Source organism: Camelus bactrianus, chromosome 12, assembly GCF_048773025.1.
Source record: "Camelus bactrianus isolate YW-2024 breed Bactrian camel chromosome 12, ASM4877302v1, whole genome shotgun sequence".
In the NCBI taxonomy this organism is placed as follows: Eukaryota; Metazoa; Chordata; class Mammalia; order Artiodactyla; family Camelidae; genus Camelus; species Camelus bactrianus.
The window spans coordinates 54,451,609-54,523,697 of record NC_133550.1 but is presented as its reverse complement, the minus strand read 5'-3'; positions in this window follow the sequence as shown (position 1 = coordinate 54,523,697).

Sequence of the window (72,089 nt, the reverse complement as noted above, 5' to 3'; positions counted from 1 at the left end):
TTATTGTTTTTATATAGCCAATTTTATTTAAATTTAGCACATTTTCATCCTTTCCAATGTTCTTTATCCCTTCATTCATTGCTGAAAATCCAATTGAAATACCGTTTCTTCTATCTCAAGAACATCCTTTAGTGTTTCTGTTAGTGCATACTGGCTACCTATAAATTCTTTCTTTGAGGGGAGGAAGGGTCTTATGTATAATTTACCTTTCGTTTTAAATATATGTTAGGTGGATATTAAATTATAGATTAGCATTTATTTTAAATTATTTTAAATATATCATCTATTGTTCTCTGGTTTGCATCATTTATAGTTAAAAATTGGGTGCCATTATTAGGGCTTCTTACTTGAAGATAACACTATTTTCTTCTGATTGCTTTTAACATTTTGCTATTTCTGATGGAATTTCAGTGACTTTGTTATAGTTTGCCTAAGTTTGACTCTCATATTTATCATTCCTATCTCTGCAGCTTTATGTTTTTTTAAATCAATTTTAGAAGATTCACAGCAGTGTCTCACCAAAGAAAACTTCCTGACTTCTTTTCTCTCTCTGCTCTTTCTAGGCCTCCCGTTGCAGGCCTACAATTCATCTGCATTTTGTGCCATAAATATTTTACATTCTTTCTTATATTTTTATTCATGCTCACTTCATTATCAGTTAATTTTTTCTACCAACTCATCTTCCATTCCACTAATACTTTATTCAGCTGTATCTAGCAGTAACTGTGAGTCTCAATTGAAAACTTGGACTATTTTCCAGGGCTTTTCCTCCTACTCAGGAGCTGAATAGCCTTTTTTTTCCCCCTCTTTGGAAGAGACTGCTGTTGTTTGCTCAGACCCTCACTCTCTGCAGAATAAGTTTAAAAGCACTAAATAGGCAAAAAGTCACATACCATCAGGTTCACCTCTCCATTGCGGTCTTTGCTCTGAGATTTTGGCTTTTTAATTGCAAGCTGTTCTGGTAGCTTTGAATTCTAATTTTGGTGTGTATCATTCTGTGCTACTTCAGAAGACTCTGAGATCCATTTTTCACTTGGCCTGTGAGCCCCGTGTTGTTGACAAGTCTGCAAATGCCTTAGGAAGGGAAGTGGCAAACAAACAGTGCTGAAGTCTTTTCATTGTGTTTCTCTTCTCTTGGGAATTTTGGACCCTGAAGTCCTGACTGCCTGAGTTGATTTCCAGTATCTTCAAAGAGCAGTTTTCCTTTTTATTTCAGGTTTTATATTTACTCTTGTTGAGAGATTTTGTCTGATATAAGCTATTCTTCTGTAAGCAGAAAATGAAATCCCCTACAGTTAGTTTTCAATCCCGTTTAAAAAAGTGGGTGGGGATAATCAACAGTTACACTCAATTTAAGATGAAACATTTTTAACATTATCGCATATGTAAATTTAAGGGACTTCTAAAAAATGAAAACATAATCTTTTGTGACACATGCAGTTTTTCTAATTAACAATAAGGCTCATGTTCTGCTGTGTGGGTAAAATCATTATAGTGTGTAATGAGGAAAAGATACACATCACCTGGTAAATCAATAGCTTTTAAAATTTCTAAAGCTATTTAATAGTTCAGTAGTTTCTGTGACCTAAGTTTATTATTAGGCTAATTACCGTCTTGATGTGATCAAGTAAAATATTTTTAAATGCCATCAAACACTGATATTTGCATTTTATCGTCTCACAATTATGTTACGGTACCTTTGCTTTTTCATAATATTTGACCAGGTCATTCCATCTCAGGATGATCCTGCATTATGCAACACTTAGGCTTACTTCAACTAAAATCAGAAATATGGTGGCCTGACGTGCTCATTCTGGATAAATATAAGCAAGCTTCTGATTTTATACTTCAGCCTTGGTTTGCACTTTGCTCATGGCCCTCATATTGCTGGACAATTCATGTTTTGTATTTCCTTATTCTACAGAGAGAAATACTATACAAAAGTAGGTAAGGTTCCAGTGTCAAGCCTTATTCTATTATTCTTACCCTAGCAAAATTCCCTTTCAACTTCTGGAATAAATGCCAGTTTGGAGCTACATTATGAGGCTATTTCCTCTTGGAATGGCATAATCCAAAGTGATAATGATTGCTAGATTCTTCTGTCAAATGCAAATTGAGTGCTGAATATATATATATATATAACATATATATTTAATTAATGAAAATAAATATTACATTCTTTAACTTTCATTACTTGAGATATGTGACCCATATAAAACAGTTTTCTGCAAAAATAATAGTTATTTGTTGAGCTTTTATTTATTATGTAAGTTTAGCAGCAGGAAAATTTTAAACCTATTTAAACTTAAGCTAAAAATAAATATGTTAACATAGATATTAAATTCATATGGTTTAAATTATAAAATATGTCAAAGGAAGGTTTAGAATTATGTCTTGGAAAATTAAGAACAAGTTTGTAATGTCCCTTGAATAAGAAGATCTATAGAAAAAGGAAAAGGTGATGCAGATAATAATTTAACAATATTGAGGCATATTAATTTGATAAATATAAACATTAGAGTAATTGTTAAGATCAGATATGAAACATGCATGAGGATTCCATGAGATGTGGAATGCCTATCAAAAAACCTTAACTTTGACATTATGTTCTTTGCTGTTCAGATCAGGGGAGAAAAATGAATTTTCTCCAGGATATACATAGGGAAGATAACCTTGATAAAGGATAGCCTGAATAAATTTTGAAAAATTGATTCTTCAAGAGATGTCTTTGTTATTTAGTAGACTAGCATTCCTCAACACAGTTGAATTAAATCAAAATAAATGCCTTGTATTGATATAATGCTTTCCAATTAATAAAAATGTTTCACCTACATTATTTTATTTTATTTCTGTAGCAATCATGAGCTACATTAGCATCTCTGTGTTAAAGGTCACTTTTATTGCCTGACAGTACGTGGAAAGCAGAGCACATAGTCTAGACTGGAACCCATATCTTTTGATTGTATTTTCAGTTTACTATGCTCTGTATTGAAGTTAAAACGTCACCACAGTTAACTTAAAGATAATAAATGAAGAATATTGAACACCCATGATTTCTGAAATTGAATAATTAACATATATTTATTATTTTTTTAAAGTATAAGGTTACAGAGTAGTAAAGAATAGTTTTCGTCTTTACTGTAGCTTGATATGACCTCTTTTTTATGATCATGCCTGCATATTGTATGAACTGTGGCTGATTCTGCTCTCAAGTATAGGGCAAAATAAGGGCCACTAATTTACAAGCTCATTTAGGAAATCAACATATTTCCAAGCATCAGTTTACATATTTATTCTCTCCTCAATTTGCTTTTCTGTGCATACATTTGCTTGAATGGAAATAGACCTATTTATTTCATGGTAAGAGATAAGGCCCGGGGACCTTGCAGTGGCTTTATCTGTCTCATTCACTATATAGGTGTAATATTTCTAGAGAACATTTTGAATTCCTTAGCCAGTTACTTAAAATCCTTTATTGTCCCAATTGTCTATTAAGTAAGATCTATCACTTAATTTAGAAACCATCAAAAATTGAATAGCTACATAACAACTAATTGGGACTTTGTATTTATTTTATTCTATTTCCTCCCTGTTCCTTTGATCATTGCTCTTCCCTCTGTATTTCACATCTAACTGCTGTCTATGTCACGTGTCTTCCATGACAAGTATACCACATTTTCAACCACAACTGTCTCGGGAGCACAGATAAGTGCCCCTCTGCATTTATGTCACTCTGCCAGTGATTGATTTATTAACTCTCACCTCCTAATTCACAAATTTTGCTTGCTCTGTAAAGATGGATCTGTGCCCTTTAAATATTTTTGCTTTGTCAGCTGGTACAATGTTCAGCATTATCAGTAGAGGGGACTGGAGAGACATTGTAGGAGGTAAGGATTTTGCTTTCTGATTCCCTTGAGCCTTCCTATCAGGCTCCTGCAGGGCAGAAACTTTCTCCAGCACCTGGTTCCTGATAAACTTGCAGGTTTTCAGATCTTGACTTCTGCAGTGCACTGAAGCCAGCAGCATTCAACCACCAGCAGCTTCCTCCACATATCCTCCTTGAGTGGTTTTGTAGTAGAGTGTCTCCTGTGAGATACTTCTCAGTGAAGAACTTGCCCCAGAACCCTAGTGGGTGGAGAGCTGGCAAGCATTAGGGTATAGATTTCCAGCAAGTTTTGCATGTATTGCATCAAAGTGATTTCTCTGCCATCCAGTTAGCCATGGCTTTGTCCTCTCATATCATCTGTATCTCAGCCCTGTGGGAGCCTTTCCTTTGAATGTTCCATCTCAGCCATAGAGGGAATGGCTGTTCTTTATATCAGCTCTACCTGTATTCTTTAGTTTTTCTTTATCTCTTACCAGCCTATGCGACATTACACCAATTTCTTGTCATAGCTAATATTTCTTCACATTGAACATTCCCTGCTCAAATGACTGTGTACTCTCTCTCCTAATTGGACTCAGACTGCCAACAGTCTCAATTATCACCATTCCAAGAATATTTGCTAGTGGAATAGATTTCACTTAATTCATACTGCAATATAAATGACGCATCTCAAGGCTCTTCTGGCAGGGTTCATTTAGGTCAAAGTGAGGAAGAAAACTAAAATTACTGGGCATGTTCCACTGTTGACAGGGACGGAGAAGCCAGCATCTCAGTAACAGAATATATATAACATGAGGGTCTTTCAAAGTTAAAATTCCAGATTTAACAATATTTTTTGGTAGTTCTTTCAAAGATCTAAACTTATTCTTATTGTGACCACAAGTGAGTGAGTCTCTCCCCTCCTTAGGTGAATAGTTACTTCTCATAAGTTAATTATTAGATCATTCTTGGCCATTGAAGATATTTACAAGGTGGGATTTTTATCAGCTGATAAATTATCACACTTTTTTAAAATTTAATATTTCAAATCAAATTTAACTCTTCTGTAAAGATTTTACTTAATTTTTCACACATGCTTTTGGTGCATTATTAATTCTGGTTGAATGTGCCATAATTCATCATGAAAGCATTACTTGGAGACATAAAAAATGCATTAAAGAACAGCTGTTGGGTTGCTGAAAGCAATGCATCAGGGCATGCACATGGTGCTATGAAACATAGAGCTGATTAATTCTATACCCTTGTTACAGTAATTTCTTAACTTTGTAATTGCCATCTATTCAAGAGCAGACTGTATGATTCCTTTATTCAATAAACTTATCAAAACAAGAAATAATTATTAACAGAGAAGTTGATAACTTTGGTTTGAGGAATCTCAAATAATGGTGTATTGAAGAAACCACTGCCAATAAAAAGCCTAAGTCCTAACTTTAATGAGTTACTAAGCAAACTATATGAAAATAATTGGAGCACCAAGGATTTTGGTATTTTGAATATCTTGACTTTGAATTATTTTATTTTTGAAATTTTGTTACGTCTCCATAATGATTTTATTATGTATAACATAATGAGCTCTTATTGTGTAGATTGCATTCCTTCATATGTTATTGACCAAACACTGTCACTAACATTAAAATAATGATGAGCCATGTGAGTAACTGATGAAGCTGGAGTCAACTCTATACAATGTTCTTGATTATCATGTATTTGTTGAATGATAAATAAGAAAGTGTGAAAAATTAAAGAACACAGTGTTAATCAATGAAAGGTACATAAACTGTCTTAGTATTATTCAATATTCAACAAATATGTTTGCTTTGTACTTTCCAGGCACCGTGCTAGGATTATGTAGTAATAAATATCTATTGTTCTCAAATTCAAATAACTTTAAATCAAACAGACGAAGAAAACAAAAGCATGTCACCCATGAGTTTATTGGAGATTCTTCTCATTTAAATCTTCCATTTGATTATCAAATTATCTCTTGATTAATATTCAGTTAACACTTAGTTTAATTAACTCTGTTAGATAATTTCAAAATATGATTCCACTTAATAAGCCAAACTATAGTTAAAGAGAGATTTATTATTTTTATCTGATAAAAGGCAATGTTTATGTTTATCAGGGTAAATAATAGCTGAAAGATAACTCACAATTTAAATTTAAGAGGTAGGAAATATATTTAGTTCTTCTTCCTCCAAACTAATGGTCTTTTTACCATATTACAACTGCTCATATTAGAATTTCAACAAATGTTTATTTTTTTGTGTATGTATTTTATTAAAGTATAGTCAGTTTACAATGTTGTGTCAAATTCTGGTGTATTTTTTTGTATATATATTTTTATTGAAGAATGGTCAGTTTACAATGTTGAAATGTTTAAAGTTGAATTAACAATCCCAATTAACAAGTACCAAATGAATGTAGTTTTAGTATTTTTTCCACTTTGCTTTCTACTTCTGCAGATGATCTCTAACTTTTGACATGTAGCATTTGCCTTTAATAACCTTTACACTTTCTAAGAGATTATATTTTTTAAAGAAATTTTAAGTACATAGCAAAATTGGGGAAAAGGTGAAGATATTTCCTATATACCCCTTCTCCCACATGTACATATTCTCCCTATTGTCAACATCTCCCACCTGAGTTGTACACTTGTTTTAAGTGACAAATTATTATCACCCAGCAACTATAATCTATACTTGGGTTCACTTAATGGTGTTACGTATTATGAGTTTGGCCAAATGTACAATGACATGTTTCTATCATTATAGTATCATACAGACTAGTTTCACTGCCCTAAAAGTCCACTGTACTCTGCCTATTCATCCTTTTCTCCCCTCTAAGAACCTCTAATCTTTTTACTGTCTTCACAGTTTTGCCTTATCTAGAATATCATATAGCTGGAATCATAGAGTACATAGCCATTTCAGATTGGCTTCTTTCACTTAGTAAGTACATTTATGGTTCCTTCGTATCTTTTCATGGCCTATTTTCTCCTCTCTTTTTTAGTACTGAATAATATTCCATTGTATGGATGTACCACAGTTTTTTTTCTCCATTCACCTACTGAAGGACAACTAATTGCTTCTGAATTTTGACAGTTACGAATAAAGCTGTTAGAATCATCCATGTGAAGGTTTTCATGTGGATATAAATTTTCTTCTTATTTGGTAAAATACCAAGTAGTGTATGGTAAAATAATGTTTAGTTTTATAGGAAACCATCTGTCTACCTTCTGAAGCAGCTGTACTATTTTGCCTTTAAACCAACAATGAAAGAGTTCCTTTTGTCCCACATGTTTGCCAGCATTTGATATGGTCAGTGTTCTGGATTTGGGCCATAATAATTGTATCAGAATATCTCACTGTTGGTTTAAGCGCATTTCCCTGGTGACTTACGATGTAAGGCATTTTTCATATGCATATTTGTCATCTGTATATCTTCTTTGGTGAAGTGTCTGTTAACACCTTTGACCTATTTTTAATTGAGCTGTTTATTTCTTTATTGTAGAGTTTTAAAATTTCTTTGTATATTTTGTTTTACACTCCTTTGTAGGTGTGTCTTTTGCAAATATTTTCTCCCAGTCTATGGCTTGTCCTTTCATTTTCTTAACAGTGTGTTTTAACAACGTTAACACTCTTAACAGTGTCTTAACAGTGTGTAAGATCTGTGTCTAGGTTCTTCTCTTTTTTTGCAGATGGATGTCTAGTTGTTTTAGCACCATTTGTTGAAAAGAGTGTATTTTCTCCATAGTATTATTTTTGCTCCTTTGCCAAAGATCAGTTGGTTATATTTACTAGGGTCTATTTCTGGGCTTTATATTCTGTTCCATTGACCTTTGTATAGCCTCTTACTAATATCACACTCACTTGATTACTAAAACTTTTATGGTAAGTCTTGAGGTCAGTCCTCCAACTCTGTTGTTCTTTAAATTTGTGTTGGCTTTTCCGAGTCTTTTGCCTTTCCATATAAACTTTAGAATCTGTTGGTATCCACAAAGCAACACTGGAACTTTGATAAGGATGTTTTGAAACTATGAAGAACTGATATCTTAACAATGCTGAGTCTTCCTATCCATGAACATTTATTCCTTTATGTATTTAGTTCTTTGATTTTGTTCATCAGAGATTTGAGAGATTTGCAGTATTTCTTCTATAGATTTTGTACATATTTTATTAGATTTATACAAAAATATTTTATTTGGAGGTGCTAATATAAATGATACTGTGTTTCTAAATTTAAATCCATTTGTCTGTTGTGGTAATAGGGAAGTAATTGATTTTTATATATTAACCTTGTATCCTTCAACCTTGCTATAATTGCTTATAACTTGGAGTTTTCTTGTCATTCTTTTTGGATTTTCCACAAGGACAATTATTTCAACTGTGAACAAAGATAATTTTAGTTTTTCTTTTCCAATCTATATACCTTATATTTCCTTTTTTCACAGAAATTATAAAAATGTAAAACTAGTAGATAGTAAGATTCTGCTTTCTTCAGATTGACAGAATTTTAGAAGATTTCAAACCATTAATCAAATAATAGTTGCACACAAAATAAAAATAATATATCTCAAAAAAGTGGTTTTTTTAAGTCCTGAAATCATGTGTGAAAATTCTACATAAACAGAACAATAATGCATATAAGTAAGCACTATTGCATGTTTAAAGATCCTTTTATAACTGTGTTTTATGAAAACATAAGGTTTTGGTCTATGTGGCCAGAGAGCAAAAGAACTTTATCTATTCTAGTCCATAGTATTGAAAAAATATTAACTATAACACTTAAAAATAAAAGAAAGAAAAGATTATAATGGCCTGAATAGAGAAATATCAGAGAAGCAAGAGTGGCAAAACTTAACCCACTAGGAGCTTAGAATTCTTAGAAGACTCCCTACATATATGGGAGTGAGGTAGGGTTAGGAGAGTAAGCTGCCTGTGTGACCCCTGGAATCCAGGAAAACACCAGGGTCCACCTTTACTCTCTACTTGGGATGAAGTCATTGTGTGTCACTCTGAATATTCAGTGGGCCAGAGTAAATGCACTTACAAATTATAATAATTTAGTTTGTGTTACATGTGAGCTCGAGTTCAAGACTGCTTATCTACAGGTAAGATCCTGGAAACAACCCGATAGCCTGACATCTGCTTCTTATACCATAAAGAGCTCTTACTGAGGCTGACAAGAAACTACTTCTCTAGTAAAGGCTGCAGAGAATTTTCAATATTTGAAAGATTCAACAGGCAGGAAACTTTGCATCTAAGAAAATAGAGATCAAGTAATGATACGTATAATATTTTGTAAAAGTAAGCTTAAATCCTCAAATGTAGAGGTTTAATTAGAACTCAAAATTAAGTAGTGGGTGTTTGTACAGAGAGAGATTAAAAATGGATCACTTGAAAAATCTTGGAATTAAAAACTGTAATCACTGAAATTAAAATTTTAAAACTTTCAATAGAAGTGCTAAGGAGTGAACTAATCTTGTTGAGGAGAAATGAATGAATGAACATGTGTCAAGCCAGTGAAATTAAGTCAAGGGATTGTCAGACTTAAGTATTATGTTTGTGGAAGTAGGTTGATTCTTTCATTATCCATAATTGATCCTTTTAGCTTTGGAACAATTTGGAGTGAACTTTGAATTTCTGTTTTGAACCTTTCATGCTTTTTCCAGGAACAGGAAGTTTGGCACAAAAGCCCCAGTGTGTAACTTCAAGTGTTCAAATCCTAACTCAAGTACTTAATAATTCTGAGGTGTGCACAGTATTTAAACACAGCATTCCTCAGTTTTCTCATCTTACCAGGGTTATTAAGATAGCTTTGATAATTTGAATAATGCTACACATGTAAAATATTTAGAGCAGTGTCCTACTCAGTAAGTGCTCAATAAATTAAGTATAATTACCCCACACAACATCAGTTTAATGGCTCATCTAAAGAACATTTCAACAAATTTTAAAATTTTCTTGTGACAGTTCTAGTAGGATACTCCTTAACTTAAATACATATAGATATAGACATAGATACAAACAGTGTAATGTGAAATTAGTTTGTGCAATGAATTGAACATCATTAAAGTATAAGTAGAAGATATTTCTATTTTGTCTAATACTTGTTATACAGAGTTTGAAATCTCCCTTCACACTGTGTAGTTGATTACTATAATTGCTTCTCATTTGAATCCATGAATTTGAGTCATTTTAAATGTTTTCAGTCACATATGTGATTCCATCCTGCTCCTTCCCAAATTTAGTCTAGCCTCATAGTTCCTTCCATCAGTTTGGGTTGAGTGGAGACAAGATCTTTTCTTCTCCCTGGACCTCTTCTTGCACTTACTCCTCTACCTGGGAAGATGCAGAGGAAGGAGAGGTTAGAACGGCAACTCCACATTAGAGATACAGAAATTGTCTCCATTGTGTGGGATGCTATAATCCTTCAGCTGATACTAACTGGTTTTCATTTATTTCTCTATGGCAGGTACTCAAATGCTGGCTCCTTTTGGAGAAAGATGTTTGATTATACAGAGGGTTATAGGACGTCCTTCCTGTACAGAAAATCTACCTTGGATTACTTCCCCTGTTTCTATTCCTCACCCCCACCTACTAAAATTATTACAGGAAGAATTCTTTTTTTAAGTTTAAATGCTTCTCAGATGAACCATTAATGGTGACTGTGTCGAGTTATTATGCTTAATATTTACTGAGTGCATGCTGTGGTGGTCTACTCCACAGAGTTTCGTCACATGGGCCCTTTGCTATGGAGATGCTTCATTTGGAAATAATGACAAGGCACCTTAAGTCTATCAATGGAAAACTCCCGTACTTTTATCATGATAAATAGTGAGATGCAGGCTGCCCTAAGATACTCCTACACTTGGCCAAGCTGTCTTCCAACTTTTTCACCAAGCCCTGGTGATCTCAGGCTACTTTTGCAAATTCACTAATTTTAGACATTTTATTTCCCTAGAGTTGGCTCTACTTTGCACAGACAGAATTTTATTTCTTTGACATTAGGTAACCACTAAAAATTTCTGAGGCTCAATTTCTTATGTATAGCACACATAGAAAGATACTCAATTCATGGAGTTTTACTGAGGTTCAACTCAGAGGATATTGAGTTAAACATATGAAGTTCAATTACTAGTTCTTCATATATTCATGTTCTTATATGAAGAACTATTAATCCATATCTTTCTCTCTTACACACACACACACACACACACACACACACACGTATTTTACAACTTACTTTGTATGTAAGGTCTCGTAAAGCCTTTGTAATCTAATTACAGAACATCATATCAGTATAAGGTGAAAAAGTGTAAAAGGAATATTTTGACTCCCGCCAGTTTGTTTTCCCCTTTTGCTGATCCAGCTCCCTGCACTCCTTCTGAGGTGTTCCCTCAGGGACAGGAAGGCAGCCGCACCTTAGAGTACTAGTAGGAAATGACTGTGTTGGTTTTCTACTGTTTCCACAACAAATTACCCAAAATTTAGCAGTTCAAAACAGCACAAATGTATTACCTCACAGTTTCTGTAGGTCAAGTCTGACATGGACCTCACAGGACTAAAATCAGAATGTTGGCAAGGCTTCATTCTTTACTGGAGGCTCTGGATATAATCCAATTCCAGGCGTTTTCAGGCAGAACTCGGGTCCATGGTGCTGCACAGCTGAGATTCCCATTTCCTTGCTGGCTGTCAGCCAGGGGTCTTTACTTCTTGACAGCCCACATTCCTCCCTGTGCTTCCACCTAGCACAGCAGCCTTTATTTCTTCAGTCACCTCTAGGAGGTTAGACACATTGTTGGTTTTGCTCAGTATTTCATTTCAGCGCCTTCACAGTACTAAATAGGGAGTGAATAGTCAATAAATTACTTTCCTACCACTACCCTGAGTGGTGGGCATTTTACTTAGATTTTTTTTTTTTTTTTTTTTTTTTTTTTTTGCTCTACCTATTATTAGCATAAGAGCTTCTTTGGGGAACTGGTAAACTTCAGATGAGCCTGTTTATTTTTACTGTGGCTGAAACCTAGATTTTCCACGAACCTGGTATGTTAATTAATACAGGCCCCACGTTAGGCGGGTAGATATTATTATTATTCCACTTTACCGAGGAGGCAACTGAGGCCCAGAGTGAGAGGACGACCAGCCAAGGAGAAACAGATGAAAAAACATAATGCAAATGTTCTGCCTCTCAGTATAGTGCTTCCTTCATTTCACAACATTGCTCAAGCATAAAGAAGCTGAAATTATTCCCTCTGCTGCTTCTGCACACCAGAGAACTTAATCAAAAAGCAGGTGAAAAATTAAATCACGTTGTTATCACCTGAATACAGACTGGCCTGTCCTTTACTGAGAAAGAGGAATACTGGGCGCTGGACACCATCCTACTCTGTTACTCTGTTAAGAGGGTCCCACCAGGCCGCCCCCGGGAAGGATCAAGTGAGTATTCCCCTGATGCCACGTGGGAGGTAAATGGATACCCAGCTCGGATTACATGCATAGCCACGTGGCAGTTGTGCTAATAAGGATGTATACTTTAAACTAGAATAAAACTGAGACCCACAAAACCCAGGATAGGGCACTTTTGGTTGAAAGAACAAAACATTAAAGAGTAAAGAGGGTAAAACAAAAACAAAAACCTTCTTGAAGTCTATTTTTCAATATGGAAACTGAAATTTGGCCAGTTCTAAAGGACAATCTGTTCACTTACCTCCTCTCTATTAAAGCTTACCAGCAGCTTGCAGGAGCCTTTCCAATTTCTCAGAGAAAGAATTAGCACTCAGGCTGTGAGGCATACACCAGTTAGCAGCTGGACGCGAGTCAGGGCTTCCCCTTGGGTGGTTTGGCTTTCTGCTGAAGTTGGGAAGAGCACAGCCAAGGTGGAGAAACAAAGAAAAGTGGTGTCAGTGGTGTGCTGTTATTGTTGTGAATAAGAAGTGTTTAGGCATATTGAAGTCGATGTAAAACTATAGAATACTTAGATATGTGGGTTAAAATTAGATTATCTTTAAATGTGATTGTGTATCTTTGAATGTAGAAGATTGATGTCATTATTTGGATAAATCAAAATGAAGAAAAACCATCTAGCTTCCGTCTAAATAGTCTGGGAAAAGAACAACTTAGTATTCCCACCTATGCCAAGACAGTCATGAAATATCTCTGCTTGATTTTGTAACCTAGGCTCTGAAATTTAATAATGTATGCTTTTAAAAGAAAAATAATTCCTATTCACATCTGCAAGTCTGAAGTATATTAAGGTATAGGTTTTGATTTGGTTTAAGGTGACAAATAAGCTGTATTCATATATTTTCTTTTTAACTCTCAACATGAGGTTTATTTATTTACAAGTAATCATATTAGTTTATTTTATATCCCTACAGAATATATTTAGGTACAATATATGTTTTTATTTTATTGAAGTATAGTTGATTCGTAATATTATATTAGTTTCATGTATACAACATAGTGATATAATTTTTATATATTATGTTCCATTCAAAGTTATTATGGAATAATGGCTACATTTCTCAGTGCTGTACAATATATCCCTGTTTATTGTATTTCTAGTAGTTTGTATCTTTCACACCCATACTACTGTCTTGCCCTTCCCTCCCTTTCCCCACTGGTAACTATTATTTGCGCTTTATATCTGTGAGTCCATTTCTGTGTTGTTATATACATTTTGTTTTTAATTAGATTCCACTTATAAGTGACAACGTAGAGTATTCGACTTTCTCTGTCTGACTTACTACACTAAATATAATACCCTCCAGTTCCATCCACGTTGTTGCGAATGGCACCATTTCATTCTTTTTATGGGTGAGTAATAGTCCATTGCATATATACACCATATCTTCTTTATCCATTCATCAGTTGATGGGCACGTAGTAAGGCCCATGTCTTGGCTATTGTAAATAATGTTGCTGTGAACACTGGGGTGCAGGTCTCTTTTTGAATTAGTGTTGTCATTTTCTTTAGATGTGTACCCGGTAGTAGAATTGCTGGATCATATGGTAGTTCTGTTTGCTTTTTCAGGAGCCTTTATGCTGTTTTCCAGAGTGATTGTACCAAGTTCCATTTCCACCAACAGGGTAACAGGGTTTCCTTTACTCCACATCCTCACCAACATTTGTCATTTGAGGTCTTTTTTTTTGATTATAGCCATTTTGACAGGTGTGAGGTGATATCCCCTTGTGGTTTTAGTTTGCATTTATCTGATGATTATCGATACTGAGCTTCTGTTCATGTGCCTTTTGGCCATCTGTATATCTTCTTTGGAAATATGTTCAGTCTTCTGCCCATTTTTTAATCAGGTTGTTTGATTTTTTTTGTTTGATATTGAGTTATATGATCTATTTATGTATTTTGGATCATTATTGGTTATATCATTTGCAAATATTTTTGCCCATTCCATAGGTTGTTTTTTTTATCTTCCTTACAGCTACATTTTATTTCAATGTGACTATAAAATCATAGTTAATTTAACTCTTCCCTCCCCCATTAATGGGCATTTGAGTTAATTCTAACACATTACTATTACAAAAATGCTGCAGTATTATCAGTGTATACATGTTATTTCATTTATATCTTGTGACAAACATTCAGATAAATCTATAGGGTAGATCTACATGAGACTCCTAGGAATAATAATAAAGACCTTGGTCATTCTGATATACGTTGCCAGTTGTTTTCTAAAGTTCATTGCTATTGTACCCTTTGACACCAGACGGTGCTTTTGCATGACTGAGGGAAAAATACTGTCAATATTATGTACAGGGTATTGCTTTTTGGTATTTGCTTTCTAAGTGAGAATGTTAATCTGTATTTTGCTCCTCTCGTCCCGGAACAAAGAATTTGGAAAAAGAATCCCAGGGAAAAACTACCATCGTTCTCTAACTTTCTATGCTGAGAACAGGGAAATGAGCTCACTAACAAAAGCTTAAAATAACAAGGATCATTTCATTTTATAACTAACTAAAAAAAAAAAATGGAATTTTGACAGTTCAAATTTGAGACAATGTGGAGATCTCGAAAGAGTCTTGTGAGACTACAAAATCAAATGATTGGAGAAGTTGCACTTAGAGTACAATGGTAAGAGACCAAATATAAAACATTAGAGTTCTTTTTTCAGGGAGTTAGCATATTTAATAACTGTTCATTCTGCTCTTCTTGCTTTCCCCTCCCTTGTCCTTCCCTTCATCCCTCTTTACTTTTTCCCTTTTTTCTCTCTTTTTTATGTCTTTTTTCTTTCTTTTCTCTTCTTTTCTTTCTTTCTTTCTTTCTTCCTTCCTTCCTTTCTGCCTTTCTTTCTTCCTTTTTTACACATAGGGAAGATAAGGATCAGGATAACATTATATGAAAATGCCTGTATATGCCTAATTTCCAACTTTTTATATTAGTATTTTAACATTTCACCTGTATAAAATGCTGTGTCTAACTTAATCTTAGCTGTAATTGTTTTTATGAATTGAAAACACCTAGTGTAAAAATATTTTTTTCAGTAGTTACTCAATGATAGAAAATAATGCAAAAGTGAAAACAACTCACATTATTCTTTCAAAGATTTCTCTATATGTGTAGCATGACAGAAACAAATAAATACTTGTAATATAGTAAGAGAGGTGTTAGAATTGAGATATTAATGAACTATGATGGGAAGACAGGTAAGGAAATAGTCCAGGGTTATGGTTAGGTGGGTCAGGGGAAAATATAGAGAGGTGGTAATACAAGAACCGGCTCTTTAAAGATAAGCAAATTCAATGTTTTACATATAAAAGAGAGAAAGACCTTACCTAGAGCCCATTAGCTTTATTAGATGAATGTTTTACAAAGATTACACTGAAGTAATGTGTAGTATGGGCTGGATGGTAAAGAGCATCGTGACAAAAAATGTATTAGTCATTGTGAAACTTCATAGAGGGGAAGTATGGATAAGGAGGAAAATCAGATGGCAGTAGGGAAAGAAAAAAACGGCTTGTGAAGAGTGGAGGTTTTCTAGGCAGGGGGTCAGCTTGTCAGATTGACAAGAAAGCATCAGTAAATGGAGAGGGTTCAGTAATTAGGTAAGCTAGAAAGGAAAGAAAATGAGAAAAAATGATTCTGCTATGTTGGAGTCAACAATAAAAAGAAATAAGTGAATGTCTCTCTTGTAGCTTCTCCTTTTTTCCTTTTAACCACACTAATCCATCCTCCTGCTGTGATCTATTTCAGTAAACTATTCTTGTTCAGAAAACAGCAACAAAAAAGGTACATCTCATCATTTTGAAACCTGAAGCTACTTAAATTTAAGCAGAAAGTTGTTTTTTTTATAACAAAAGTTTCTTTCCAAACAAATATTCAATTTACATAATTAACCTGAAAGTATTTTATCACAGTGACTAAGTTTGTACCATAATTTAATGGGTCACATTAACTGAGACAAGATATGTCAGGACATCAAATTTACTCTGTTTTAAATTAACTCAACAAACTTTCCTCAATGATTCATTTATTCTTTCATTTAACAAATAATTTTTGAATGTTGATTATGTACCAGAGAATCTTTTAGGATGAATGAATACACTGCAACCCTACAGAGCTTTCCTTCTAGTGATAAAAAGAAGATGAATAGATAAATATAAAATATTTTGGAAAATGACAAAGCTAAGAGGAAGAAAATTGTGAGAGATAAGAGAATTGCAATTTTATGTAGGATTTGCCAGAAAATATTGTCTGAGAGGGTGACTTTTGAGTGAAGAAATGAAGCTGGTAAAATGGCTAACCATGATATATCTGGAGAGGAGCATTCTAGCCAGAAGGAAGAGCAAAGGCTAAAATGTGTTCTGGGGGACTGTCTAGTATAATCTAGAAACAGGCAAGAGACCAAGAGGCTAAAGCAAAGTGAGCAGAAAAAAGAGCTAGATATGAGCACAGAGAGATAACATGGTCCAGTTCATGTAAGACTTTGCAAGGCATGCAGACTTTGACTTTTATTCTGATTCAGATGAGAAGCCCCTGAAATATAAACAGAAAAGTAACAGGACTCACTGTATATTTAACTGTGTCATTCTAAGTGCTATTGAGAATATACTGAATATATGCAAACGAGAAGCAGGAGAACCACTTAGGGGACTATTACAAAAAGCAAGAAGCAAGGAGTGAGTGATGTAGCTTGAACTGGAGACATAGCAATGAAGGTGGTAGTAGAGGCAGGGAGGAGTCAACAGATTTTGGATAAATGTTGATAGTAAAGTTGATGGAATTTGTCAATGGATGTTAGAGAAGGTCATCAAAAGGATGTAGCTGCTGGTTGACCTGTGAGATGGACCAAGGCAATTGGAGATGTCTCCGTCCCTCCCCTATCCTTGGAAGTATTTTCTGCCCATTGTCCCCATAGCCTGAGCTTCAGTTTCAAGGACACAAACTTGAGATACTAGTGTGTCGTTGTGACCATCTGGACAGTGTACATTACTGAACCTCGTTAAGGAGTCTATATAAATTTTAAGATTCTGGCTGGGAGGTACAGGGCTCTACTTATTTACAACAAGCTTCATATATAAATTCCCTTGCTTGTTAAAATTGCCATTTACCAATCGAGAGTGGTCTGCCACTTTTCTTCCATTTCTCCTTGCCCTCGGTATATGGTTTTAGGTTCAACCTGAGGAACTCCCAAGGTTGTGAACCAACAGTGGATTGCATGTAGGATATTAGAAAAGGCAAGAGTCAAAGAAAGCTGCAAATTTTGAAGCCTGAGGAATTGGAAGAACAGAGTTGCCATTTGGTGAAATGGCAGATACTATTGAGAGATCAAGTTGGAAGGGAATGTCAAACACTCAATCTCTACATGTTAAGTTTTAGAAGCCTACTAAACATCCACTGGAGGTGTCCAGTAAGTGGTTAAATATATGAGTCTGTAGTTTAGGGAAGAAGTCCAGACTGGAGATTTAAGTTTAGAATCCGCTAGCAGCTACATATTTGTCCCAATTATGTCCTTTAAATGTAACAGACAATATTGGAAAGACAGAAATGATCTTGTCTTCAGTGAGTGACAGCCAAATTGAAAAGGCATAATGTATAGTAGTAAAATAGCAAGCAACCAGTTCCAAACTGTACAGATCAGTGCTAAAGTATCTTTCTGTAAAGGAGGGAGTGGTTTATAGCTGGAAGAGGCTACACAGAATAGATTAATCTTCAGAAGCCAAAAATATTTTAATCAGAAGAATGAAAGAAATAGGGACTTTCAGAAAGGGAAAGAAACGTGAGAGGATTTTAAAAATAAAATACATATTTTGCTTCCTTTGACCCACTTGATTTCCCTTTATTGCCTTTCTACCGTCTTCCATTCTTATACTTGTAAATGTTTTCTTTCAAAAGCATAAATCTCTTCTTTATATTTTCCAAGGGATAAAACTGAACTACTAGCAGAACAATGACACCCTTCACTTTTTGGGTACTGTCTCTACACTGCCTATTTTTTTTTCATTCTTCTTCACGAGAAGCTAGTGGTCTTTTCTTGAACTCCGTGGCTCACTAATGCTATGTACTTATGACTCTTTGTCTTCACTGTCATTGCCATTTTCAATTTGCAGCTACAGTTTATTCAAATTTCCTTACTTTTTTTTTTTTTTTACTGAAGTATAGTTGATTTACAATGTGTTTGTTCCTGGTGTACAGCATAGTGATTCAGTTTTATGTATATACATATATGCTTTCTCATATTACTTTTTCATGATAGGCTCTTACAAGAGATTTCCTTACTTTTTACTTAGTCTCTTTTTCTGTTCCAGGATCCCGTCCAGGATTCCAAAGAATATTGAGTTGTTATGTCTTAGGCTATTCTGGCTTCTATAGTTACTTATACTTCTCTTATTTTTGATGACCTTGACAGTTTTAAGGAGACATATGTTGTAGAATGTCCCTCTATTGAAATGTGCCAGATTTTTTTTTAAATGATTACTTTGGGGTTATGGATGTAAGGGAAGTTCACAGAGGTAATTGTCATTTCATCACATCATAATATCAACATGATTTATGACTGTTGACCTTGATCAGTCTGTTGAGCAGGATTGTTGACTTAAGATGTTGACCTTGATTACTTGGTTGATGTTATGTTTGTCGAGTTTCTCTGATACAAATTTGTATTTCCCTCCCTCTCTCTTCCATGCTTTACTCTTTGGACGTTACTATGTCCAACCCAGCCTTAAGCAGTGGGGAGTTATGCTCCCCTTCTTTTAGGGTGGAATGTCTACAGAAATTGTTTTGAATTCGTCTCCTCAGGGGATTTGTCTTTTCTCACCTATTTTCTAGTTTTTTTCAACGATTTATTTGTATCAGTATGAACTCAGAAATATTTAATATCTTTACAGTTTCAGTTTTACCTTTTCTGGAGTATCATATCACTGGAATCATATACTATGTAGCCTTTTCAGATTAGGTTTTTTTGGTTAGCAATATGCATTTCCCATTTCCCATGTCTTTTTATGGCTTTTTAGTTCATTTCTTTTATTGCTGAGTAATATCACACTGTATGTATGTAACAGTGTATTTAAATATTGAAGAACATCTTGGATGCTAACAGTCTTTGGCAATTATGAATAACACTGCTATAAACATTCACATGCAGGTGTTTTTTGTGGACATAAGCCTTCAACTCAATTAGGTAAACAACTAGGTGTATAATTGCTGTATCATATGGTAAGACTATGTTTAGGTTTATAAGTGTTGTATGAATGATGGTGTCTGTTTATTGGTTCCTAGGTGGTTGATTTCTTCACTGTAGGATGAGTCCCCTTATCTCACAAGTGTCCTAGCTCTAAACTCAACTTAAGCAAATTTTTAGCCATTTAGTCCTTGCCTACTTTGCCTACTCTAAGTGTCTTAGCTCTGGCTGCCATGACAAAATACCATGGACTTGGTAGCTTAAATAACAGAAATTTATTTTCTCAATTCTAGGGGATGGAAAGTCCAAGGTCAGTTTCTGTTGTGGTCTCTCTTCCATAGCAGATGGCCACCCTCTCTCTGTGTCCTTAAATGGTTGAGAGAGGGAGAGCAATCTCTCTGGTATTTCATCTTATAAGGGTAATAATCCCATCATGAAAGTCCCACCCTCATGCTTCATCTAATCTTAAGTACCTTCCAAAGGTCACAGTTCCAAATACCATCACATTGGGGATTAGAGCTTCAAATAAATTTGAGGGGAGGACACAATTCAGTTTACAGCACTCTGAAAACTGATCCAGTGGTCATTGGCCATTGATGAGACAGAGACTTGGGATAGAACTCCAAGCCACCAGCGCTCTTCAAAGTTCTCTGACTCAGAGATGGCCTGCGTGCTGAGGAGAGGTATCACCTAGACACACAAGTCCCCTGCTTCAGTCCCCCTTCCCCGCAGTAGATCCCTTGCTGTACTCATTTCTGGTTGACAGCCCCCTCACACGCAAAGCTTGTGTGTTACTCCTCCTCATGGCCACATCTTTTTCTTTGTGCAGTCACAAAACCCCTTAAATCCCCTACAGTAATAGCCAAACTGCCTTCCAAAGCAGCTGTGACAATTTGAATTCTCACCAGTAATGAGTGACATATCTATTGTTCCACATCTTGGTTAGCATTTGGTATCTTTAGTGTTTTGCATTTTAGCTACTTTCCTAGGTGTATAGCGGTATCTTTTTTAATTATCAATTTCCTGATGAAAAATGATGTTGATCATCTTCATATGCCTATGTGCCATCTGTGTATCTTCTTTGCTGAGATGTCCAGGTTTTCCTAGTTTTTAATTTGGATTGTTGTTTTCTAATAGGTAAGTTTTAGGAGATTTTAAAAAATATTTTAGGTACAAGTTTTTTTTGTCAGATATGTGTTTTGTAAATATTTTCTCTTGGCCTATGGGTTGTCTTTTTATTCTCCTAACAGTGTCTTTTGCAGAGCAGATGTTCTTAATTTTAACAAAGCCATGGATTGTGATTTTTGGTTTGTCTATTTTTGTGTCAGGTTAATTAGTTTCCCTTTTATGTAACAAAGGGATTTATTTTTTATATTCCTTTAAAATTTAATTATATGTAAGTATATAATTAAATAAAATAATTACAGCTGACCCTTAAACAATGGGAGAGTTGAGGTGCTGACTCCCACACAATCAAAAATCTACATACAACTTTACAATCATCTTTCTGTATCCATGGATCAACTATATAATTTATATTTATATTTTAGTTTAGTTTCCCTTTTCTAACAGGGATAGAGTTGTAATAGCTTACATCCTGCCCCTACCTGTCCAAAACAGGAAACATAAGAGGATTTTTCTAGGATCATCAAATTGAGAACCCAGTGAGGTTCCTATAGGTAAACCCACGAAAGTGTAGGGGACCCCCTAAAACTGGGTCCTCCAGAGTTTCTTACTCTGCCTTCAGGAATTTATGAAAATTGCCATGTAACTTTTCCTACTAGGACCTGACTCCAGAGCTTCTCCTCAAGGTGAGCTGCTCTGGGCAATGATTCTTAGTATCCTATATTCCAGATTTCTGGGTGGCAGTTTGCCCCATGACCTCAATTATTTGATGGATCTAAGAAAAATCACCGATTCCCAGTGTGTTTACCATTTTTTCTTGTAAAAGGCAAAGTTATTGTAACATTTCAGAAATTTTAAGATATTAGTGAAATTTCACATTTGTGGTAGGCTGCTTCATATTGCAATCGTGTACTGTGAACTAGTTCTGTTTTTTCTGTGTCTCACATTGCATATGAGTCTTCAGTAAAATCCACTCATCTCTTTTCCTTTTCCACTTTTCCTCAGTACCTCTTTCTTTTGTTTAGTCTGTCTCTCTGCCCTTTCCTTTCTCGATAAACTTCCACTCCCTTCATCAATAACCTCTTCTCTTACTCTGAACTCCTTTTCTCTTCTAATGTCAAGGGAATGTTTTCTCCATTTTTATTTTCTCCTTCCTCTTTATTATCTCCTTATTCTATATGAAGTGGAAAAGAGGAAAGAAAAAAGAAAACAAAATGAAGTCAGATTAGCTTTAATGAGGAGTGTAATCTTCCTTTAAAGCCTCTAAAAATGCCATGAAGTGACCCTTAGAGTTTCTACAGAAATCTGGCGTGGTTATTCCTCCATCTTTTAATTAAATGTATTTAGTCAGTCCAAGAATTCAATAAAAAGAACTAATTTTTATTCTTCTTTTCTCTGTTTTGTTTAATTGGTATTATTGCAACAGTATTATTTTCCTACTATTTTCCCTTGCAAGTGCACATTATTTCAACTACATTATGGACTAAATAGAGTTCTGTGGGCTTGTCAGAGACCTAACTACCATTTAAAACATTGTTTCCTTGGGAAAATTACTCCCTAGGTCTAAACAACTAACTACACAAAACTTTTGTATAAAAGCTATTTATAAGTGTGATAGAGTAGGTTTCTTCTTTCCACTTTGATCTCCCATCCCTCAGAATCAAAGAAAAAACTAGATGGTAATTTGTCCCGGCAGACCAGACCCAAATTCTGTTTCTAATAATAGCAAAAACATTCTCTTAGTGAATACCTGGATACTGTAGAACCCTGGGTTAAGTACAATATTAAACATTTTAATTTCAAAATAATCATATTAAGTAGGTATTGCTATCACATTTTATTTGTGGAAAAATTGATACTCTGGTTGATTAAGGAAATTTCTTAAACTCACAATGTTTCTTAGTGGCATAACCGAAATTCCAGCCTGGAATCGTTTGAACTCACACAACACTAGGCTACAGCTTCAAGATGATGTTGATCAAATACAAAGGCAACACTGCCATTTCTCATTTCTCCATTATTTTGCATATATTTAGTTCCTAACATGTTATATAATGCATTCTTATCATCTGTTTAAGCACCAGTGTAAAGGCATTATCTAGCTGTATGTCACTTTTAGAATAGACTTCATGGTAAAATACATGGGACATTTATGCAAAAAGGAACATTCTACTATCCTGAAGTGCTAAATACTGTTAAGTCTGAGGGAAAATATAACTATTCAAATAACAAAAATAATAAAGGATATTTTTTATTTCTTATGTAGCATATAAAACAGTCCTAATATATCTTTTTACATTTAACCATTATTTTTTCAAGTATTTTTGAGGCATTACACTGAAATGCAAGTTCCCTGTAACTTAGATTTACATGTTATATTATATATATTTACAAAGCCCCCCAGAAAGCAGCATATTCTATAATCTTTCAGTATGATGACAGCCCAAAAGAAAATATGTTTTAACATATTTATAGTGTACTCTTCTGTGTTTGTCCATATTATATCATAACATGCTCTATGAACAATGTTTTTCAGAAGTTCAAATAGAGGAAAAGAGAAGAGATTAGAATCACTACATGACACATGGCATCCAGACATTCCAACTCCAAAGAACCCATAAAACAGAGTGCAGAATGATGTAAGGTCTTAAATAAATGGATTGTAGAGACAATTTTCAAGTCCAAACTTTCAAAAATTTTATTATTTTAATGTCTACTAAAAATTACATAAATATGAATTTGGTACATTTTCATAATGCTACACTAGCAAACTTAGCTTTATACTAATAAGGATATTAATACAAAGTCAGTGACATGATTAAAATTGATATTTGTGGTAGTTCTTTGGCCGTGTAAGTGACTGATTAGCTAAACTAATAACAAAGATATGGTCTTAATATTATGTTATACACCATCGTCTTTCAATATTTTTTTAACAAGTGGGATCTAAGTAAACTTAAAAGCTTTTGTGTAGCTAAGGATACCATCAACAAAGCAAAAAGCAACCTACAGAATGAGAAAAAATATTTGTAAATGATGCGACTGACAAGGGACTAATTTCCAAAATATACAAACAGCTCATACACCTCAATTAAAAAAAAAAAAAAAAAAAACAAGCAACCCAATCCAAAAGTAGGCATGAGACCTAAATAGGGGGCATGTTAGGGGGAACTTCCTGCAGTTCAGTGTGGGGTTAGAGTATTGAGAAGCACTGCTAATTCAGCTAGAACTGCGTTTTATTTCTAAATGCTAGATGAGGCTTTAATTGCCACATGGTAGAGGAAATGTTTCCTAATATTTTAATCCAGAGAATGACCTAATAAATTTGTCATTTAGAGAGCTTACTCTGGGATTTATACAGAATATAGATTGATAAGGGGTTTTAATATATTCAGAGACATGAGTCAGTAGGTTCTTAGAATACATAGTAGAAAAATAAGATCCATAAGAAAGAATGCATTGTGAAAATAGAGAAGACATACTATAAGAAGAAATCTTTAAAATACGTATAGTTGGATTTGTTATGTGACATTAAATAGGGAAATTAGCAATGCTGACATTTTGCTAATCAAGTCTCAACATTACTTAAAATACATAGATTCTGAGAAATAGAAGTCTCTTTCCTAATATCTTAATTTCTGGATGCCTCAGTCTCAGCTTTTGAATTTTGGGAGCTTTCACTTAATATATTCTCATATGTACAATTTATTTCATCCTTCAAAGTCACCATCTACAACAGGAGGATTACCTAAGAAATAAGAGTAAGATACAAAGAAGAAAGCGTCTCCCTCAGGTCTATAGATATTATTTAACTCAATAAATCTAATATTAACATTTCCACATGTAATCAATTTTTGAAAAAAGTTGTAAATGAGGCATTTTACACTCTTCTTTTTATACTAAGGCTAGGAAAGCTAGTGAATATTTTATACCTATTGCACATTTCAATTTGGATTGGCCACATTTCAAGTGCTCAGTAGCCAGCGTGGCTAGTGGCTGCAGTGTTGCATATGGAACCTTTCGATGATTTCTAAGTTTTCTTCTATCTCTAAAAATGCCGGCTACTATGGATGTAAATATTTGATAGATAGAAACAGTAAGTAAGTAGACCTAAACTATTTCACCATGGTTATCTGAGCCAAAGGATTTTAATATTCCTTATATCTGAAAATGTCATAGCAACGATGACCTGTTACTGAACACTAGCAGGTTTTCATTTCAGCTGTCAGCAGAGTGAAGCTGCAAAAAATTATGGTTTGTCATTGCTGGGCCTCTGTGTACTCCTCAGAACTGCCAGGGGCTGGGCCTCTTTCCTACTGGAGAAAGCTGAGCTAGCAATCCTGCACAATCACAAAAGAGTCCTTTCCGTCCTGTTACAGCTTCATACTATTGCATTTGGACCTTCATTCTCTTTCCCACTCAGTCATGTCCTGAACCAGGCTTGGCGCCCTTCTTGGCCCTATTTCTGCTCCATGTCTGGTTCAGCTCATTTCCAATGTGTGGCTCTAGCCTGGGACTCATTATGTTTTCCCTGAAGCTGATTTCATCTTCCTGTTGGTGAGCTGAAAAGAGGTACTCCATCAGTACATTGTGGTTGTTAGATGGGTCTTCTCATTTAGTCTGCACTGAACGATATGCAGGTCTGTTGAGGATAGCAACTCCATCATCTCACCTAAAGAAAATGACATCTGTATAATGACTGTGAAAACTGAGATTCACATATCAGATTTTAGCATTTTTTTTTAACTGACTATTTTGTCTACTTCCACTCACTGGATTCTTACTGAATAAAAAAAAAAGAGAGAGAGAAAGCTTATAGACATGTTAGAGATCATATACATCAAGAAAGAGGTTTTGTGGTAAGTTTTTGTTGCTGCCGGAAAAAAATTACCAAACCCTTAGTGACTTAAAACAACAAGTTTATTGTATTTCCATAGGTCAGAATTCCAACACAGGCCTCTGGCTAAAATCAAGGTGCTGATAGGACTATGGTCTTTTCCACAGGCTCTAAGGGACGATCCTTTTCCTTGCAATACACAGTCTGCATTCTAGTTTGAGTTTGTTCTTGCTTTTGTTTTATCTGTGGTATATGTTGTTAATTAAGGATAGAAGTTCATGTTTTTATATGCAGTTATCCAACTTTTCCAGCATCATTTGTTAAAAATACTATCCTCTTCCCGCTGAATTGCTATGACTCCATTGCCAAATTTAATTAAATATATATATGTGCGAGTCTATTTGTGGGCTTTCGATTCTGTATCATTGATCAATTTGCCTCTCTTTACACCACGGCTTCCATGTTACGATAATGAAGCTTTATCTAGTAAGCATTGCGATCTGCTAGTGTATGTTCTCCAAGCTTTTTTTTTTTTTTAAGAGATGTTTCGTATATTCCAGGCCCTTTGAATTCATACAAATTTTAGAACCAACTTGTCATTTTCCACAAAAAAATAGGCTGTTAGCATTTTGACTGGTATTTCATCGAACCTGTAGATCAATGTGGATAAAACTGACATAATAATATTGAATATCCCAATCCATGAACAATTTATATTGCTCCGTCGATTTAACTCTAATTTATCTCAGCACATGTCTTTGAGCATAGTTATAATAGCTGTTTTAAAATGCTTGTCTACTAATTCCAACATCTGGATCTTCTTGAGATTAGCCTGTACTGATTGCCTTTCTACTTAAATCTTGGTCACATTTTCTTACTTCTTCCTACACTTAGTAATTCTGGAATATGTCGTAGATATGAATAATACATAGCGTAAGTTCTAAATTCCATTATGTTTCTCTGAAAAATGTTGATTTCTCTTTTTAAGAAAACTGGTGAAATTGGCCAGACTCAAACTCCAAATTTTGTCTTCCCCTGTCATAGTTTACAGCAGAATTTCTGTTTCTTTCTTTGGTTCTTAGCTCAGCGTCTTGAAGTCTTACCCACACACATAGTTTAGGAGTCAGTTTGGGATCTGGGCAGAGATTTTCAGAAAATGTGGGGGTAAAACATATGGTTCTCTCTGTGACTTATGTTTCTTCCTTTTCAGTTGCTATTTTACCCCAATCTCTGTCTTCTTGTTGTTCAAGCCAGTAATACTCGGCTCACTCTCTGGAAAAATCTTGAAGTCTGGTAGCTGATACTCACCAGTGCTGTCTCCTTATCCCAAGTGTAGGCTGCCATCCAGTGCCTGCTTACTTCTGATGATCTTCCAATGCTTTCAAGCAGTCATTATTTAAATTTTATCCAGATATTATAGTTATTGGCTGAAAGAGTTGATACAAGAGAAGTTATTTCTACATTAGTAGACTCTGAGCACTTTACTTTGAAACTGATAATGAAGTGAATTGCATTGGCAAAATTTATAATATCACAGCATCTTTGAATAGCTAAGCAAGTACTTCTTGGTCAAGGTGTACTGCTATTTAAATAACTTTGAAGTATGTTTCCCAGTGTGTTATTTAGGATATTTGCATGAATTTTCTAAAGTGATATTGGTCTCAAGCATTCTTTTGTTGTTCTTTCCTTTATTGGTTCTAGTTTCAGGGTTATGTTCATTATCTGTAATTTTCCAACCTTTTTCTACGCTTTGGAGCTCTGTAAATACTTAGATTTATTCCTCGAAAATTACTTAAGGTCAAACTCTATGACCATCTAGGCTTAGTGTATATTTGGGTAGGTATTTAATAATTTTATCCTTTTTGAGTGTTTTTCAAGTTTTCTACTTCTTTTTCAGTTATTCTTGTCAATTAAATTTACCTACAAAACTTTCTTTCTAGTTAGATTTTAAAATTAATGTGTATAAAGATGTACAATTCTATAAAATTTAAATGCTTTCATATCTATAGTTATCATTCTTTCTAGATATTGTTAATTTCTGTCTTTGATCCACTTCAAAAAATAATTTCTAAAGTTTTTGTTTGAATTTTTAAAAAACTATTATTTTTGTTATTTAACTGTAGTAGTATGTCTTCCTATTACTTTCCATATTTTGTTATTTTTGTATCTCTACTTCCTTTTGGTTTGTTTAGCTATTTTCCCATTCACTTTATATGAAAGCATATTCTTTTCTATATTTCTTGTTTTTACTTTAATGCCTTTCAAACTGTAATTTTTCTTCTGACTGTTGCCTTTTTCACATCTTACAGGCTTTATGTATAAAGGATTAATTGTTGTCAAGATAACATACAATTTTTATTTTGATATCTTTTATTAAGAAATATCTGTAATTATGATTTATTAACTTGAGTACTACTTCCTTTTTTTTCTTGTTATTAGTGATATTTTCTTTTTATGTAGTTTACTGTTAGTTTTTATGTTTTTGCTATGTTTCATTCTTATTGGTCTCATGGATATTTTCTCTAAAAGCCTCATAATTTTTCAAAATTAGAAATAAAGGCCATGTAGGACACAGCAATCAAGGTGGCTGTCTACACACCAGGAAGGGAAGTCTTACCAGAAACCATGCCTGATGGCAGCTTGGCCTTGGACTTCTAGCTTTGTGAAATGTAACAAAATAAATTTCTGTTGTTTAAGCCACTCAGTCTGTGGTATTCTGTTACGTTGACCATAGCAGACTAATACATATTGGAAGAAAGCTTTCAGTCTTTCATCATTGAGTATGATGTTTACTGTAGTTTTTTTTTTTTTTTTAATAAATACCCCTTATCATGCTGCAAGAGATCCATTTTAGACCTACTTTCATGAGATTTTTTTTTTTAATCACAAAAGGGTGTTGGATTTGGAAAAATGACCTTTCTGCATAAATTGAGATGATCATTTGTTTTTTTCCCTTCATTCCATTTTATGTATTACAGTGATTGATTGAAACAACCTTATATTCCAGGGATAAATCTCATTTGGCCATGGTATATGGTGGTCCTTATAATATGCCGTTGGATTTAGTTTCCTAGTGTTATGCTGAAGGTTTTAAAATCAATATTCATAAGGAATACTGGTCTGTAGTTTTCTATTCTTGTGATATTTTTAACTGGCTTTGAAAGTATCAGGATAATGTTTGCCTCAAAGAATAAGTTATGAAGTGTTCCTCCCTTTTTTATTACTTTTTTTAAAGCATTTGAGGTAAAATAGTGATAATTCTTCTCTAAGTCTTTGATAGGATTTATTAGTGAAGCCACCTGGTCCTGGAGTTTGCTGGGAGATTTCTGATTGCTGATTCAGTCTCTTGCTATTGGTCTGTTAAGATTGCCTACTTCCTTTTGAGTCCTTAGGCATTTTGTGTGCTTATAGGAATTGATCTGTTTCATCTAGGGCAATTTGCTGGCATAGAATCGTTCTTAGCATTATCTTATAGTCCTTTTTATTTCTGTAGGTTGGTAGTAATATTCCCATTCTCATTTCTGACTTTAGTTATTTGTGTCTTTTCTCTTTACTTCTTTATGAGGCAAACTAAGTATTTGCCTATTTTCTTGATCTTTTAAAAAATAATTTTGGTCTTATTGGTTCTCTCCATTGTTTTTCTATTCTCTATAGTATTTGTTTCTGCTCTAATCTTTATTATTTGCTTCCTTCTTCAAGCTTTGGACTTACTTTATTCTGTTTTTTCTTTTCCTCTAGTTCTTGATAAAATTAGTTTGTTGATTTGAAATCTTTATTATTTCTTGATTTATGAATTTATATTTATAAATTTTCATACAAGCATTGCTTTTCCTGCACCCCACACGTTTTGGTATGCGTTCTTTCAGTTTTTGTTTATCTCTATTTTGTGATTTCTACTTTGACGCCTTGGTTATTTAACATGTTGTTTAATTCCTATATATTTCTTTTTTCAGTTTTCCTTCTGCTGTTGAGCTTTAGCTTCCAACCATTGAGACCTGTTTTGTGGCCTGATATATGGTTTATCCTGGAGAATGTTCTATGTGTATGTAATAAGAATATGCATTTTGCCGTTGAATGGAGAGTTCTCTATATTTCTGTTAGGTCTTGATTGCTGGCAGTATTTTTCAAGTCCTCAATTTCCATGATGATTTCCTGTACAGATATTCTACCAACTTTTGAAAGTAGTATACTGCAGTCTCTAGCTATTATTGTTCAGCTGTCTGTTTCTCCTGTCAGTCTTTCAACTGTTTCCTTCATATATTTTGAGGAGGCGGAGCTCTGGTTTTGGTGTATGTAATTATAAATTTTATCGCTTCTTGATAATTTGACATATTTATCAATATATAATGTCCTTCTTTGTCTCTTTTAATAGTTACTGATTTAAACTATATTTTGTCTGATAAATGAATAGCCATGCACCTCAGCTCTCTTTTGGTTAAAGATTTTGTGAAATCTTGTGATTTCCTTTTTTATCCATTCTGCTTATCTGTATCTTTTTACTGGGGAGTTTAATCCATATATGTTTAGAGTAATTACTAATAAAGAAGGATTTACTTTTGCTATTTTGATGTTTGTTTCCTGTAGGTCTTATAAATAATTCTCATATATTGTCTATCTCTTATTTTCTTCATTGCAACCTTCTTTGTGTTTAGTTGATTTTTTTTTAAATGAATCGTTTTGATTCTCTTTTACTTTTTTGTGTATATAATTTTTAGATATTTTCTTTCTGGTTACTGTTGATGTTACATTTTACATGCTAAATTTAAAGCAGTCTAATTTAAATTGGTATTAATTTAACTTCAAAAGTATACAAAAGCTGCTTCTGTATACCCTCATCTTACCTCCTTTATGTCGTCATCATCAAAAACTGATTCTTCATGTGTTGCGGGCCCAATAAAAAGTGGAGTTGCAAACCAAAAATATACTAATACTTTCTTTTTTATTCACTCATGTATTTACCTTTCCCAGAGAACCTTATTTTTTCATATGGCTTTAAATTACCATCTAGAGTTCTTTCACTTCCATCTTAATGGCTCCCTTTATCATTTCTTATAGGTCAGATCTAGTGGTAATAAATCCCTTCAGCTTTTGTTTATCTGGAATTGTGTTGATTACTTAAAGACAATAAACTAAGATAATTGGAGGAACAGAAGTTATAAAAAAAATCAAATAAACTTTTCATAATAAGAAATGTTATACCTGAATTTTTTTTTTTTTAAAAAAGTGGAAAGATTAGGGAAGATTAAAGACCTTGGGGGTGGGGAATCAATGAAATTTAAGATGTAGCAATAAAAACTATACAAAAAAGTCATAGAAAAGTAAAAGATTGAAAAAGAAAGCAAACCACTGTGACTTGTGAGAAAATATTAAATGTCTCAAATACATTAGGAGTTCAGAAATTAGAGAGGGGAGAGAGAGTGGGAAAGAATAAAATATTTGAAGAAGTAATTCAGAAGTATTTTCCAAGTTTGATAAAAACTACCAATCTACAGATTCAAGAAACTTGATTAACTCTATGCAAAAATAAAGAAAATCATACAAGACACAGCATAATTAAATTCCTTAAAACCAGTGAAAAAGAAAATTTTATAAAAAGCCAGTGAAAAACAGGCATATTTCCTTCAAAGGAACAAAGATAATGACAGCAGACAATTTGTGAGAAACTTGGGAATGTGGCATCAATAGAACACCATCAATACTCAGAAAAAAATATTTTTAAAATGTATGAAATAAAGAATTTTTCAGGCAAATAGTGAGAGACAATAGATCAGTACTGTAAAAAATGTTAAATTAATTCTTCAAGGAATAGGAAAATGATCCAAGTTGAAAAATTGGATCTAGTAAAAGAATAAACATAGGAAATTATAAATTTGGAGGTAAATATAAAAGTTATTTTTCTCATTTCTGAATTTTTAAAAATATAATTAATCATTTAAAACAACAGTAATGACTTCAACTGAATTATTTCAAATTTATACCCTAGGAGAAGTAAAAATATGCCCATTAACTGGTTATTAATAATCATATTAAAATAGGAATGGTTTAAACATACCAGCTAAAAGAAATATTTTCTGTCCTTTAAAGCAAGACTCAACTACATACAGTATACAATAAATCAATTATAAATACAAAGATATGTATAGCTTAGAAGTAAAAGGATGGAAAAATATACCATGAAAATGCACAAAGCAAAATTAAAGAACATCTTACAAAATAATTGACCACCACTCTACAGAAGTATTGAGATGAACAACTATGAAAAATCAAGAAACATTCTGGATTGATTAATACTAAGGGAACATGAAATCTAAATGAAATGTGTGATCTGACTTTTGAGTTTGGGGAAAAATCTAACAATTAAAAAACTGTTGAAATTCAAAAAAAAGTTGTGGTTTAGTTAATAATACTGTACTGACATTAATTATTTAGTTTAGGTATTTTGCTCTGGTTATAAAAGTTATTGGAATTGGGGAAAGCTAGGTGAGGGGTACATGGGGATTCTCTGTACTTTCCCTGCAACATGACAGTAAATCTAAAATTGCTTCAAAGAAATAGTTAAAAACTTTTTAAACTAGGAGGAGAATCCATGAACTAGAAAAAGGAAACTTAATCCTGACTCATATTTTTTACTTTGTATTCCTCACCATAAATAGTTCTTCATGCGTGGTAAGTGTAGTCTTTGTAATACGGTAAGAATATCAATAGTATGATGAGCTATCCGAAAGGTATATGTAAATAAAGAATACCAAAAAATTCCAGGAATAATCACAAAGACAGAGTCATATGTGCACAAAAATGATCTTTGTCTATAGAGCTTTTAGTGAGAAGAAATAGGAATTCTTTAAAATTTGAGATATTATAAGCACAAAAGGGATAAAACTTCACTTTTCCTGAATACTACTATTAATATTTCCTTTAAAAACCGGTGAAAATTTTCCTTTAGTGACAACTTTCCAAGAGGTGATATGCCATTTTTTTAAATGATGAAAATGCTAATAAATACATGCTTTCAGTAGAAGAGCAGAACACTAGAAATTTCTAAGGATTAGAAAGAAGAAAAAGATAGTCTTGTCTATTAATATTAACATTAGTTATAGAAAAAAACCCTTTAACAATATAAAAATGTTAAATTATTTACCAAAGAAAGCTTTTTGTTTTGGTTTATTTTGTTTTGCATTTTCTATGTAGTCTTTCTTTCATTATCATGTCAAATAAATTTTGTACTGAGATCTATAGTGATCTCTTTTTCAAAAAAAAAAAAAAAAAAAAGAAAGAAAGAAAGAAAAGAAATGCTCTGTTCTATCTGTTTCCTGGAAGGAAAGCATTCATGTGATCAGAAATTGCCTTGCTTCTTGGAATGGAAATATGATATGAGTGCATTCTTATCCTTGTATTGTTGAAATAGCAGAGTTCAGTGATGGTGTGAAGACTCAGGGAGATGCCATTAGAGCACGGGGATTGTGCACAGGGAGCTAAACCTCTTAACACAGCAGAATTAGGTATTAAGTCTTTAAAACTTTAATTTCTTCTCTACTCATTCTGTAAGCCAAAATAAAACATAAAGCAGTATGAGTGCATTCTACTCTATAAGTTAAAGACATTTCATTAGTCATTTTATTTGTATTAGCTAATCTTATTTGTGTCTATAAAACAATAATTTTCAACCTTATATAGGGCAAAGCTCTTACAAATATCAGCACATCTTGAGCTTGGATTTGAAGACTATTTTCTGTTTCAAATGAACTGCTTTTTTCTGTGTAAAATTCTTTCTAGAAAAGTGTGAACAATTCCCCTGTTTTCATAATTAAAACAAAAGAATAAGAGAAAAACAATTGATTCTACTTATAATCTGTGACAGTCTTGTTTTTTTCTAAAACTGATTAAACTCATATTTCATGTCATCTATTTTTAGGTTAAACATGTCTAATATTCACGTATTTCATGGTTCCAGTGTCCACTTAGGTCTAATGTCAGCTGATACACACTGCCAACTAAAATAGTTACTTGCTTATATGTGTCTGTACCACACTTAGAAGAGACAGCTATGATCTCAAATTGCTGAAATCCAAGGTCTAACTTATTGACCACCCTGAAATTTACCACATTTACAAATATACTGGCATAATAGATGAAACTGGCTTAGGTATAGTAAAAGATTGCTCAGTAATGCCAAATGGTGAGCCACTGCTTTATTATAACCTGTCTCGCAGGACTGGTTTTGGGTTTTGAAATAATCATGGTTCTAGGAATCATTTATTGGGGAGTTAGTATGTTTCAAGTACTGTACTCAGTACTTTATATTATCATCCTTAAACTCCAAACAACTCTATAATACAGGAAATATTATCTGTTTTATAAAAGGAGGTAATTATTCCATCCACAGTGTCATAACTAACAACTGAGCTGGTTTCCAAACTAGATTATTGGATTCTAAGGCACATGGTCTTAATGTCTATATAGTGAAAAGAACCCTGGAAGAATAGCCACTGGGGAGATAATTGCTTATGATGACTGCACTCTAAAGTGGTTTTAAATACCCTACCACTGAGAAGCTCTTTGTCTCCTTTGTATAAGCCCCAAGGGATATAAAACTATAAACTTCACTTTGCTTTTTAAATGATTGCCCAGCAAGTGCAAAGTCTTTTTAAGAAGTCATGAGGAGGAAATGAACTAGCTCAAAGTCTCTCATCAGCTTCACACAGAAAGTAAACTCTTTTGTGCAAATGCATTTTGCTGTAAACAGTTCCATTATTAGCTGCTATCCCTTCCCAGTGGGTAAAATGTGAAACAACAATAAATTTCTATTCCCCATATAACTTCGGATGAAACAATAAATAACATTGTTCAAAAGGCAAAAAGTCAATTATTTTCTACTTCTTAACTATTTGAGTAGCAACTGGACAGAAATAGGTGACATGATGTCTATTATGTCTAAAGACAAAATATTAGTTATTTAAATCTTGATTGGAAAGGTTCTGTTCTAGAATTTTAGACCTACACAGAACCACAGAAATTAAATTGCCCATCTTGCTTAACTTGTAGGTGAAGAAATTCAGCTCAGAAGAACTGTCTTTTTAAGATCATGCAGCAAACTATTGACAAGCCTGGGAATAAAACACGAGTGTCTTGAGTTCTTTCCTGAGGCTGACTTGAGGCACTAGTTTAGACATTTAATTACAATTGAATTATCATGAAATGGAAAAGAAAACAAACTGACTAATATATAAAGTTCTGAGACCTATTAACAAAAATACTGAATTATCATTTGTTTCTTCTCTTAATCTTAGCTGGTTACACTCTCCATTGCTACTATCAAAATCTTGAGTCATCCTGAATTTTATTCCTTTTCACTTCCTAAATCACTTATCTGTGCTTGAATGAAAGTGTTTTATGTACTCATTTAGATTTTTTCAGTCTGTTTTTCAAAACTTAAATGTAAGTTCTTTAAAGGCAGGAGCTTTATGTATGTTTTTTAACCACTATTTCCAGGGGTGTGACCAACCATCCTGGTGTTCTGAGATTGAGTTTCCCTGGTAATGAGCTTTTTAGGGCTAAAACTGGGAAAATCCTTGGAAAACAGGGATGATTTGGCCATCCTATCAGGGCCTCTGTGTATAGTTTTACAAGTTATACATCTCAGTCTTCCAAGGAGTATCATTAACGTTGCAAATATCAGAGATTTAATTGTTACTAACATTTTATGGAAGATGGCAGCAATGCAACTAGTTTGCAAAGAATTGCTCTTTGAGCTGGGATAGTGCTAGTTCTATCCTAGTTTTAAAGGCCAGCATATGTTGTAGGCATTCAATTAGCATTTGTTGACTGATGCATCTGTTAAAATTATAGCAAAATATATTCAGTTATGGTTTATCTATGCAGTTTCTCAGTCTCAAATTATGTGCAGAATAATTTCTTTTTGGCTGGGGAGCTAATGCATCATAAGGTCACACATATGCAGAAATATACATATATAACCTACATACTATGGATATATGTTTGTATTTTATGTATGTATAATAAAACTAGAAATTCATAGCCCTATGGGTGCTCTCGCTCTCTCTCTCTCTCTCTCTCTCTCTCTCTCTCTCTCTCTCTCTCTCTCTCTCTATATATATATATATATATGCATACACATTGTCTTAAAATGCTATTATTTTACTTGATTGTTTGACTTAGGATTGTCAAATAAAGCCGGTTGAAAGAGTAAATAGAAAAAAAGAATCAACAAAAATGTTCTTGGTTTCAGGAAATAGACAGCAAATCCCTTCACCATAAAAATAGAATCCTTTAAAAATGGCTTTCAGGTTAGTCTCAACAAAGTGACCATCACTATAATGACTGAAGCTTGGCAGAACTATCTTTACCTCCATTCCCTGCTGTGACAAACAACGAACCCTATACTTAGTACCTGCTTGCATTGTTGAGATGAAATTTGTCATGTCACTTCCTGTGCAGCCCCTGATTGTATTTGTGGTATGGGATGGCTCTACAAAGTCTTCATAGAATTGCAGTTATCAGCTATTCACTGCTATCACAAACCACGAAATTACTATTTTTTTTTGCAATCATCCACTTCCAATAGTTCTTCTCAGACCCTTCAATGACTAGTTTAGGCATTTGGTAATTTTCTTTGGACCCCAACATCCGCTTTGTCCACAAACAGACTTTTTTTTTTCCTTTGTTATGAGGAATGCCTTTATAACAGCCTCTTTAATGTGTTTTGTATAGAGGCTATTTTGTGGCTTTGTTAGCCCTTTCTTTTGATCTCTTGGTCAAAATTACCCCAACAAACTTGTGATAGCATATTTTGCTTCAGTTTCTCCTGGCTTACATTTTACCTCCTGGTCTGTACAGTCACCTATTTAGTTGCTACAGTGTTCTTAACCCACCTCAGCTGCAAGCATCTAACATATCTTTGCCTCATCTTTTAAAAAATATCCCTCAAAATTTATTTGAGGAAGGTACAATGTTTTATGCTTTTATGATTTTTCTATGTATAACTTAGAATTTGTCATAAGCCTCCATTTTTAAAAGAAATGAAATATTTCTACAAGGACAAATGGGTTTTCCTGCAGAAATTAAAAAATGATAAAATTAATTTTTTTGCTTTCTTGTTTGCTGTTTGCTTCAGATTTCTGGCCATTACTAATCAAGTCAATCATACATTGTATTAACACACCCTGCTTATAGTTAAGCAACCATTAAGAAGCAAAAGCAAACCCTCTATAAAGATAAGATAAGACAAAATATAATATTATCTCTACAGTTTTTATGTATAATGCCAAGCATTTACTCATAAATTATCACTCATAAAAAAACTCCAAAAAGCTAGAGAAAGTAAACAGACACTATAAACAAACCTTTAGAAAACTTACGTATTGGGGTTAAGAAAAATTAAAAATAAATGTGACCAATGTTTTCAAGAAAATAAAAAGAAGAATTGTAGAATCCTAGAAGATAAATTAAATCAACAAAATAGAATCAAATACAAATCCTAGCATTAAAATGTAAGTCCAAAGATACTAGGGATTCAAGAAATTAAGAATGCAGGCTCAGAGGATTCAGAGAAATCTTGAAGATTCAAGGTTCTCAAATGAGCCTTTCGATGTATCTCTATCCCAAGTCTTAAAGTCCTCCTTCTCCCCTGTGAGGGCCCTAAATTTCACATAATAGAATTACTTAGGCTTAGAATTCAGCCTTCTTTGAATTTATCCCACTCATAAAATTAAGTTCCTTGCCTGACCTTCAACTATTTATGACCACAGGCTATGTATGATGAGGGTCTCTTTAAATGCTGTGTACAAGGCTTTTTGAATTTACCCACTTTGCTTTAAAGTGCTGATTAATAGACTCAAGCTTGTAATTTTCTCTCTTCAGTGAACTAGCCATTCCAATTCCACTGTCCTTATAATTAACATTTTTTTTCTGTACCTCTCAGTTGCCCAAGATTGCACCAGCTAGTGAATTTCATTCCATCTGCATCTCACCCCGCTAACCACAGGTAAAGGTATGAGCAGTCATACTGCCTTATCATGCCTATGACCGTCAATACTCCATCTCCTGCTAGTGATAATGCCCTCATCTGCTAAACTATGCAAACTCCAGAATCACATCTGCAAAGTCCACTTCCTAGAACAACTTCTCTCAAGTCTTCAGAGGAAAAATCTGAGGGAGAGATTCTTTTTCAGTCGTTTATGTCTGCTATTCTCTTGAAGAAGAATAAGGAAAGAGAGATTGGACAGGGGCCAAAATCAAAGATAGAATGTAATCTCTGATGGAAACTAGGCCTTCCCACCAGGATGATCTGAAGCAAAGATTGCACATCAAATTGGCCTCCCTTGAGGTAAGGGGTACAGCTGTTGGTTCCAATGTGTCAGTTAACTATTGGCTGATGGTCAAAGATGGGAATAGGGAGGTGAACTGAACTTCTCTGGGTAGGTGGTTCCAGTCCAGCCAAAGGCGACTCTGCATATAAATAAAGAAGTGGTGACCAGTGGGAGTGCATGTACCAGTTACAGTGAGCTTAGTGGATGTATTGGAGTTCTCCAGAGGAACAGAATCAATAGGAAACAAGTTAAACATAGATACAGATAAACATCTATACCCATCTACCTATCTGTCTCTTTATGTACATACAGAGAGAGATTGAGATTTACTATGAGAAATTTACTCATGTAATTGTGAAATTACATAGACTAAGAAGTCCCAAGATCTGTCTACAGTCAGCAAGCTGGGGACCCAGGAAAGCCAAAGGTGTGGTTCGCATCTTGGTCTGAATGTTCGAGAACCAATGGTATAGTTCCAATCCAAAAGCTGGGTGGCTTGAGACCCAAGAAGAGCTGATCTTTCTGTGTTTGGTGATTCATTAAAAATATGATTTGTGCAATCCTCTGCTATGCTTCAGTAAAAATATTATTTTAAAAAGGTATAGCTTGTCAAGTTGACAATTCTATTTCACTGTTTGTTGGGCTCTGATTCTTGAAAGTAGTACAAAAATCTGGGAAGTTTACATGGTGTCCAGAAAATTGTCTAAGTCCTTGCCTTTTGTTCTTGTCAGTGACTCTCTTTAACTCTTATCCATCTGTTGCATCTAGTGTCTCTTAAGAGAGTTTTGTCCTTTGTTACCTGTTGGTCACTAGCCTGTTAGAACCACTCACAAATGGTGCTTCTTCACCATTGCTTTCAGAGTCTCATCACTTCATATACCACTCCAGTGGCAAACAGGAGCAATAATCCCCCCAAATTCCTGTCTATAAGTCAAGTATAGGTCCCATTTTGTTCCCTGTCACTTTCTGCATTTTCTCTCCTGTCTTTCTTCTGGAGGAAGTGACTTGTCCCTTGTAAACAGTTGTTATCAAGTTCTCTTCCTACCATCTCTCTAGGGCTTCCCCAAACAAACAAAATGTAAATGAATGCAATTTCTGTAGGCATTTTACGTTCTTAATCCTTCAACTCACAGCTTATTGAAGTATTCTGAGCAAAGGAGAAGAAATTGAGGGCTAATTATATCTTGGAAAACAGAAGGGCAAAAGCAAAAATATCTGTATTTTTTTCAAATTTTCTACAATTAACGTGAAATTAATAAATAAATATACAAATATTTAAAAATCCCACCAAGATAAAAAATGGCTTGTGATTATTTGAAATATGAAACACTGTAGTCGATCTTTCAGTGCTTTCTGCACAAGTGACAATTGTTTGCATGAATAGACCCAACAACCTGCCTTCTATAATGTGAGCCCGCTCACCCTGTCACCATTGGTTGGACTCAAATTGGGAAAATCAGATACTCTTCCTTGATTTCATGACTAGATCCACGTAATTTAATTCATTCTGAAGAGTTGTCTTTACTGACTTATAAACTTGGGAGCTACAGAGTGGCTATCACTAGCCTGACACTTAAAAAGAGAAGTAGGAAAAAATCTATTCTCATGAGAAAAACAAAACAAAACAACAGGAAGATGCAGCTTCTAATTCTGATCCTTTCCTGAAAGCTGGCTATTATCCAAAATGTGGTTGCCTGCAGGTGCACTGGAATACTTCTTATAAATCCTATCCTTTGGTTTAAATTAGCCCAAATTGTTTTTCTTTTAAAGGTAGTCAAAGTGCACTATTATTTTAATGAGAAAATCACTATAAATCAGCTATTTCGCATTCTGCTTTATATATTAGCTTCTTCTTAGAAACTGAAGACCCTGAGAAACTAAATTTGCAAATATGTAAACTTGAATTTAGACTATGATGACTTCCCAGAATTTTCTGGATATTGTAAAGAGTGACAAGGAAAATGATATGGGGGGAAGGGAGAGAGAATGAAAGTTGATAGTTATTAATCATTTACTCTGTCAGGCACCCAGTTAGACAACTTAAATGCTAGAGCCCATGGAAAATGGTATGAGAAATACTAAAACAACAGAAGTAGTAATAAATGCTTATTTGGGACTGAAATACAGAGGTCATGTGTGCCTGGTCACTAAGAAATATTTTTGCTAATACCCTTCCCCAGTGTTCCATTCTCTCTGATTTTCTACCCATTTGCTTGTCTTGTTTTCTATACATGCATCTCATCCTGTGTTTATTGTGGAAAATCTTGTAGCCTAGAAAATAAACTCTTAAAGTTAATATAGCTCCAAATAAATGTATTATCTAAACAAAGTTGACCCTACAACATTTAATTTGAAGAGAGTGTATGTCAACATTTGTATTAAACAATTATTTAGGAACCACAAACTAGCATTAGAAAACACGTTTTTGATTTTATGCCAAGTGCATATTCCCCTATACCATTTATGAAATCAAACGGTAGAAAACTATTTCAAAACACTTTTAATATAATAAAGAGATATAATAATTAAAATAGTTTAATAATAAGCCTATTATTGTAAGCTTTATTATATCCCCTTCATCTATCCCATTTATCATTTTATATCTATATCAAAAGTTTAATTATTGTAGCTTTATAGTATGTTTTGATACTTAGTAGCACATCTTTATTTTAATTTGTCTAAGTTATTTTCTTCTCTGTTCTTCCATATGACTTTAATATCATTTTGCCCTGTTGAAAACATGTTGTTTTTAAAATTTTTGTGTACATTATTGCATATAAGAGCAAGAGAAATACTTCCACATCATTATTGAATCATATATATAGCCTGGATTTACCTCTCTCTACTTTTCATAGCTTGTTGCTTATACCAATATGTCATGGCAATTTCTTGTTAGCTTTAATTTTAAGTTTGTGTGGTGAATGTGAGTCCACTTTTGCAGACTCTACTCTGCATTCCACTTCTGTGAGATTGTTTTCTGTATCCCACAGCAAATGATTATCTGATATATTCTATCTTTTTGTTTCATCTGGATAATGCTCATATTTCATTATTCTTCCATATTTTATAAGTTGTCTTCCTTCTTCATCTTAGCTAGAGTCATATATTTGGATTACTTTTGCCTCTACTTACTATCAGCTTGGGTAATATTTGATTTCCCTTCTTAGATCTACAGCTAAACAGTAGGTGCTTTGCTCTTCATGTAGTTCTCATTTATATGACATATTCTGCTTGTACTCAAGTGGGATCTTCTAACTTCTAAACCTAGTTTTCAGATATGTTCCCTTGTTAAAGAATCTAGAATTTAACTCCCACCCCCGCCATACACACACACACAATGACACCAGGACTAGAATCATTTCTGACCTTGATTTGTTTATGTTAAGAACACTCTAAATTGCAGAATGTTACTGGCATCTTCCCTCTCTTTCTCATTTTTTTTTTGTTTTGTCTCTCTCTGAATGGACCAAGATGAGAAAAAGGCTGTTTTAGATGCATTTTTAAATAAGACAACCAGAAATAATTTCCCAGTCAAGAATATCCAAAAATCTTGGTGTATAAGAATGTTAGGTGGGAAAAGAAAACTTTTTTTAATGCCTTGTTGACTTTTCAGGAAATTAAGGGACATTCTCAGAGGAAACATACTATGGGATAGAGAGAATTCAGAGGGGCTAGTGAGCACTAAGGTCAGCTTTTACCCTTTGGCCAGGTAGCCTTGGTGACAAGGGAGACAGGAAACAATATATGGGGAAATTAGATCATAGATTTCTCAGAAAAATTCAGCTTCTTCTGCAGGTAAATTAGGAAAAATCTACCATATAGAGGCAGAGTGATAGTCGGGACCTGTTTCAGCCTTAGCTGAAGGGGACATGTAATAGAAAAGTATCTATGGGGAAGAATCTCTGATCACACACCCTCAATTCATACAATCTACCGGGTTTGGAAAACCTGCTGAAAATGAATTTTAAGGCAGTCTAAGACTGGTTGTGGGAAATACTTCTAAGAAGAAAAAGAAAATTCATTCTGGAGCAATGTTACAATCAGGTTACAATCATGCAATTAAAAAAAAAAGCACCAAACATGAGATGATCGTTCTAGCCTTAGAAACATTCAAAAGCAAAGGATACAGTCTTCCCTCAGTATCCATAGGGGCCTGGTTCCAGGATCTCCCCACAGATGCTCAAGTCCCTTATATAAAATGGTATGGTATTCACATGTAACCTACATACATCCTCCCCTATATTTTAAATCATCTTTATATTACTTTTAATACCTAATACCAGTGTAAATGTTTATGCAAATAATTGTGGATATGTGGCAAGTTCAAGTTTTGTTTTTTGGAACATTCTGGATTTTTTTAAAAAATATTCTTGATCTACAGTTGGTTGAATCTGTGGAATTCTGAACCTGGAGATAGAAAAGTCTGACTGTATAGTTGTCATTTTGGACTGTATTATAAAAATATACAAGACAGAGGACTAGAATAAGTGATAACATTCAGGTTTCATCATTCTGTAAGTACATGTTTTTTAGGACAAATTTTATACACAAATAATATTCAATCATTTTCATTCATTTCTTCTCATTTAATATTTAGCTCACTATCAAAAATGTATGTATAGAGCTATTTCTCCCACCAACAGTCTTCTTGAGCTGTGCTAAGTTTGGATGATAGTCATCCTTTTATGAAGCATGGATTTTTTTTATTAATATCTACCAAATGTTGTACATCTGCCTATAAAAACAGAAGGCCTTGAGGGGGTGAAGTACATGCTCTCTAGCACCTGTTACAGCCTTATACCATAAAATAAATTGTGGAAACATGTTTGAAACCATAAAAATCAGTATAATTTTGTAGTATGTTTTAATCTTCTATACTGTTATAGAATGAGTTGCTCATAGACACCGTTTTAAGGAGAAATATATAGTAGATACATTTATCTAGATTTTTTTGTCAGTTGAAACATAATAGACAAAACATTTACAAATGGTAATTACTTACCAGAACGCTAGAAGACATAGGGAATGCGACTGAATCATGAATTGTTTTATAATAAAACCCCCTGGCATTAGTTTTGAAATGTGTGGATTGTATGAATGCCTTTCAAGAACATACATTATCAGCCACATCTAAAAATAACCTAAATTTAGAAGCCTAAAAAGGAAAATATACTGTGAAGCATTTTGTCAGTCTCCTAATTTCTCACATAAATAAATTTTTAAATGTATATTTCTCTCTTATTAACAATAGACTGCATTTAATATTGCTCTGTGCATATCCATTTGAAATTACATGCCATGCAATTTTTTTTTCAAATTCCTAGTAGTAATTCATTGTAAGATTAATTTTTATCAAAGAACAAACAAGGATCTGTGATTGATATGACTTCCTCTGGTCTTGGATATTTACACTTCTCCATTCTTTTTCATTCTGTTTAATTTTTAGTTGGAAGAATTTATTATTTTCACATAGTTTTCTTCCTTACCATGCATTTAATAAATTCAAAAATTGATCATTTGATAGTTTTGGAAATTGAAAGCTTCTTGGATATCTTTTGAGCAGAAAATTCTTTGGATTGAGAGGTTAGCTACACTGATTTAGCAGTTCAGTCAGTCAATTGCTAAATTTAGTTAGAAATATTGAAATCATTCGTTTGATTTTATTGTTTCACTGAGAACTTGAAAAAATTCAAAAAGTTTGCTAATGGTTTTTATCACAAAGTCACTGATTAGTTTTTAAATAAATTATGTGATAGTGAGTTTTGTATGTCAACTTTAGGTCAAGGGGTGCCCAGGTAATTGTTTAAATATTATTTCTGTGTGTGTCTATGAGGGTGTTTCCAGAAGAGACCAGCATTTGAATCAGTGGACTGAGTATAGCAGAATGCCCTCTCTCCAGTGTTGGTGGGTGTCATCTAATCTGTTGAGGGGTGAGTAGAACTAATATGCAGGGGAAGGACAGGTTATCTCTTATTCTCTCTGACCACTGAACTGCGCATCTATCTTCCCCTGCCCTCAGAATGGGATTTATACCATCAGTGTTCCCAGTTCTAGGATTTTGATTTATACTAGAATGTAAACCATCAAATCTCCTAGTTTTCAGGCCTTTGACTCAGGCTGGAACTACACTATTGGCTTTCCTAGGTCTCTGGCTTGCAGATGGCAGATTGCAGGACTTCTTTGCCTTCAGAATCCTGTAAATAAATTCTTTATAATAGATCTTATAATAAATTTTACATATATATATATATACATACATACATATATACATATACATGCATGTGTAGCTCCTCTTGGTTCTATTTCTCTGGACTAGAGAACCCTAACTAATAAAAATTTCAACAAACAACATTTTTCATAGCCAAAAGATAGCAATATTGGTCAGAGTTATTTAAAATCATGGCTTATTTTGAAATAATATTTGGCTTTTCATGTATCACTATGCTAATAAGGTAATACTTTTTTAAATTTCTAGCACATTTCCTGTTTATATAATAAATGTTATTTGAATGAATGGATACCTAAAATACTGAATTTTTACCTGAAACTCTAGGAATTTTACATTTTTTTAAACTAATAAAGATGAACATAAAACATCTGTCTTTTTCTCTACAGAATTGTCTTTTTACCTTTTCTTGGATTACACATTCTTTAAGGTCCAGATCCTTTCTTTAATATTCAAACCTTGAATCAGTCTTTTTCCAATTAATAGTTTTCTCTTTGTTCTTGCTAACACTCAATACAAATTTTCTTATAGAATCTATTACAATTCCATTATAATTGTTTCTTCTTGACTTTTTTTTTTTTTTGCTAGTTTGTATACTAGACATCAAAGCTGGTATTGCTCATTTTTATACACTAAATATGTAGTAATGTGATGATGACTGACTGGCTGACTCAGTGGATGAATGAATGATTAGACAGTGAATAAATAAATGAAGTAAAATTTTTCCTGGAATCTCCTTCCTATTTTTTTTCTCTGCTTATACCCTTTGAAAGTATGAACTGTGTATCCTCTCCAAGCTATGCCTAAAACAGACTTGTCTGAGAAAAGATCTCATTGCTCAGCACTCTTAAATGCCTTTTCTCCCCTAATCTTGTTCAGAGAACTTTTGTTCAGAAGAGATAACATGATCATCAGGGAATCAACTTTTACAGGGAAACTAGAGGACAATCTTTACACATTTAAAAGAACTCATTATGTTTGGAAATAGATTAACTAGGAGATAAATTTGATAATAATGTAATGAGTTTCTTAACAAATCAAATGTGATTCATAGTTGAATTCATTTATAAACTTTGTGTTTTGAAAAAGATACTAGACTAATACTTAACACGGGTCTTGTGTTTCTTTAAATATTCTGCGCTGTACATAATGCAAGGCAAGGAAATCAGTACTCTTGAGTAACTGGTTAATTGAACTCTTTCATTTTGGAATTAATTAATCAAAACAAAATACACTTTTGGGATTTGATGATGTTTTTAATGAGAATTTGTTTGGAAATTAGTGAGTAGTGAGGGTATATTCTAAATCACTTACACAACTATCATTATAAGCTCTTTGTATACAATTTCACAGCTTCTTCTTCATAGGTTCTAAAAATAGTTTTGTAAAATTAATTAAAAAATTTTTAAATACAGATAAAATTTTCTTACAGATTAGCTATATGCACTTAGATCAGTTAAAATTGCTTAGGCATTATGGTGTTTATTAATTTAAAAAGAGGAGCTGAAGCCTCCTAATACAAAGTAAAATTGCAATTTAAAAAGTGTAGTAATTATGATTTAACAACTTACAACTTTTGTTCATGCTTCTGGATAATATGTAAAGTAGAAATAAATGCATTTGACCTTATATTCTCACACATAAATGCACTTTTAATTAAGATAATATCATCCTTTTAAAACAGATTTTTTTCCAGAACCATTCAGTTGAATAAAATTATAATTTAAAAAAATTTAATAGCACTAACTGAAGGTCAACAGTTCCTTATAGATAAAAATGTTATAGTAAAGTTTATGTTTATATTTTCCTCCTGGTAATGGAACCAAGGCAGGTAAGTCCCAAATTTGTAAATGGGTAATTTGTATTTTGGAACAAGTCAGCAATACTCTTTCCATTATATAAAGTGCATAATTACTAAATTTTAGAAATTTTCTTCCAATTCTGCTGAAATCTATTAAGAGTAAAATAAAATAAAAAGCAAACAATTAGGCTATGTAATACAAAAAGTAAAATAAAATAAAAATCAGATATTTGCCCCATCTCTCTCTATATGTTAAATAATAATTAAATAAAAGAATAACTAGTTAAATAAATACTTTATGAAAGGAATTCTCACTAGAGTTTTATTTCCTTTATGTTGTATTACCACTAAATTATCTGACTACTTAGAAAGTAGTATTAACAAATGAAGTCTTTTCTTGCTTTTAAAAGACATTAGTAAGAAAGGTAACATTTTAGGTAACAGTGTAAAACTAAGTAACTTACGATTATTAAAAAGAAAGGATTGAAATAAGTCTTAGAGCAATCAGTAGAAGCAAAGAGAGTTAGTGTGCATTTTTAGTTTATTTCATTCTATTTTTTTCCTTATTTTAATTTTTTTCTCTAACTTTGTTTTAAATACATTTTTTCTCAGAATGCTACTAGAGAAAAATACTTCTATCAAAAATATGTTAAGCTGTAAATTATCTCTTCTACAGATACACTATTCAGATTAGATTAATGAGACTGAGAAATTGTGAGTTGAAAATGTAGTAAGTGTTTTTCATCATGTTACATACACAGAACTAATTTAACATCTTTTAAGAGGAGTTCGTGTTAATTCTATTAAATACACTTAGAAAAAATGGTGGGGTTTTTTTACTAGAACTTTAATAATTAACTCTACAAGTTTTTTGAAAATTGTCTGAACATTTCACATGTAGGTTTAGTGTTTAACAGAAAATCAATATTCTTTCAATTCAGCAAATTATTTATATACTCAATTTTAAAGAATATTTTTCTGTAGGGTGGCTAGGCCTTTTCTTTAGTATTCTTGTACTAGTGAATATATTTCTTCGAATTTGTTATTACACATAACACATTGATAGAGATCTTAGTGATTACAGTTTTTTTCACCACTTGCAATTACTTTTTAGAATATCTAAAGTAGAATTATTATGTGAAAATACATGAGATTTTGACATTAAACATACTAATTTCCCTAGTGTCTTTCAAAATAATGTTTTTACTCTGTCACAGCAAGGAATAAGAGTGCTTGTCTTACAACATTCTTAGTTATATAAAGATTATTTTTTTCAATCATGTTTTTTTTCAAGCATAAAGATTATATATATAGTCAACTCAAGTTAACATATTCTAAGTTTTTACCTTAAATATCTTTTTCCAAGTTGATTAGTATTAAAGAATATTTCTATTGTTAAGATGACACTGAGGATTCTTTGACAAATTATTTAGGATTCCTGTTTATTTTAAATTATCTGTTCACATCTTTGTCTATTTTTTAATAACATCATTTTCTTTTTAGTTAGGCATTTAATATGCTGTATGCTAGTGCTAATTGTGTATCACTGTGTCTTTAAAGTACACTCTCAAGACTTTGGCTTGTCTTTTTACTTTTTTATCTTCACAGAACATGTAGTTATAATCAACATATTAATAATTCATTATATATTGTTTTTTGTCATATTTTGTATATTCCATATTCTCTTCATGAAAGTTTAAATTTTATAGATCTTGCCTATTTTATCATCTGACAGTAATTTGTTTCTTGTATGAAGTAGGAATCTCTACGTATGTTTTTTTCAAATGAGTATTTGTTGGGGAAAACAGTCTTGTGAACACAGTCTCGGGACATATGTGTGGTCACATAAGAGTGTGCTTTGGGACAGGAGCATTTCCTTACAAAGAAATAAAGAACACTTGCAGCTTGTGCTGGGCATATTTTGGGGAATACCTTTCTCTCTTGTGGACTTGATATGTGCTTCTCTGTTCTCCTTACATGTGTGCATCATACAGCACCCGGCCAAACCCACTGCTGTAACTGTTTCCAGCAGGGAGGAATAGATACATGCTGAGCATCCTTTGCTTGGCTGCAAGAGGAGACCCTCTGTCCATGGGGAACTAACACTCTTGCTGGTCTTCTGTCTTTTCTCTGTGTGAGCAAAGCATTGTTCCATCCAGTGCCTGTGTGAGTTTCCCCTTTCTTGGAGACCTGATGCCTGCAAACCATGGAGTGGGTTGATATCTGGGACTGCTGCTCATGGTGTAGACATGATTATGCTATTCGCTATCCTCCATGCCATGGGACTCCTCCCCTAGAGGTGGTAGTAGGTGCCACCTGCTGGACAATATTCATTGATTCAAATTCTGTTTAGTAAATCAGTCGTCTCTTCATTTATTTGTACTATTTCCGATAATGTCTACTAAGATTCTTTAGAACTTTTAGGCTGTATCTCAGCTTTCCAGTCTGTTCCATTGCTGTATTTGTTTACTTTTGCAGCCTTAAGAGTAATAGTCATAATTTCTATCATTTTTAATAGTATTGCTACTTTATAGGAAGAGTTTTCTTATCTTAATTAGGCTCCAAATCTAGACCAAGTTAGATGCAGAGATATGGCAAAGGAGAGGATGTTGATTAAAATTTTACTATTGAAAAAGCTTACTAGTATATTTACTAATTCAGTCTTGCTGGAGCTATGGCTATCATAAATTAGGGGTTATGTATGCCTTTCATGTTCATATTAATTGCAAAACTATACCCCCATTCTCTCTTTCACTCCCAAAAGACAAATTTTTAAAAAATCTGCTCCTTCCTCTGAAATGAGGCAGCTCTGTCCTAGGTTGCAAAGGCTTGGTGCACAATCTTTCTTGGAGGCTTTGTTCCTTACTCTTCTGTATCTCCTCTCCAAGTCATCGTGTTACCTCTGGCTGTATAGAGTTGGGTGTGGAGGAAGCAGGGAGAGAGGGGGATGTCTGGGTTGGAAAAACTCTTACTTGAGCGATGCGCTTGTAATCTAGTACTGCCTTTCTCTGGATTGATACTGGTCAGATGCTAAACTCTTCTCTGATTGAGGTATATTTTGTGAGTTTTCCAGATTCACAGTATAGGGACATTTGACTCTCCACAGTCTGCGCACCTTTCTACCGAGTCACACTTAGCTAGCAAGGAACCTCAGATGAAAGATTTTGTCCAGGATTCCAGCTGACTATCTGGCAGGCAGATTTAGACTGCTTTCCACAGTGGGTCTGAAAGCACAGTGTGCTTCCATTACAGTTCTCTGAGACAGCTTTCTTAACTGGCTGAAGCCAGGGGTATTGGGCAATCTTTTTCCTGCCTGAAACCATCCTTCTGTCTGTCGGTGTTATTTTAAACATCGACTTAACTTGGCTCGTGATGATGACAAAGCACCAGATCCCGAGCTATATGGGTGCTGGAGAGTGGGAGAAGTGTCGGACTGCACTCCGGCAACTCCCTTCAGAGACTCCTGATCAAGTGTCTCCCCTAGTCATGTCTTCCTCTCTTCATGCTAGAGAGCAGGGCTTTCCAGTAAAGTGTTCTGCCATAATGGAAATGTTCTTTGTGCTACCCTATGTAGCTGACACTAGACACACGCAACTACTTAGCACTTGACATTGAAAGCAGCATGTATGACTGAAAAATAGAATTTTAAATTGCCTTTCATTTTGAATAACTAAAATTAAATGTGCCATGTATATGGTGGCTACCATAATAGAAATAAAAGCCATGGAATTCTGTTTGGGGTTAGGGGACTCAAACTCCATTTGCATGATATGACTTAATTGTCTTATACTTTGTCTTGCTTTAGAAAGTGACACTACTTAAAAAATATTATCTTCAGTTTTGGGGCTCCAGATGAAATTTTAAATGATAAAAGTTCCTACTAATCTCCTTTCCCGTATATTATTAAATAACTTTCTGGATCTATTGATGTAACCATATAATTTTTCTCTGTTTTTATCTTAATGGATTGGTAAATATGGATAAATTTCCTAAAGTAAACCAGCCATGGAATCTAGGGACAAATATTTCTTATTAATGATTCAATATTTTAATACACTGCTAAATGTGATTTTTTGAAGATTTCTGCATGTATTTTCATGAGCAAAAATAATTTATTTTATTTTATTGTACTCTTCTTGACCACTTTAGAATTAAGTGTACACTAGCCACATTAAATTGATTGGAAAAAATGTACGTTATGTCTTTCTGAAAGATTTGATAAAAAGCGTATGTTCTTTTCCTATTTGTCAGGAAGAGGTTTAAATAGTTGCATTACTCTACTTAGTCACTGTTCTTCATTTAGATTTTTATATGTCTTTGACAATTCTATTAAATTCTAGTTTTTTAAGAAAACTATTCATTGGCATCAAATTATTTATATTTTTCTTTTAATTCTTCCACTTAATGTATTTCAGGTATGCTTCTACTCATTAGAATCACATCACTGTTGATAATGGTAATATTTTGCAATTGCAATGACTGAGTTGAAAACTTCTGTGATGCCTAAGGTTCATTTGATTTAAAAAAGTTAGCCTTATTTATTTTACCCCATATCCCTTTGTTTAACAGTGATTGAACAGCATTTGTATTACAACTTAGACTGAACAATAAACACGCAACAACAGGAGGCCCTTTGAATGACAACCTAACAGTTCTTTTGAAACCCTAAATTATAAGGTGTAGTTTAGAAAATAGACACTAATCAAAATGCCATAAGACAGAATTTATGAAGTTTAAGCACTAGAGACAATCACATGTCTCTTGATCTTTATTCTACTCTTTTATCCTTTATATTTAGATCTTTTCAGTACCCTCTAAAATTGTATTTATCATTCCACTAGAGTTTAAAGCCCATAGTATATTATGCTCTGAATTGTATGTCCTTACGGTTGGATAGGTTTTAGTTGTCTAAAATTATTGCTTCTGTCATTTTTTTTTTTTTACCTATAACATATTTAACAAAGCTAGAGTTTATTACAGAAGCTAGTATTATACATAATAGCCTTTGTACTTAGCCCTGAAAAGGAAAACAGTATATACATTCTTCCCTCATTAATCTTGTAGCCATTATTATTTCCATAGTATTACCCACCAGATGAAATTGTTTAATCAATAGTCTCACACTGTCTACAACTTTCTCATCTTGAAATTTGGAGCTATTGAACTTAGTACAATCTCCTCAGTTGTAATGCTCAAAGTACATATTTTCATGTTCAGATAGGCATATGTACACAGATACATATATGCATTTTGTACTTTTTTGTAATTTAGTAATCCTTGTTAGTTTTAATGAAGTTAAAATTTGGTTATTTGCCATTAAAAAGTAAATATTTGATTTATTAGAGTTTTTTCTCAATTTTTCTGTCATGAATGTAACATAGCTGATATATTAAACAAATACATATTAGCCAAAAAAAATAAAGTTTTAAAAGACTGTAAAAAATGGTCTTATTTCTATTAGATTTTAGGAATGTTCCTTGTGGCCATGTGGACTATGTATCAGAGAAAGCATTTCAATCCAGAAACAGCATAAAACACGTGTGCAGAAGGAAATAAAGATCACATCCCAGCCTCCTGTTTATGGTTTCAGTAATTCCTGATACCTGTACATATTCCTGAGTAGGATTCTATGAGACACCACTGTATTCTCATTATAATTGCTTTTTTGCTGGAGCTAATTTGCAATTAGTTTCTTTCCCTTTCACCCCAAAGCTTCCCAACTAAAAAAAAATCACCACCAAAATACAGGTAGAATTTAGACTAATAGTTCCATTAGTTTAAAATATTAGTTACAGGAATTAAATGACAGTTCTACTTCATTTCTAAATTCTCGTCTTTTTAAGAAGATATATGGAACTACAGCTAATGAGGCAAGGTTTTAAACCATGATACATTCATACACTGTCACTGATGTATCATATATTTAAAGTAATTGTAGCAATATTGAAATAATACATGTGGGAGCTCAGTGTGAAGCAACATCTAAAAGGCACTATTGCAGAAATAGGGGCTCTTTTTTCTTACGAATTTGATGCAGGACAGGAATTTCCAGGAAGTAGTTTTCTCATGATTCCAGTTGCATAAGATCTAGTCACAGAAAATGCTGTTTCTGCATAAGATTTTGTGATTTCTCAGCAAAACGACCTTTGAAGAATTAGAAACACACGTATTTCTCCCTGGGGACCTACAAGATGCCTTCACTGCAGACTCATGGGCATAAAATAAAAATGTCATCTTCAGGGATGTATAACTTCTCCACAATACAGGTGGGAAAGGATGAAACAGGACTCTGAATGATGAAACATCTGAGTTGCTAAGACTCCAGTCCCAACAGGCAGAGAAATGCGTGTGTGCTAGTGGCTCAGATAATAAGAGCTAATGTTTAATTGAGTGCTTGTCTTGTGCTTACTAAGTGCTTTAGATAGAATCAGTTTTTCAATCTTTATGTCAACCATATGAGGCTGGGGATGGTTACCACCTCTGAGAAACAATGGAAGATCTGAGACTTGAATCCAGGAGGTCTGGCTCCAAAGGGTGGTCACCTGATGTGGTTCTGCCATTTAACCACTATGCCAAGAATGAACAGGTGAAAAACAAGTCAGCATTAAAAATAGTCTCCAAGGGATATGTATGTTCTCTCAACTTGTGCCGTTTTGTCCTTTCTCTCAATGAGACACACTGCATGACCAAAAAAGCATGCAAACTTGCAATTACATATGCTCTATAATTTGATATGTTCCTTTCATTAATACTTGTTGAACACCTCATCAAAAGTTAATCACTGTTCAGGGCACAAGATATGAAACAGCCCTATATCCCTGAAACTTCTAAGGAAAGTAGGGTGAGACAGCAGTGAACTGTAGAATCAAGCATCCATGAGAGGCAGGGACAATAGTTGCTAGAACCACAGAGTGGCAGTCACTCAACTAGACTGGTCAGGCAGGGTGTCTACAAGGAGCTGGGATTTTACCTGAGATGTGAAGTAATTGCCTTTGCCTCTGACTAACAAATGGGAGGCCCTTGTGAAGCAGCCACCAAGCCGCCAAATTCTTCATCCACAAACTACCCCCCGAGACCTATGGATCAGCAAAGGCTAAAGTTCTAGAACTAAGTATTTAACTTTGCTTAATAGAGTTTAATGACCCTGTGACCTGAATTCACCTCCTTCTGTTATGCGACACCTGCTTCTTTAGGCCAGAGTTGAACTTGATATAAGTTACATGGCATCTGTCTAGTTTGGTGCTGCTGATGGCTTCTTGGATTGTTTTTTTGTTTTCTTCCTAGTGATTAATATCTTAAATAACTTTCCTAAACTTGTTCTAAACGTACAGAATTAGAGGTAGATGCCTAGTTACTATCCAGCTGTGTCGCTCAAAGTCTAATTCGTTTCCCCAACATCACGTCGCCTTTTTGCATTGGGCAAAAGGTGTTGTGCCATCTCAGATTTAATCTATGACACCTGGTGACTGTCTTTGTTGTTAAAATTTTTTAAGGTACCTGGTTTTCACTGCCTACAGTTTAAATAGAAGGATGCGCAAAACAGAAGTAATCTAAGCTTTCTAACTCATTTTTGCTGGATAATTCTCCTCTGTGGCATCTAGCGGTTTTTACAATACAAGACCAGTATGTCTTAGGCTTAGTTTCCAAAGGTGTCAATTCTGATATATTTCAGGAATGTAACTAATGGATTATCAATAAAGAAAGATAAAATATTAAGTGATTAGAAAAATTCGATGTGACAAATGACAAGTGCTGGAGAGGCTGTGGAGAAAGGGGAACCCTCCTACACTGCTGGTGGGAATGCAGTTTGGTGCAGCCACTGTGGAAAACAGTGTGGAGATTCCTCAAAAGACTAGGAATAGACTTACCATATGACCCAGGAATCCCACTCCTGGGCATATATCCAGAAGGAACCCTACTTCAGGATGACACCTGCACCCCAATGTTCATAGCAGCACTATTTACAATAGCCAAGACATGGAAACAGCCTAAATGTCCATCAACAGATGACTGGATAAAGAAGAGGTGGTATATTTATACAATGGAATACTATTCAGCCATAAAAACGACAACGTAACGCCGTTTGCAGCAACATGGGCGTTCCTGGAGAATGTCATTCTAAGTGAAGTAAGCCAGAAAGAGAAAGAAAAATACCATGTGAGGTGGTTCATATGTAGAATCTAAAAAAAAAAAAAACAAACACAAATACAAAAGAGAAACAGACTCATAGACATAGAATACAAACTTGTGGTTGCCAAGGGGAGAGGGGTGGGAAGGGATAGACTGGGAGTTCAAAATCTGTAGATACCAACAGGCATATGTAGAATAGATAAACAATATTATACAGTATAACACAGGAAAATATATACAGGGTCTTGTGGTAGCTCACAGAGAAAAAAAGGTGAGAATGAATATATGTATGTTCATGTATAACTGAAAAATTGTGCTCTACACTGGAATTTGACACAACATTGTAAAATGACTATAACTCAATAAAAAAAAGTTAAAAAAAAAGAGAAAGAAAAATTGTGTGTGAACTCCTGAAATCACTAGAATTTCATAAAAATTTCCAGTCCAGAACATGATCCAAATTGACTGCCATTCTTTATATTCTACTGTGTAATTGAAGAGGATACAATCTATTCCTTTAGATTTTCGAATTTTTTTCTAACATGTGATAGCTTTTGTATGAAGTGTTGGGCTCTTTAGATGGGGATCTGGAATAAATCAAAGTGGAATCAGACAAATGATGACTATGCTCTCAAACTATACAGCTTCTTACAGTACATGGGAGAGCACTTACATGGCAAAAGTCACCCCCAGATATTAAATGCTCTGAGTCAGCTATCTGGACTCTCTTCCACCTGTGCCAGCTTTCGGTCAGAACAATATTAAATGCCCAGCCAACTTTGATGCTCACCCTTGTGCCTATGTGAGTTCCTTAGAGGAGAAAATGTTAGCAGTCCTATGTTTTAATTATATTTTGCCTCTGTCTTCTTTACATATTTGAAAGCCTCATTTCTATGTAAGCTAGCAGCCCCTTGCCTCTAGAAAACCTAGTTAAAGTGAACATAAGCTCCCAATTCTAAGACTTGGCCTTCCTACTCCTTCTTTGTTTCCTTCTCATCCTCGGATTGTCCTGAGTAGCTCCAGATCTTTTTCCCTTTTCTATTCAGTGGAGAAAGAGAGAGAGTGGGAGAGACCCTGCTCAACTCCTATCTCCATAACTGCGTGTTGAACATAGTAATTGGCCCAACAGAATAAATATGTACTTGGAACCACATCGCTGAATGTCAGGTGTGATTAAAAACTGCATTATCACACTAAAATGCCAAGGGTATAGGTCAAAGGCAACTCCAAGTCCTTTAATAAGATCTTTGTTTGTATGTGTCTTTGCAAATGTGTGTGCATATGTGTGAGAAAATACGCATCAAATGTCACACTTCAGCAGCCATAGGTACGTACCTTTTGGAGAACGTGAGGCAGGAATGTGACTTGGGACTTCTTGGCTTGGACGTAGGAATATTTTGGTACCTTGGAGTAGTGATATCCAAAGTGCAGTGTCTACGTCCAAGGGTACAGGGAAGAATATTAAAACTTGTATTTTTTCTTTATTTTTATCTCATCAATTTAGATATCTACTTTTGTGTGAAAAGTATTAGTACAGTTACATGGACATAAAATTGATCAGCAAAGGACATATGTGTATTAGGGAAATGTGGTTACTTTTATCATTATCATTATTATTACTATTAAGTAGATTATAAGAGAAAAAAGTTAGTTACTGGTTGAAAGACGTTATGCAGTGCTAAACGTAAATGAAGGTCTTTAACCACCTTCAGAACTCCTGAAGGTGTTATCAGCTCTTAATGTGTCTATCAGCTCGACATGAACAATAGATTATCTACTTTGTAGGAGGAAAAGCAAAAAGCATGAGTGCCTTGCTGTTCCCAGTGAAAATTCAAATGTATTTCCATAGATGCTTCCGTTAACAGTCGCTGTCTTAAAATGTGATTCTTGCTGACTTAATTTGTTAATATGCACACACACACAAATGAACATTTCTTTCACAAAAAAGCAATGGCTATGGTACAAATACTCAGGAAATAGGTTCAAAACTGGCAAGTCCATTTTTATGAAGAGTATATTTTGTAAGCTAAACTTTTATAAGCTAAGAATTGCAGAGAAAATTCCACTGTATGTTGTAGTGAAAAATTATAGTGTACAGTCATGTTTAATATAGTTTTTACTTTTGAAAAATCCTTTGGCTTTTCTGAAGCACTTAAGTAATAAATGACTCTTTAGAATTTTATATAATTAAAAAACCACACATTAGTGCTTCTACCTTTATACTTCTCAATAATGTTTAATATCACATGTCACTGTTTTGAAGACTTCTAACAACAGTCCAAAAAGTCATATTTTTGAATTTTTAACATTTTGAAATTAAATTTCCAAAGCACTATTTATCAACAATTAACTTTATAAGCATTATAAATGAATCATCCTCAAATCTCAGGAGAGTTTAAGTATATTGGGATAATTATGTCCACTATATATTTAAATAAACCAGATTTAAAAAAAAAAACACTTTTGTAATGAAACTGAAAATTCCCCTACTGTGTTATGATAACATTTAAAAAATATATTTAACTGCATTTTTACAAAGCACAAAAGGGTGGACGACGGTAGATAAATAATTTAGATAACATTTGAATTTAGGAACAATAGACTTCATATCCAAACCAGACATATTCACTTCATGTCCTAAGGAATTTCTAGTTATTTTTAATTTTATTTCGGAAGCAAATTTCCTTACCAGTGTTACTAATGGCAGTGTATTGCTAATGAAGATTTTCCCTGTATAAAAAATACTAAGAACCTTTTAGGATATTTTAGAAAATTAAAATTTTCTCCCATGCTATTAAGGCATAGGTGTAGCTCTACTTTCAAGAATTCCAAATATGTAGAACTCTTCTGAATAAATTTAGAATGTTTAATACAATTAGCCACACAGATTAACGACTAATTGTACTTAACCTTCAAAGAATTATTCTAACAACATCTTTCCATTTTTTTTAATAAAAATTTACTTCTTCCAAACTTTTCAGATATAGAGCCATAGGAAAATGGGAAGTGTACCTGCATCAATAATAAATTAAATTACTGTTCTGATGCACCTAATCATATCCTAGAGACCTGAAACCACTGATGCTGTTTTCACGAAAATCTGATATACTCTAAAGAGAGTAGTTTCTTCACTGTGAATCTCGAATTCATTTTGTATGATTATCCCACTGATATTTGACAGTGCATTTAGAGGCATACTTATATTTAAATGCCTTTCTCTCTTATACATTATGAGCTTTCTGAAGGTAAAAAAAATTACACTTCCTTTATGTTGTGAAAGATAAGACTGATCTCTTTGGTATTCCTTAATTGTCGATAATAATGCTGAAAACGCCCACCTATATACCTCCAAGCATGCTTGGGTGACTCATGAGGTACATTTAAATCATCTGAGACTCAGAAATGAAAGGTGCTGTATAAACAAAACATTTCATGCTATTGTTATTAAAATTCAGGCAGTTCCAATACAATCACATAATCGTTTTATAGAATTTATTGGCCAAGGAAGCTACCTGGGTAAAATATAAAAAGCATTTCAATATTTCTAGTACTGAGCTTATCCAAAAGCTTTCTTTGAATCTACATACAGAAAAGAAATAGACACCAAGGATACTTATGTTGTGGGAGACCATCATTTCAGAGATGAAGAAACTACTGTCCAACCATGTAAAACAGAACGAGTAACTGAAATGATACATTTAAGGTGACAGTAAGCTGATCAGTTATTCCTCCCACCTCATAATATCAAGCAGACAGATTCCTGCGGTTCCTAGATTTCCTTCAATTGAAAAGATCTGTTCATTACTGAAAAGCTCTTGTGTTGAAACAATCTTGGCAATTCATTTTTATTTGCCACTAGATTGATTACCTTTAATTAACCCACTGCCTTATCAGAAAGAGCTGTGAAATTACTCTTTGTTCTTCTCAGCTTCTGGCAGGTGATGGAGCAGAACTGTGTTTGCTTTGTTCTGTGGAGCAAACTGAAAATGCCTCTCACTAAAACTCTCCCTTTCTGTCTAAGCACCCCAAACGGTTGACAACATTCTCCCATCATGAAAGCGCCCATCTCAGTTTTGTTTTTTTTTTTAATTTAACTCTATCCTTATGTGGACTTTACCTGCCCTTCTTCCAAATTACAACCGTCTTTAAAGAAGGAGTTCACACCCAGTGGGGAACACCAGAGTCTCTTGGTTGTTGAAAAAAATGTTATAACTTGTATCTATATTTATTAAAATTTAAAAGAAACAAAGCTTTAATATTTTGGAAATGGATTGACCCTGACATTGCACTTTTTGTATAAAATTGTCAGTTTTTAATTACAATTTGGAAAATATACAGAGGCAGGCATAGAATTTGTATAAACAGAAGAGATGGAAGATGACACTCTTAGAATATTGTTAGTTATTGCATTTTATAGTTAACCATTTAAGTGAGTATAGGAATGAGCTTACTGGATCTCTAAAATGTTTAATAACAAAATAGAAAGTGACCAATGAAGTTCCATATTTTCTTTCTTTCTTTAATTTTTTGCCATTCAGAAGTTTATTATTATCTCATGTGAAAGTACTGAAAACAGTTGCTGAACTTAAAAGACACAATATAAGTTAAACATGAATTCCATTCAACTTCTACTTCCAGGGAGACAGAGCACTTGTACATTTTCCTTTCTTCCTGTAAGTATAATTAAAAACCATGGAATTAGATAAACAAGTTTATACTGTATAGCAAAGGGAACTATATTTGATGTCTTGTAGTAGGTTACAGTGAAAAAGAATATGAAAATGAATATATGTATACTCATGTAAGACTGAAGCATTGTGTTGTACACCAGAAATTGACATAACATTGTAAACTGACTATACCTCTTAAAAAAATAAAAATAAAAACCATGGAATTACAGCAAACAGAAGGAGACTCTGAAAGGGTAAGAGAAGTCACTCATCATATTGAGAATCAGGAAAACCACAATTTGAATGTAAAAGACAGTTGACAGACTCCAATGCCTGAGTGGCAGAAGTCTTAGTATTATTTGACAAATGTTTAAAAGCAGCCATTTAAAAAAAGATTTTGATAAACTTTTACAAACGTGCTTGAAACAAACAAAATCCCAGAAAAGAAGCAAAAAAATACAAAGAATAAAGACTATAAAGAGGAACAGGAAAATATAATGATGAAAATGAGTGACTCAGTGGATAGGTTAACCAGCAAAAGAGAGCAGTCAGAGAAAAGAGTCAATGAACTTGAAGACAGAATAACAGAAAATACCCAATATGAACAACAAAGATAAATTGTCTTCTACTGGTGGAGGAGAAAGCTTATACCTGCTAGATAATGTTCCCAAGGTTAATCACAGTGTTAGTTATGTGTTTTAAAAATGTCATATGTGTGTGTGTGTTTGTGTGTGTGTAGAGAGAGAGAGAGAAGTGTAGAACCATACCAAATCTTCCATTGACTGAAAAAAATCTGATTGCGCAAGGCTTAGAGACTTGATATCTCGTAACACATTTTATACGTCATAACGCACTTAATACCTTTCATGGTGCTGATGATCCGCCAGTGACTCTCCTACCGAGTCAGTTGACGTGGTTGTGCTGGCTCACCGTTGTAGTCCACAGGACCCACCCAGTGATGAATGAGACGGGAATAGTAAGCAACAATCAGTTTTTTCCAAAGGGATTTGAAAGTTGTGTAAACACAAAGGGGAGAAGGCGGGAAGGGAAAGACCTGAAGGAGTTCAGAGGGGGTGGGGAAACGAGCGAGGGGCTGGCAGGGGAGAGAAGAGAGGGCAGGGGGCTCTGTCATTAAACGTATTTTAAGCACTGGAAGAGGGGAGCCAGCCAACCTCGTGACACGCGAGGCTCCTGAACGCCTCTCCTTCCCTGGACTCACTGGAAGGACAGCTAGTCATGGAGCACTTCCCTTGGAAAGTAACTCAGAAACAGACTCAGTGACTCTACACATCAGGCAAGTGTGGAAATATCCACAGCAAAATGGGTAACAAAGGCCGAGATGCCCTCTGGCTGTAAACTTCATCCCCAGTAAGTGAAGTGCCGTGCAACTGAGCGGAACCTCAAACTCTCCATTCCTCCCTCGGAGCAAAGAGTTTGAACCGTATTTCTAGCATCCCAACTTTTAAGGCTCCCACCTGAGGGACTAGCCCTCCATAACCTCTCTCTGAAAGCAGGTGAGGCTTGCATTCATGAGACTCACCAGATGGTAGCACACAAAGAAGCAGTTCTTAATAGGGTTATGAATATGAGCAGTCACTTTCACTGTCCCTCAAGGGCTCAGCACAGAGAAAGCCAGCAAAACTACCCATCTCCCCGTCTTTCCTTGCGTGGGTTTACCTGCATACTTGATGAGCCTGAGGGTCTAGCTTCTAATATTAGCACACATCTAGAGGCTGGCTGTGATCTCCCTGGAAACTGGGGGATCAGCAGACACCTTCTCCACCTTCTCCCTCAGTCCCACTCCAACAATAAAACCAGGTCCGTATTATCTCCATGGAAGTGTTGGTACCCAGGTTTAGTACCACAGCTTTCTGTGGCTGCTGCCTGTGGGGACAGGCCCAGATTGCTGACTCTAATAGCCCACAGGGCTTACATTCACAAGTCTCACAGGGCTATAGCAAACAAAGAAGCAATATTAAAACAAATGCAGAAGCAACCTTCCCCTCTCCCTCCCCAGGCTGTTCACCAGGCCCAGAATAGAGGAAACAGGCAAGACAGCCCATCTCCCAGTTCTCCCTGAAAGGTGCTTAACTGCATATTTTTCCAGTTGTTGCCTGAAGGCCTAGCTGCTAATCCACCTGAATCTAGATGATGGCTGTGATCATCCCCTTTGAAACAAGGCCAGGTCTTGGCACACCCTCAACTACTGGGAATCACTAAGAACAGAGACGTTAGCTTGAGCAATTACAAAGGACTGAGATACAACCAGAAACTCAGGTAGAGCTGATTGAAGAGAATCATGTCCCACATGAGACCACTCAATTCTGGGAGAGATGGCGGTTTAATCTAATGCATAGAAACCAACAAAGATCGTAAAAGAGTACAATGAACAATTATACACCAACAAATTGGACGAACTAGAAGAAATATAGACACTGCTAGGAACATACAACCTACAAAACTGAATCATGAAGAAATAGAAAATCCGTACAGATCAGTTAATAGCAAGGCAATAGAATAAGTGATCGAAAAACTCACAACAAAGAAAAGTCTAGAACTAGGTAACTCTGCTGGTGAATTCTACCAAACATTTAAAGAAGTATTAATGTCAAGCCTTTTCAAACTCTCCAAAAAAATTGAAGAGAAGGGAATATTTCCAAACTCATTTTACAAGGCCAGCATCACCCCAATACCAAAGCCAAACAAGGACACCTCAAGAAATGAAAATTACAGGCCAACAGCTCTGATGAACATAGATACAAAAATCTTCAACAAAATGCTAACAAACTGAATTCAACAGCATAGTTAAAAGATGACAAACCACAACGAATTTAGATTTATCCCAGACATATAAGGATAGTCCGAACTCCGCAAGTCAATAAATGTGATACAGACATTAACAAAATGAAAGATAAAAATAATATGATCATCTCAAGAAATGCAGAAAAAGCCTTTGACACAATTCAAAATCCATTAATGATAAAAACTCTTAACTAACTTGGTATAGAAGAATATACCTCAACACAAAATAAAGGACATATACAGAAAGCCTACAGCTAACGTCATACCCAGTGGTGAAGAGCTGGTAGTTTTCATTCTGATATTGGGAATGAAGTGAGAAGGCTCATTCTTGCCACTTTAATTCAATGTGGTACAAAGTCCTAGCCAGAACTTTTAGGCAAGTAAATGAAATGGAAGATATCCAAATCAGAAAGAAGGAAGTGAAATTGTCTCTATTTGCAGATGACAAGATCTTATACAGAGAAAATCCTAAAGACTTCACCAAAAACTCTATTAGAAATAGTAAACAAGTTCAGTAAAATTAAGTAACATTGCAGAAAACAAAATCAGTATACAAAAATTAGTTGTTATTCTATATACTGACAATGAATTATCGGAAAGAGTATTAAGAAAACAATACCATGATGATAGCACCAAAGAGAATAAAGTACTTAAGTACATAAATCTATCCAAGGAGGTAAAACATCTGTACACTACAGCACTGATGAAAAAAAATGTATGACACAAATAAATGGAAAGATATTACATGCTCATGCATTGGAAGAATTAATATTGTTAAAAGGTCCATACCAATGCAATACCTATCAAAATTTCAATAGCACTTTTTCACAGAAATAGAAAAAAAAATCCTAAAATTTTTGTGGGACCACAAAAGACCCCTGAATAGCCAAAGCACTCTTGAGAAAGAATGAAGCTGATGTATTACATTTATTGATTTCAAACTATATTGACCCCTTCCTTACACCATACACAAAAATCAATACAAAACAGTTTAGAAACTTGAACATAAGACCTGAAACTGTAAAATTGCTAGAAGAAAATAAAGGGGTTTAGTTCCTTGACGTTGGTCTGGCAATGATATTTTGGTTAAGACACCAAGAGTAAAAGACAGCAAAAGCAAGAATAAGCAAATGGGACCACAACAAACTAAAAAGTGTCTGCACAGCAAAGGAGACTATCAACAAAATGAAAAGGCAACCTGTGAAATTGGGGGAAAACATTTTCAAACCACATATCTGATAAGGGGTTAACATCCAAAATATACAAGGGATTCATACAACTCAATAGAAAAAAAAAGTGGACAAAGGACTTGAAGAGACATTTTTCTAGAGAAGATATTAAGATGGTCAACAGATACATAAATAGATGCCTAACATCACTAGCCCATCGAGGCAAAGCAGGTACAAACCACAATAAGATATCTCCTCACACTTGTTAGGATGTCTGTTATCAAAAAGATAAGAGATAAAAAATACTGGCAGGATGTTTAAAAAAGGGAACGCTTGTACACTGATGGCTGGAATATAAACTAGTGTATGCGCTGTGGAAAATAAAATGGAGGTTCCTCAGGAAATTAAAAATAAGACTACTATATGATCTGCAGTCCGACTACTAGATAATATCCAAAGGAAGTGAAATCAGTATCTCAAAGAGGTATCTTTTCTCTCATGTTCACCACAGTATTATTCACAATAACCAAGGTATGGAAACAACCTATGTGTCTGTCAGAGAATGAAAAGATAAAGAAAATATGGTATACATATACAATGGAATATTATACAGCCTTTAAAGAGAAGGAAATCCTGTCATTTGCAAACATGGATGAACCTCAAAGACACCATGCTAAGTGAAAAGACCCAGACAGAGAGACACAAATACTGCATGGTATCAATTATATTTGGAATCATTTAAAAGAAAACTTGAACTTGCAGAAACAGAGAGCAAAAGGTGGTTGCCAGGTGCTGGAGATGGGGGGAAAAAGGAGAGGCTGGTAAGAGGAAACAAACGTTCAGTTATAACGGATTAAGTTCTGAGAATATTGTATAACGTGCTGACTACAGTCGATAACACTGTATTGTATGATAGAAATTTGCTAAGAAAATAGAACTTAAATTTTCCAATCAAAAACAAAAGGAAAAACTATTAGATATGTGAAGTGATGTTTGTGTTAACTTGATGGGAGGAATACTTACATAATGTGTGTGTGTGTGTACATATATATATATAATCATCACATTGTACACTTTGTTTTATAATTTTATTTCTCAATTATACCTCAGCAAAGTTGGAAAGAAACATACTTGAATCCTCATATTACAAATTAATTTTATATCTAATGTTATGCCTTTTTTCTTTATTTATAAGATCAAAGCATTTATAGTCTGCTTGAAATCAAATAAAATTGTTTCTCTCTGTGTTTTATTTTTGTGTCAGACTCTTCAAGTGTACTTTAATATGTTATTTTTCATCACTAAAGTACTTGTACATTTATTTGTTTTTATAAATATGTTTCCCAAATTGTTTTGTGTTACTACCAATGCTAATTTGTACAGCCTATGAGAGACAAGCAAAATGATGAATGATAACTTTGCAGCTGCTAAAAGGGTGCTAATAGCAAGAAGAAATTTTTACAACTTAGAGTTATCCTCTGAGTAAAATTACAAATGCATATTATTTATATTTTAAGCAATGTTTGAGGTTACCTTTCCTCATGAAAAAAATGCTATCATTTTATGTTAATTATATTGAGAATTAATGGACTCATAAAATTTTTCACCTGTCAGGAAAAATTTGTATCTATTGCAGAGATAGAATGAGAGTTAATAATATAGTTTTAAAAGGACAATAAGATAATGAAATTATTTACCTATGTAACTTCATGGTAAAGAAGACGAAAAAGAAGTAGACAGTAAGAGAACGAGAAAACGGAAAAGAAGGAAACAACCTAATTTCAGTTTCTAAAATAATTAATGATGCATTTAAGTACAGTGAAATATGTCATTTGGACGTGTTGTCAGTGTGTCTATTGGGTTTTACCCTAAAATCTGTCCACTTTAACTACAATACACAATATCACTAAATTTCTCCAATTATGTGAGCTTCACCTTCCAATGCAGTTCTGAAATAGATCTGACTTTTAGCCTTAAGCCATCTGCTTGCTTGTTTGATTGTACTTTTCATTATACCATTCTCAGCCAAGACTTCTTAAGTTGTAAAACATTCTGGTGGTTTTCCTTCTCAGTTTACATCATTGATTTTAAAGTGTTGCTTCAACAATGATAGTTTCATGTAGTTGTTGCCAGAAATTTCCTTGCATAGGAGATGTCAAGTTTTAGCCTGATTCGCATTTGCACAATAATTAAAAAAGATATTTTAAGCCTTTCCTTACGTTCCTTTGTTTTATGTTGAGTGACATTGATATCAACTAGTGCATGGGTGATAGGTGGGGTAATGTTATTGTACAGTCACTGTCAGGTTTACTGTGGAGATATCAGCATTATATCAGTCATAGTCTTTGTTCTTTCAGATGGCATAGAATTGAATTCTTCTCTTGGACATTTCACTGGTTTCTATCTGTTGCCTCAAACTTTATATTTTTTAGCCAGCTCTGTTTCTCATTAAACATACCGACATCACAAAAACTTAATATGATGCAGTGAGAAAGACAACAAACACCATCTTTGTGGTATTCTTGTACAAAATGCATAATTTCATTTCAAGGATCAGAAAACAGTAGATAACTCCACATTGAGGGGAATTCTGCAAAATAACTGATGAATGCTTTCCAAAAGCATCACAGTAAGGGAAGACACAGAAAGGCTGTAAAATTGTTACATACCAGAGGAGACTAAATAGAGATACCTAAGTATAATATGCAATTATGGAGAGGAACCTAGAATACAAAAAGGACATTAGTGGGAAAACTGCTGAAAATTTTTAAAGGTCAACAAGTTAGTTAATAATATTGTAGCAATTTTACAATGTTAATTTTTTTTATTCTTAATACTTGTACTCTGGTCATGTAAGTTGTTAATATTTGGGGAAACATGATGAGACATAGAACACTTGGTATTATTGCTGCAGTTTTTCTGTAAGTTTATAATTAGCCCCAAATTTAAAAAATATATACGTGTTTAATGTTTGATACTTCAAAGCATTCAGCAATAGGTGATATAAAATCACACAGACCAAACTTGTTTTAATTCTTACGGGGCACTTCACATTGTGAGATAATATAAGGAAGTAAAGCATATCCATAATTTCTAGAATAACAAAGAAAAAAGACAGGAAAAAATTACAGCAAGAAGTTAAACTCAGCTCTGGGAATCCTCAGGTGTGTGTGGCCAAGCTTCCACCTTTTAGGTTCTTCCCCTCTACAGACTAGCATTAGCAGTGCAGGACAGTAACAGCTGTTTATTTATTTATTTATTTTTGAGATATGGTAGATGTACAATATTATGTAGGTTTCAGGTATACAACATCGTGGTTCACAATTCTTAAAGCTTAGATTTCATTTATAGTTATTATAAAATATTAGATATAATCCCTGCTTTGTATTATATATCTATATAGCTTATTTATTTTATACATAGTAGATTGCACCTCTTAATCCCATATCCCTACCTTGCCCCTTCCCCCTCCACCTCTCCCCACTGATAACTAATAATTTATTCCCTATATCTGTGAGCCTGTTTCTTTTTTGTAATACTCATTAATTTGTTTTATTTTTTTAGATTCCACATAAAAGAGGTATCATACAGTATTTGTTTTTCTAACTTATTTCACTTGGCATAATACCCACCAGATCTAACCATATTGTTGCAAATGGCAAAATTTTATTCTTTTTTATGGCTGAGTAGTAGTCCATTTTATATGTATATATGTGTATCCATCTATCTATATATATATCACATCTTCTTTATCCATTCATCTGTTGATGGATACAGTTGCTTCTATATTCCATTATCTTGACTACTGTAAATAACGATTCCATGAACATTGGGATTGCATGTATCTTTTTGAATTAGTATTTTGCTTTCTTTGGATATTATACCCAGGAGTGAAATTGCTGGGTCATATGGTAGTTCTATTTTTAACTTTTTGAGAAACTGCTGTACTGTTTTCCATAATGACTTCACCAGCTTACATTTCCACCAACAGTGTACGAGGGCTCCCATTTCTCCACATCCCAGCCAACATTTGTCACATGTGATCTTTTTGATGATAGTCATTCTGAAATCTGATAATGATGTGTATCTCTTCATGTGCCTGTTGGCATTCTGTGTATCTTATTTGGAAAAATATCTATTCAGGTCTCCTGCCCATTTTTAAATCAGGTTGTTTGGGGGTTTTTTTTATATTGAATTATGTGAGATGTTTATATATTTTGGATATTAACCCCCTATTGGTTATATAGTTTATAAATATTTCTCTCATTGAGTAGGTTGTCTTTTTGTTTTGTTGATGGTTTCCTTTGCTGCATAACAGCTTTTAAGTTTAATTAGTTCCCATTTGTTAATTTTTGCTTTAATTTCCTCCACTTTAGGAGACAGATCCAAAAAATATTGGTACAATTTATGTCAAAGATTGATCCACCTTTGTTTTCTTCTAAGTGTTGTATTGTTTCTAGTCTTACGTTTTGGTCTTTAATCCATTTTGAGTTGATTTTTCTTTATAGTGAGAGGAAATGTTCTAATTTCATTCTTTTACAGGTAGCTGTCTAGATTTCCTAGCACCACTTACTGAAGAGACTGTCTTTTTTCCATTGCACATTCTTGCCTCCTTTGTCGTAGATTAATTGGCCATAAGTGTGTGGGTTTACCTCTGGGCTCTCTATTCTGTTCCATAGATCTATGTGTCTGTTTTTGTGCCAGTACCATAATGTTTATTGTAGCTTTGTAGAATAGTCTGACATAAAGGGGCGCGATACCTCCATCTCTGTTCTTCTTTCTCAAGATTGTTTGGGTTTTCAGGGCCTCTTGTCTTTCCATATAAATTTTAAAATTATTTGTTCTACTTCTGTAAAAAATATCCTTGGTAATTTGGTAGGGATTGCATCAAATCTGTACATTGCCTTGGGTAGTATAGTCATTTTAACAATATTAAATCTTCTAATCCATAAACATGGTATATCTTTCCATCTGTTTGTGTCATCTTCAGTTTCTTTCATCATTGTCTTATAATTTTCTATAAGGAGGTCTTTTACCTCCTCAAGCAGGTTTATTCCTAGGTATTTTTTTTTTTTTGATGCAATTGTAAATGGGATTGTTTACTTAATTTCTCTTTCTGGTAGTACATTATATGTTTTAGAAGTGAGTGCTGTTCCTTCTAAAACTAGGTGAGTGGTATCCGAAATTGACACAGAGAAGATATGAGTTCCTTTAAAATAGGTGATGGACACAATTTACTAAATACCAATCTCTACATTGAAAAGTTATGCTAATTATACATTGAGCAAGAACTTTTCTGGAGACTTGGACTTTGGACATGTTTGCTCAGTAGTGCCAATCACCATTAATAGTGCCAATTTATATTTATTCTGTCTGCCAGATTAGCTGAAGAAAAGCCCATTTCCCAGAAGTACTTTTCCCACTGAAAGTCCAAACTTTAGACCATATCAAAGTGTAGTCATAGGGTCACCCAATCCTGGTATTTAATATTCTTACAATAACAGCTTTGCTGGCTTATCTTTCTCTCCTTTCTTAAACATTTCTTCTACATTTGGCAGAAAAACAAAACAAGTGTCCCTCAGTATTATCTTTAGCTACCCAAAGTTGACAGGATATTTTATCAAATAAAATAAGTCGAAGTATTTTACTTTTATTTACTAATTGAATGATTTCTGTTCCTTCTTCTCCCACCCAGTCCCCACCTGTTCAGGTGAAAAAATAGGATACAGATTGATTTGTTTATTCTGGGACATCAGCAATCTAGAATCAGCTTAATCCAAAGGTTCCCAAATGCCATTGCAATTAAAATGACCTGGGGACTTTATAAAAGTCCTGGTGCCCAGGCTGCACCACATAACAGCTAAACTAGGATGACTGGGGGTGAGACCCAGGAATTAGTATTTTAAAGCAACATTTCAAACAAAATACTGAAAAAAGTATTTCTTTTGCAAAGGACTTGAAGATTCTGAGTAAAATAAAACAAATAATCTTGTAAGGGTTTTGCTGAGTTTATAATTTATTAATGCAAATCCCAGAAGAAAGGACCCACAAAGCCAATAATATACTCAAAATACTCAAACTCATTAGTAAACTGGAAAATGAAAATTAAAACAATAATTACCTACAATGTCTGCCCATCAAATTGGTGACAATAAAAAAAAAAAAATTACCAAGAACTAATGGTAAGGTATGGGGCGAAGGGAACTCTCGTCCACTGCTGGCAGATCTGTAAATTGGCACAGCCCCTGTGGAGAGCAGTTTCACACACTCTAGTGAAGTGGAAGTATTATAACTCAGCAATTACATTTCCCCGAGAAATGGCCACATGTGCCCAGGGAGACATGTACAAGAATGTTCATAATAGCACTGTTTGTGATATTGAAAAATAGAAAACAATATAAATTTCTCTTTTTTTCTGAATTTTATTTAAGAGAATAAATCAAGAAGTTGTATTATTCAAACAGCACTGCAGTATATATTCACTAAAATGACAGAACAAGAGCCTCTTGTAATAAGGTAGATAATTTATTTTAAAATATTGACTAAAAAAGCAAGTTCCAGATGATCATAAAGTATAATATCTTTAAAATAATTTTAATGCATGCAGAATAAATTACATGCTGTTTGAAGACAACTCCATCCAAAATAAAATGTAAAAATTTGCATGAGAATTTAAATGCCAAATCTGGAGTAGAAGTTATCTATAAGTAAGAACATTGGAGATGAGGTCTGGGAGGAATAAACTGATGATTTCAATTCCATTTTATTTCTTAAGCTTGATAATGGATGCACAAGTGCAAATTGTATCATTAAATATATTTTCTTGTGTCAGAAATAGTTTACTAAGCAATATACTGCTTATTATACACTTTACTTAAAATTTTGTACTTCAACTTTGTACTTTTATTTTTCAACTCAGAATCTCCTAGCTTAAGTAGACAATAATTTCTGAACCCCTATCTCTGAAAAATTATTTGTAACCTGTAGTTACAACTGCCTAAAAGAGTTTTAATGTACACATTTTGGATCAGGATTGCTGACGGTTAAATCTTTTAACCTAAAATTATTTTTCAAACTGAAAAGTGAAGATAATGTTTTTAGACTATTTCTATTTGCTTTGCTCCATACTGTATCTAAAAGTTTGCAGATACTGCTTTTTTTACCACTTCTGAAGAGAGAGACACCGCCTGAGAATTAAAGAGTTTCTCAGTTCTGTTCACATAAACACTGAATTAGTTGTCCTACAGTTTCTGCCCGGAAAGTAGCTGACTGATGCTCCAGGGGGCTCACGGGTGTTCCCAGGACCTCTGCCATTCTCAGTGTTACCACCCCAGGAGATTCTACCTTAAATGTTATCAATCCTGGCTTTTAATTCCACTTTACCTTGCCTGTTCTCTGTTATGTTTCTGTTAATGATTTATTCACCCCAACAGTTTTAACCAAAGTTGGTAAAATTAACCATACGACTATAAATGGCTTCTTTTTACACACACTCGCTTTGTAGTGTAGGTACCACCTGGCATACTCCTTCAGGGGGAAAAAATCTTTCTCTTATTTCCAGTTACTCAAACATTTAGAGTAACATACCAAAGATCATCTAGAAAAACAGTCTGGTAATCTAGCATAATCTTGCTTCCCCTTGACATTCTAGTATCATCCTAAATATCCTCTAGACAGATGGGTAGGCTAAAGCCATGTCTGCCATGTCAGTGTAGGTAGTTGTTCTAATGATAATGTAGTTTGAAAAGTGATACTAAGTAGTACAGTGGAAAAAAAAAAAAATCCAGTATCCTTTAGTATTGTTGCATAGGAAAGGCTACAAAGAACAAGAGACAAAAACAATCCTAACTGAAGACGGGTATTTCCCTATCATTCAGAGTCCTGCAATGTGCTACTAATGATACTATGTTATGGAGTAGGAATTCCGTCTGGTCCTTCAACACACTTTTCTCTCTTATGCTCTTAAAGTTTCTAACCTCCTATTAAGTCCTAATTGCTATAGAAAGTCTTCTTATATACCTACCTGACCACCAAGGACCATCAAGTAAAGGGAAAATTCCAGCATATTTGTAAGTCTTCACTAATGGATATGGTAAAACAAATTTTAATTTTAGAAGTCAAGTTTTTGGCTAAATTGTTTTTCTAGTAGACTTATATTTTAGGCCTATTTTAATTACCATAATTTACAAGTTACTAATTTTACATAAAATTATTCTCCAGTATTTCTCAAAAGTAAAACAAAACTTGAAATTGACATGTATGACTGTTATCAGTCAGAATTCTTGTTAACAAAAAAATAAAACCTGAAGTAGAAAGTAGTTGTTAAAATGATGGATACTTCACAGAATTTTTCAGTCTGAGGAAATAAATTCTAGACTGAGATTCTAGAAGTGACTTTCCAACCAACCCACACTGTAGAACTGACTCATTAAAAGAGCTATTTCCCTCCCCTGCCATGAATAGAAAGCTACAAATCAGGAAGCTGTTCCACTCCTGCAGTTTCAGGTCTTTGTAAACACTGGCATCAGCACATGATATATGTGGTACCCTAGTTCTTATTCCATTTATCTAATCAAAATTCCCCTTGGTTGCATGTAATTGGTGGAATCTAAATATCACATCCAAGCCTTAGCAGAGAAAAGAGGAAATGATTTCTCTAAGTGCTGGGGAGTGGCTTGGGGGAGACTCTGTATTGGAAGGGCAAGTAAAATAGGGCCGAGTAGAATGTAAAGAGAGTGACCCAAACGTGTAGGCAGTTACAGCCTTCCAGATCAGATGGTCATCACGACAGACACCCAACCACAATTCCAATATCGAAACAGCAGTAGCGGTATCCTTGAACATAATATGTTACAACTGTCCACATATAAATAAAAATATGGTCATCCCTTCCCCCAAAAGACAAAGTTCCCAGTATCATCAATCACTGAATATAGCTTCAAGTCTAGGATTTCTAATTAATAGAATTTAATAGAATCTCTCCAATTTATTCACAGACCTATCTCAATATCCTCTAAACTGTGTATTTAGGAATAAGATGAACCTCAATCAGTACAACCTATATAAATAAAAAGTAGAAGAGTGTGTTAAAAAATTAATGAATACAACTCATCCATGGGTTATTTCTATGGCCTTTATTTCTTCAACTTTTCACAAGGCCAAAATTACTATTTAACCAGCTTTTCTTGTTTTCTGGCTTGATATTCCCTTTGCTTTCAGTTAGCACTTCACTTGACCAGGACTATTTAGCTGGTGGGATGTCTAAACTTTCCTGATGATTATGAACCTGTCTTAATAATACTATATGGTATTGCTGTTATCATGCACTACCCTTAAGCACTACATGTGGGATTTCTTGAAGGTGCCTTCGATCTCCCATGTTTGCATCTTATAACAGTAACAGTATTGTTCTTTGTTAATCAGCAGCAATAATTCCAGGCTTGAGAAGTCTCTCTTTTCCTGTTTAACTCAATGACAT